This window comes from Cynoglossus semilaevis, chromosome 12, assembly GCF_000523025.1.
Source record: "Cynoglossus semilaevis isolate Cse_v1.0 chromosome 12, Cse_v1.0, whole genome shotgun sequence".
NCBI classification, from domain to species: domain Eukaryota; kingdom Metazoa; phylum Chordata; class Actinopteri; order Pleuronectiformes; family Cynoglossidae; genus Cynoglossus; species Cynoglossus semilaevis.
Genome location: NC_024318.1, coordinates 8,198,760 through 8,267,961, shown reverse-complemented (window position 1 = coordinate 8,267,961; position 69,202 = coordinate 8,198,760). Strand labels below are relative to the sequence as shown.

The 69,202-nt window shown below is 40.5% G+C and overlaps 8 protein-coding genes and 1 long non-coding RNA gene across 10 annotated transcripts in view; 4 read left to right on the top strand and 5 right to left on the bottom strand.

Moving 5' to 3' along the window:
* LOC103387292 (hsp70-Hsp90 organizing protein) overlaps window positions 1–3,235 on the bottom strand; it is a 7,723-nt gene extending 4,488 nt beyond the window's left edge. Inside the window, exons 1-7 of the mRNA XM_025060949.1 lie at window positions 3,190–3,235; window positions 1,195–1,277; window positions 1,012–1,092; window positions 873–929; window positions 710–776; window positions 543–565; window positions 170–283 (exon numbers count right to left, since the gene is read on the bottom strand). Coding sequence (XP_024916717.1) covers window positions 170–283; window positions 543–565; window positions 710–776; window positions 873–929; window positions 1,012–1,092; window positions 1,195–1,277; window positions 3,190–3,235 — 471 coding nt within the window. The remainder of the gene's footprint in view (window positions 1–169; window positions 284–542; window positions 566–709; window positions 777–872; window positions 930–1,011; window positions 1,093–1,194; window positions 1,278–3,189) is intronic.
* pyroxd2 (pyridine nucleotide-disulphide oxidoreductase domain 2) lies at window positions 1,029–10,408 on the bottom strand. 2 transcript variants are annotated; one of them, XM_008321867.2, is made up of 18 exons: window positions 9,386–10,249; window positions 8,741–8,760; window positions 8,550–8,643; window positions 8,055–8,128; window positions 7,772–7,927; window positions 7,520–7,673; window positions 7,319–7,380; window positions 7,133–7,230; window positions 6,884–7,025; window positions 6,621–6,755; window positions 6,458–6,530; window positions 5,766–5,919; window positions 5,165–5,316; window positions 4,824–4,930; window positions 4,346–4,466; window positions 3,190–4,147; window positions 1,195–1,277; window positions 1,029–1,092 (listed from the first exon to the last, which is right to left on the bottom strand). In XM_008321867.2, the coding sequence occupies exons 1-16, from the start codon at window positions 9,495–9,497 to the stop codon at window positions 4,077–4,079; spliced, it is 1,725 nt and encodes a 574-aa protein (XP_008320089.1). In that variant the 5' UTR covers window positions 9,498–10,249; the 3' UTR covers window positions 1,029–1,092; window positions 1,195–1,277; window positions 3,190–4,076. The 2 variants fall into 2 exon arrangements, with proteins under 2 accessions (XP_008320089.1, XP_008320090.1); XM_008321868.3 differs by lacking the exons at window positions 1,029–1,092; window positions 1,195–1,277; window positions 3,190–4,147; window positions 4,346–4,466; window positions 4,824–4,930 and having other exon boundaries at window positions 5,166–5,333; window positions 9,386–10,408.
* A 1,563-nt stretch (window positions 10,409–11,971) lies between these two features.
* On the top strand, window positions 11,972–17,779 carry slc25a28 (solute carrier family 25 member 28). Its single transcript, XM_008321869.3, has 4 exons — window positions 11,972–12,518; window positions 14,774–15,002; window positions 15,921–15,977; window positions 16,326–17,779. The coding sequence occupies exons 1-4, from the start codon at window positions 12,171–12,173 to the stop codon at window positions 16,880–16,882; spliced, it is 1,191 nt and encodes a 396-aa protein (XP_008320091.1). The 5' UTR covers window positions 11,972–12,170; the 3' UTR covers window positions 16,883–17,779.
* Window positions 17,780–22,789: 5,010 nt separating this feature from the next.
* LOC112487863 (uncharacterized) lies at window positions 22,790–36,256 on the top strand. Its single transcript, XR_003051357.1, has 3 exons — window positions 22,790–23,176; window positions 23,500–23,557; window positions 36,126–36,256. It is a non-coding gene; the product is annotated as an uncharacterized LOC112487863 (long non-coding RNA).
* Window positions 27,607–30,215, bottom strand: nkx3.3 (NK3 homeobox 3). The gene is made up of 2 exons (XM_008321880.2): window positions 29,428–30,215; window positions 27,607–29,219 (listed from the first exon to the last, which is right to left on the bottom strand). The coding sequence occupies exons 1-2, from the start codon at window positions 29,681–29,683 to the stop codon at window positions 28,669–28,671; spliced, it is 807 nt and encodes a 268-aa protein (XP_008320102.1). The 5' UTR covers window positions 29,684–30,215; the 3' UTR covers window positions 27,607–28,668.
* nkx2.3 (NK2 homeobox 3) lies at window positions 34,037–37,267 on the bottom strand. The gene is made up of 2 exons (XM_008321870.3): window positions 36,098–37,267; window positions 34,037–35,008 (listed from the first exon to the last, which is right to left on the bottom strand). Exons 1-2 carry the CDS (start codon window positions 36,498–36,500, stop codon window positions 34,362–34,364), a joined length of 1,050 nt encoding a protein of 349 aa, XP_008320092.1. The 5' UTR covers window positions 36,501–37,267; the 3' UTR covers window positions 34,037–34,361.
* An 8,113-nt stretch (window positions 37,268–45,380) lies between these two features.
* got1 (glutamic-oxaloacetic transaminase 1, soluble) lies at window positions 45,381–50,875 on the top strand. The gene is made up of 9 exons (XM_008321871.3): window positions 45,381–45,562; window positions 47,736–47,917; window positions 47,994–48,117; window positions 48,211–48,323; window positions 48,409–48,513; window positions 48,594–48,744; window positions 49,353–49,518; window positions 49,620–49,762; window positions 50,004–50,875. The coding sequence occupies exons 1-9, from the start codon at window positions 45,454–45,456 to the stop codon at window positions 50,141–50,143; spliced, it is 1,233 nt and encodes a 410-aa protein (XP_008320093.1). The 5' UTR covers window positions 45,381–45,453; the 3' UTR covers window positions 50,144–50,875.
* A 1,457-nt stretch (window positions 50,876–52,332) lies between these two features.
* cnnm1 (cyclin and CBS domain divalent metal cation transport mediator 1) lies at window positions 52,333–64,353 on the bottom strand. Its single transcript, XM_008321872.3, is given in 10 exon segments — window positions 52,333–53,995; window positions 54,371–54,460; window positions 54,743–54,847; window positions 55,516–55,759; window positions 56,229–56,374; window positions 57,021–57,111; window positions 57,260–57,429; window positions 57,610–57,750; window positions 59,051–59,194; window positions 62,478–64,353. Coding segments are annotated over 10 exon segments (2,658 nt in total). The 5' UTR covers window positions 63,925–64,353; the 3' UTR covers window positions 52,333–53,915.
* Window positions 64,354–67,922: 3,569 nt separating this feature from the next.
* hpse2 (heparanase 2) overlaps window positions 67,923–69,202 on the top strand; it is a 44,048-nt gene continuing 42,768 nt past the window's right edge. The window contains exon 1 of the mRNA XM_008321873.3: window positions 67,923–68,480. Coding sequence (XP_008320095.1) covers window positions 68,209–68,480 — 272 coding nt within the window. The 5' untranslated portion in view covers window positions 67,923–68,208. The remainder of the gene's footprint in view (window positions 68,481–69,202) is intronic.

The window sequence follows — 69,202 nt, the reverse complement described above, 5'->3', positions numbered from 1 at the left end:
CAATGACTTATCCACAGAAAATTTATTTATTATTTCATTCATTTTGTTAGTCATTATCTAACGATCATTTTTAATAGTGAAGCTTTCATTTATATGAACTGCACTCAAACAAATGAAGACAAAATCCATTAAGTCAGCTACAGCCGTCACCTGACTGCCATTCACTCACCTCCCGCTTGGCTTCATTCTCCTTATTTTCTCTGGATTTGCGACTTGTCTGTTTGGGTTTGATATGACTAGCAGCGTTTGCAAAGAAGGCGCTGCTCACGTCCCATTCGGGCTCCTGCAGGATGGTGGACAATTCAATCACTGGAGTTCAACTCTGTGCAGCACAGACTCACCAACATACAGCTGAGGACCAAATTAGCATTTTACTTGTTTCAGTTATGGTAATATAAACATCCAGCATCATTCGGATTTATTCTATATAATATATGGAATAAAATTGCATTAAAAAAAACGTACTCCATTAACACATTAACAACTGATTTATGCCATGAATAGAAAAATAATAACTTCCTTACAGGGCTAATAATACTGACCTTAGAAAAGATTAAGGCAGCTTCTATAATGATGTTTTTATATGAATCTGTGTAGTTTCAAGCCTGCGTGTTCTGAATGTGAGACCCCACCTCCTCTGCAGATCTCGTCTTCTGGTCCTTTTGTGTCAAGTCATAGGGTTTTGCTTCATTTTTCTCCTCTTCTGTACCGACCTCAGGCTCTGACTCACTTTCATCCAGCTCAGACTCGGCTCCAACATCCTCATCGTCCTCATCCTGATGCGTCAGAGCATTAAAATTCACCAAAGTATTATTAAACATTTAGCTACTTATAGAAAAAGAGAAAAAAAACACTTGTGACTTGGCTGTTACCTGCTCAGCTGTCTCACTTTGTTTGACCTGCTCCTGCTTCTTACGTTTTCTGCGGCGCTGAAATACAAGCCATCAAACATAGGAAAAATGATCAATAACTTACAGCAAAGAACGCAATTAATTTGATCTGCGTACTTACCTTTTTCTTGGCTTTCCTTCGCTCAGCTTTTCTTCTGACTTTCTCCTCCTCACTCAAATCCTCCTCTCCATTTAATGCATCCTGGATACACAAACCGTGAGGGAGTTAGAAACACACTGCCTACGTTTTACCTTTCCCTTCAGATTCAGCTACGGCCGTGGGACATGTCACCGCTTTGATTACCTGTGACAGACTGGCATCATGGCTTGGTTTAGGAGTGGCTCCATCGCAGTCCATCTGCTCTTCCGGCTGCTGGACTGGAGGCCCTGTAATAACATTCAAATATGTGACGATTAAACCCAATATTGTTCAATTAACGTGAGACAAAAGTAGTAACATATCAACAGGAACAAGTTGTTGCCCCTGTAGGACTCAGATTGTCTTGGTTATTTCAAAGAAAATCTGAAAGAAATACCATACCACAACTAATGACATGCTGTGTTCCCTTTGTTACACACTGTTCTCAGAAAAAACTGCTTTATATGTAAAAGTCAATTAAAGTGGTGTTTACAAGAACTCAAAACAGATCAGTGACTCAGCTGGTGATGATTCAGTTTGACTCCTCACATTACATTTCTAGAAAGCAGAACAGTCTTTTTCCAGACTATTGCTTAAATGTCAAAATACGTCTCTGCCGAAAAACAGCCCTGTGCCATTAGCTGAATCAGCCTTTATTCAGTGCTGTACCATCATGGAATGTTCTAACAATAAATGATCCAAGGCTCAGGGACAAAACAAAAGACTCTGTGTTTCTGATCGTCAAGATCAGTGCCTACTCGAAAGGTGAGCTCTTTCCGTAAGAATGTAAAATAACTGCATGTCATCATGATTGGAGCTTCAAGCCCATCAAACGCTCCACTCGTCTATTTGACTTCTTCTCCTTTACACTGTGTACATCTGTGTAGAGAAGTACAGATCAAGTGTTTAGCAATAATACAATCAGTCAGTGGTTTTGTTTTGTAATAAATCTGTAACTACCAGCTGCCAGGAATAAATGTCAAGTCTTAGATTAGTCTTTCCAAAAGTTGACATGGCATGGACACTTTTTCTCTTCATAAAAAAAAAAAAAAAAAAAAATCACATTTACAACATGGTCCGACCAATGGTAATGATGGTAGTGATAATTTACAACACTATATTGGTGGCTTTAAGATAAAAGATTTAGTTAAGAGGTTTTCACTCAAGTTCAAAGTTCACAAGTACAGTACAATAAATTATTTTTATTTAATCAAACGTGCGTGTACTGTTTCACAGGTATATGTCTACTGATTAATCAATTATAGCTGGGTAATATGGGTGTCTCTCAACTTAGTTAGTGATTCATCTTTTTATGTATTTATATCTTTAGTGTTGTTGTTTACATCTGATCGTTAACGTTTTCGTTATTCTCTCGGGAGACCACAGATGACAGGTGGACTTTTTTTAATCACTCTGTCACATCTGCAGAACTGTTTGGAAAACAAAGGTTCCTACATTTTGAAATGATAAAATCGTTTGTCTTTAAACCAAGACAACACATTTTCGGGCTATGGCTTTATAACGAAACCGATCCAACTGTTTTTAATAAACGGGGTGTTCACTTTTTAAATACCTTGGTCATTGCTAACTACGCTTGCAAACTGAATTGTGTTTAGATTTTACAAATACTTTTCTCATAATGACCTATGTAATCTGCAAATAGTTACATGACTGTGCTTGTGCTCGTTTATATCGATTCAACAATGGAGAACGACACATGAACTTAAAACAATTAAATAACGTCTCTTTTTTTAATAACACGGCGGATTTACTACACAATTACACAGACCACGAAGCCCTTGTTTAGATTTGACTGCCAACAAGTGGGACATTGGTTTTTAAGTACTTATTACCGTTAAGATTTCGGGCGTTTGCTGAATTTATTTAGTGACTACACCAATCTTTGGTTTTATTTACACTGAGTGTGGAAACCTGAAAGTTGTGCAAAGTCAACAAATCATGGGTGTAACTGGTAAGAGGGCAACCTTCACTGCTGCACCGAGGATTAAGGAGCTAACATCAAAATACTACCATAAATGGTGAGTTTCACAAACCGATCGTAGCAAAGATTCCACGGGCACACACGTTCCACGTTCCCCGCGGAGCCGCCTGGAGGCGAGGGCGACTTTCGAAAAAGTTCAAAAGTAGGACATTTCTTACCGCTTGCGAGTCCCAACAGTCTGCATATGTCTCTGGTGAATTTCATCAGCGCAACCATCCAGCATTATTGTCACGGGAATCGGCGGAAAAGTATTCAAACTGTCCTTTTTTCAGCTAGTGGTTCAGAATAGACAGTTATCACAGCAAGGCCGTTTGGTATCGAATCTGCGGGAATCTTGGTGGTTTAGTCGACTTCCTGAGCGTCAAACAGCGACGGCTGGTCCACCCTGAGAAGCGTCTTAAAGGAACAGTACACCGTTAATGATTTACGTAAGGCCCGGCTCGGTGACGTAGACCAACGGTGTGTAGGGAGGATCAAATTTGATATTGCATTTAAAATCAATGACCTTCTTCTCTTTTGACATTTAAGAGGACTTCATTTATTTTATCAATACTAGAAAATAAAATGGTTACCAATGATCTTGATATGAAGGAGACTAAAAGATGACAACGAAGATTACAGTTGTCAAGTAAATATGAATTTGAAATGTGAAAACAGAACAACAAAGTTGGTAGCATAAAGCGACCCACAACACACTGTGTGTGTGTGTGAGTGAGTGAGAGAGAGAGAGAGAGCGGGAGCATATGCAGTTTATTATCCAGAAATATAATACTTTAAAAGCAGAATGTAAAGCAGAAATAGCAGACAACTTGCCATGATTGTGTTATGATTTAAAAAAATAAAAAATTATTTGATTTTTAAAACTTCTTCAGTGCAACATAATTCACTTTGGTGCATCATCACAATTGTACACAATTTCTAGCACCCTTATTAATGTAAGAGTTGACAGTAATATGTATCAGTTGTAGAACCAATGACCTTCACAGGAATCAGTTGAAAAAGGAGGTAAAACTCAATTGACCCGGTGACGGAACTGCCATATGTTTCAGTTTTGTTTCAAGTCAGCCATGACTACACGTGCTGCATTCCATCCAGGAGAACCCATCACACCACCACCTTAGCAAACATTAAATAGACAGAATAAACAGACATGAGTCAAGCAGCTTTTGTTACGGGGAGTGACTTAGCCACCAGGCATCACCAGGTGACTTATACTGTGTATTTTGAGCAGTGAGGATACAATTACAGCCACAAGATCAAAGTTTCATTGACTGTGCAGAGTTAAAGGCAGACCACACAGCATTTTATACCAACCTGGGTGACATCCACTGCCACACAGATATAGGCCTTTGATTGGTGACCGGTGGTCAGACAGAGAGGGCAAAGGCCGTGCCAGATAAAGCTGATCCAGAGACATTGATCCGTGAAAGATATTCTGTTAAAAGAAACATTTTTAATATTGTATTTATTTTACATATATTAATATTTCTCCTCACTATAACTATTTTGTATTGAAATAAACGCTTTGATAAGACCCTCTGTGTCCTCTGTGACATAGTTAGTTAAAGTCAGTATGACCTAAAATCAACAAATGTGAACTTTGACTTTGAGATTCATTTGTTTGGGTCTGTAACCATTACCAGCATATAAATGTGCCTGTGCCTGAGTACACAATGACAACAAAAAGCTGAAAACACACATTCCCTTATGCTGTTAATTAATGACTGTGTTTTTTTTACTTATATATATATATATGTATGTATGTATGTGTGTGTGTGTGTATTGCACCTACCCCTCCAGTGAGCCCAAAGATTCTCTCCAAGTCAGGTGGAGTCAGGATGTCTCTTCCCACCACTGATTTTTTGAACCCAGGGGCGTACTGCTCAACCCAGTCGAAAACTAAATTTAAATAAATTCATTATCTGTTTGATCTCTGCTTATTTTAAAAGACTTACAACTTCAAACGACAACTGTGGCCTTAAACCGCAGCTTTATTCAAACAAGTCTTTTCAAAACAACTTCCACATTCCTTTCTGTTTCCTGATCAGCTGTAGTGACAGCATGCTCACACCTGCATTCTCCCTGACACTGCCACAGTTATGACACATGATGAATATTTTGTGTGTGTCTAACCAGTATCTGCGAAGGCCTCTTTGTCCTCGTCTGTCCACTCCCTGCCTTCTATGTGGTAGGGTGTAAACTGGGTAAACAGTGACACAACGTGGCAGCCGGGGGGAGCCAGAGTGGGATCCAACACAGAGGGGATAGTCATTTCCAGCATCGGCCTGTAGGGAGGAAGGAGCTTGATAGAGAAAGTACATTCAAAGCTAAATAAAAACAAAGTTTTTAAATATATAACAGTGTTTTAAGCTTTGAACTATTTTAAGATTCAACGTTACCGAAGGTTTTGTCAGTGTCTGAGGTCAGTTGTTAAAGTGAAAAGGCTGTTTATTCATGTATGACAACACGTTTGTTTATCGGAGCAGTTGTTTGTTTAACTCCACCTGAGGCCTGAGGCAACTGCCTACATTATCCCTGCCTTACTTTATGCTGTGCAGGTCCTGGTTCTACATAACAAACATACACAAGATACCACAAATACAAAGCAAAATCTGGTGTTTCTGGAGGTTCTGCACGTTTTCCTTCAGTGCTGTTTGTTGCAGGTATAGAATGTATTGAATATTTCTTATTTAGCCATATACAGGTGCAGTTACCAGTGCTATACTGTAAGTACCTGGCAGAGGGACGTCCATTTATGGCTTCTTTGTACGCAGTCTCCAGTACCTCTATGCTCTCACAGTTCAAATGAATGGAGCACTGATGGTGAGGTCCAGGTTTATGGTCTGGTGTGGGACGTGCGAGGAAGTTTGGGAGCTTGTCCAGAGCCACTGTAAAATCAACATTTGTGAATTTGTCCTAGAGTCAGTCTTGAAACGTCTGTAGTTATTGCTGGAGAACTAGGAGCTCATCTCTCCTGCACCGTTAATTTCTCCATTCTTTAAAACAACAAGAGCGTGCAATGCATCATTTAACACACTGTTAACATTGGAGAGCAGCAGGCTTCAGCGTGTATAACAAGAAAAATGTTTTTGTTGCTGTCCAGTGGCTAATAATCCTATTCAGGTAGGGTTAGTGGATAAATGAAGTTATTAATCAAACTGTCAAAATCAGTGCCAGCAACATCGGGGGAGACAATAAACTCAGATCAGTTACAAGGACATTATGTCCATTTAGACTTCAATGAGGTTTTTGTGTACTAAGCTTCTGTCATTAATGGCATAACTCCATAAGGAAAGACAAGATTAGCCTCTGCTTGATTATCACACAGTTGCTGACGTGCTCTTTATTTTTACCTTTCTTATTTTGGTGATATATAATGTTATAAGCTAGTGTTTAGCAGTAAGGAACCAAAGTCGATTTTTTTACCATTGATCTTAGTAACAGGCGATGTGTAGTCTATTTGATCAACAGCTTTGATGAACTCTGGAGAAAGAGCATCCTACAATGAAAGGAAGACTCAGAGGTCAGAAAAAGCCACTTAACTTTGTGCAATGTTTGTGTGTGGTGTCATGGTACATTTCTCTGTTACCTTTGGTGTCAGGTGTTTGAAGGTCACATACGCCGTAGCATTTGACAAAACCACTTGACTGTGGATTTCTGTGCCATCCTTTAGCACCACACCCCTGGCAGCTTGGTCTGAACCAACCAATACGTGTCCCACATCCTGCCACAGATGCACATTACATATACATTTAGATTGAAAAACACACACACTTAAAATGATTTTAATAACAACAAACCTCTACCTTTTCAGTGAAAATGTCTGCACTGAACTAAAAGACACAAGTCTACCTTTTCAGTGAAAATGTCTGCACCATAAGATTGAGCAGCACGAGCAATAGCTTGAGACACACCTCCCATTCCTCCTTCTACGTAACCCCACGCTCCTCTCTCCATCTCCAACTCTCCCATCACGTGATGTAAAAGCACATATCTTTACGCAAGAGCAATAAAGATGGTGTTTATTAGACATATTCTGTTTTAAACTACATCCATCAGAAGTTTTAACAGGAAGTGTTTGCCTATTCAAATCTTCCTCACCCACTGCCTGGAGTGCTTGGACTTGTCATGGCTCCAATCACAGCATCAGTGGCCAGTGTGGCCTTTAGTGGCTCTGACTCAAACCACTGATTGAGAAACTACAACACAAAGTACAAATAAGTCACACTCTGGCAAATTTTAACAAAAAAACAGGCTTTTGTGAGCTTTCTGCTCCTTATAACAAACCTTTGTTGCCGGCGCAGTCAGAATCTCATAAAAGTCTGGAATATTTTTGCCAAGTCCTAAACCTACAAAATCCATCAAATGGTGCAGAGTAAAATACATTGTTCTAATGCAAAGAATAACAACAACAATAACCAATTTTTTTTTTTCTGAAACAACAAAATTATGAACATTTTTGGCAAAAACATTGATCAATCAACAAACCAAATTTCACAGCAGGGATCAGAGTTTTAGCTGCAGCCAGTCTCGTTCTCAGTGATCCCGAAGTGACACCGGGAATGTTGACTGGAGGACCATCCAAGAGAGGATAAACAGCTTCAACTAGTTTTTCAAGATGGGCCGTAAAGTCAGGATACGCCTGCGGAAATGTGGAAGTATGATACAAATGGTAGCAGTGACTCAAGGTTCAACACATATAAAAACAAGGACTCGAGGACATTATCATGCTAAAATTACCTGTGCATCCTTCTTTGAGAACTTCCCTATCTCCTGTCGGTTCATGGCCAGATCTGAACCCAGGGTGAGTGACCTCGGAGGAGCACCTGATACACCCTCCTCCAACATAGGAGTGAAAGCATGCGGGTCTCTCTTATACAACTTCAGCCCATGTTTCTGTGTACAGGACGGATATACTAATGTCAAAACATTAAAATATGATATGAAATAATATTTTATTATTTTACAGAAATATGAAAGATTTAAGATTAAGTGATTAACTTGTGCATTACTGTGAATGTACCTTTAGGTCCAGGTCTTTATATATCTGCGGTCGCAACAAACTGAGTAAATAAGAACATCTGGAAAAGTGAAAACCTGCACACGAGAGGTGGATGACTAGTAAATCAAATAATTAAATCAATAATTAACACAAGACTTAATGAGTAGAGCAAGTCAAAGGTCAAGTCAAATCAGGTCAGATTAGATTAGATTAGATTAGAATTTGTCAAGTTGCAGCTGCAAAATTGACAGAGCATCACATAAAGAGAGAATGTCAATACAAAACACTATACATTTACAATAAAATAAGACATTTACATGTAAATAGTAATAATAAAATATTATTTATCACTTATTATTAAGTACTAGATGGTAATAAAGCCATGAACCCACCATATTTACACAGTGTTTTTTTCACCTGAGAGAACACAGGGGCTTAAAGGAATTGAGTGAAAACAATTTCAGGAAATCAAATTCCTATGACAGGACAGGTTATGTCCAGTTAGAATCAACCCACCAGGAAAGATCTCCTCTGACACAGCTGCTCCTCCTAAAACATGTCTCTTCTCTAACACTGCTGTCTTCAAACCTCCTTTCTGAAGGTAGGCAGCCTTCACACAAACACACAAATGGTTGTATTAGTAAATTATCATGTTTTCCTGCAACGTTGAATTTATTATGGACAGTAAACCAAGTGAAGCAACTCACTGCCACCAGCCCATTGTGTCCTGCAAGAGAAAAACATGTTTAAACAATGTACACACTATATTTAGCTTCAACAGTCAGGGATAAGAAAGTGCTGTTCACAATACCTCCCTGCAGGGGGAGGAAGATGAGCTCCTGAGATAATCGTGCATACTATAACTTTAAGCTAAAAAATAACTATAACTATAAATAACTAACTGCAGGCGGATAGTTAGACGTGGTGCGAATGGACTTCGGACAGACCAGCTGTAAAGATCATAAAGGGGTCTTACACTGACGTTTGAACATGATTGTTTTTTTTTACCCTTAAGGCCTAAATCCTTTTGCACCAACAATCTCCATGTGTTTTGTCGGTCACACGTATGATCACAAATAGTTTTATCAACAGCAGCAGCAACTGTAAAAGCTGATGAATGCATAAGAATGAAAAAATCATAACACATGTATGAATATTTTATCAAACCACACTGTTTCTATTGGTAAAGTTTCTATGGACCATCATTACCAGTGGCTGTACTTGTCGGTGTAATTACGACGTAAATATGAAGGTTTTACTCACTTTTTGCAAATGTGGCTGCAGGTTTGCATTACGTCTGCAACAAATTGCATGGCACTTTAAGCTATTTTAATATTCGCATAATACTTTACCTCCTCCAATAACCAGTGCATCGTAATGGGGTTTTAGGCCAGCATTACTGGATCTGGACCGAGTTACTTTCCCAGCAGCAGTCGCAGTGCCTCGTGCACGGCGAGTCCACATCACTGCAGCACTTCTGATACCCTGGGTAAAGACTGCTTCACCTTCACGACAACAATCCGTGTTGCAGCTCCAAATGATTGGTGAAAAGACGAACTTTCCTCAAATAACAACGACAGTTCTGCAAAGAAAACAGCGCTCCATTGTACCATTTCAAAATAAAAGACCACTAGTGTTACCCTCCTTATGTCTGTAAACTTTTCAATGCTATTATTATGAAATACTTCGGGCCGGAAACAGAACATACAAAGTAATTGACAAAAATACAAAGTCCGCTGATTTAATGCGACTTTTGTGGTTGTTGTTGTTTTTTCAGCAATTTCGCGTAAAAATATGAATGCACATGAATTGTTTTTTGTTGTTGTTGATCTTGTTTAGAGTGTGTTGAGCTCGAGTCCGACCTCAAGTAGAAATGAGTCTAATGTCTCGTCAGAAAATATCCTAAAAGGGTTGTTTTTTTTAGTTAAAAGTTTTTGCCCTCAAATTGACACTTACGTGTGAAAACCATAGTATGTTGATAAGTTAAAAAAGAACAATCTAAACGACCTGCTATACTATGAGTTTTGGTAAATATATATATATATAAATAAAAGTGATTTAGAAACTTTAGTTTATTGTTTTTCCTACAATTCCTACAATTAATAGCGCGGGTCGATAATGTTAAAATGGTCTGCTGAGCTTGTAATTACACAGTAATCCATTTGATGGCGCACTTGCGTCACTAAAAACCCACGTCATGCTCGGCTCTTCTTGACAGCACTGTATTCTTGTCAGTATCATATTAACATTTTGGTTTTATTGTGAGCTATGCTTATTATGCAACAACATATTGATCAAATATAAATTAGAAAACAAGTACATCAGGTTGTGAGTCATTAAATAAGCTCGCATTTTAAAGATTCTTTAGTTTACAGACAATTCCTGACACTTTAACATGTAAACTACAGTACATCAGTGGACAATTTAAGTATCTATGGCGTATAAGAGGTCGTTTTGTGTATAAGTACGACTTAAGACAGCTAAGGGCCCATCGTAACTGTCTTAAGATGAACTCTTAGAGCCATATTGTGTCTTCCATTAAATATGTCGTAATGGTTCGATGCTCTATTCACCATGCGTTAATTAGATAAGAGGTCATACATTATGCCTTAGGCCTGAATATTTATCCGTAAAGTAGGCATTGATTGACCACTTGGATTCAAGGTATAAAGGTGTTAATTTGTACAGAAATTACCAAACACAGCAGAACATTAAGCTAGTTATCTTCTCATATTGTCCATGTAATGTACATTTTTTCACCACATTTTGCTTAGACAGTGTAAAATAATTCCTAAGACTCTATAGATTGTGCACTCTATTGGTGCAGGGAATGAAATGGGGTGTTATGGTGATATAGAGTTTCCTGCCTGGCCTAACATGCTTTTCCCTTGGTGTATTAGAGCAGCATTAGTTCAAGGGATGAGAAATGATCCTAATACGATGTCTGCTTGGTTTTCCTTTAAAGAACGTCTGCAGACAACAGCCAATCATCTATAACTAGATCAGAAGCAAGAGATTTTGTTCTTGTAAGCAGAAATTAACACTTAACACTTCATTCCCCTTCGTCGGCAGTAATCCAACACTACAACCCATGAAGGCTTTTTCGACCAATAAAGAAGGAAATTGAATTGTGGTTTAACAGTGCCGCACCAAGACACAATTACTCAGTTTTTTTTATAAAAATGTGATCCTTGCCAACAGGCAAAGTGGACGCACCAGTCTTCTCAGGTTTAACAATTATTCAATAATAAACTTCTATAACAAGTATTAAATGGAAGTTTATTTCAGGAAAATAAAGAATACAGAAAATAAATCTTACATACTAATTCAAGCAAAAATATGTACTTTACTGCTAAAGTCATCGTAAGTGAGGGCTTCACTGAAAAAAGCCAAATACTTTAACAATGTAACTATTTTGTATGGTTTATTTTCTATATAGCATATACTGTATGGAAAATTGATTGGGGCCCTTCCATGGGTATGTAATTTCTCCTAATTTTTTATCAACATCCTGACCTCTTGGAAAAGGCAATAACACAGACAAGGGACAGAATCTCTTAAGATCAACACAGCACCAGGCACTTCTTGTGGCTGGTGGTGTATTTATATTCGTCAGAATGATCACTTGTGATTTTATCATTTATTTTGGGGAAAGTTGCTGTTTACCTTTGAATATACGTATTAACATGTTAAAATCAGCTTTTGTTCTTCGCATTTTTATATTCAATATGAGATTGTGTGCAATTATATATGTACATAATACCCACTGTAACGGTTTTTGGTGCTTCACGCACTTGCCACGCTGCCTGTTTTAGTGGTGAGGATGCATATGCTTAACGTCTGCCTTATATACAAATGATTGATATGGGGCTCTACCAATCGCGTGGTTTATTCCCGCCCGCTGTGACCAATCATAGTGAAGCTATGGCGGCCGCCTACGAAGATGCTGATTGTTGACGCCTCGGCCTGCCGCGCTTGACTCTGAGCTCGGAGGCGGGGTGGGGAATCTCCTTTGGAGGACAGAAATCGTGCAGCGGAAACTGCCCCATGGGAATGGAGAAGTTTTTGACTTAACACCATTCTGCACGACGTCCTTACCGTGTGTCTGGCGTGTAAAACTTTATTATTCTGGTTTTAATGGAAATAGATGGATTTTTGAGGAGGCGTCGAATGACAGCGGAGACTACAGGCGGGGATCCCGGGGTTGCTGGTGCCTCTGCGGGCGCAGAAGTTCGTTGGCTCGGGGGCAGATTTTGGGGAGTTTCCGAAAGTATTGTGGGGAGTCTGACACCGCGGATCTCAAGCGAGGCAGAGGTGCAGACTGTTGATCTAATCTGCGGTGCACAAGATGCAGAAACAGAGGACTGTGGAACAGATGAATATGAGGGTTTGCCACAGGGAGCCTCCACCAGCACCCACATGTTGGCTGGAGCCGTGGCCGGAATCATGGAGCACTGCCTCATGTTCCCCATCGACTGTGTCAAGGTATCGCCGATGTGTGGCAAGCAGCTGGCTTGAAAGTCTCCCTAACATGCAATATTTTCACATCCAACTAATTCTGTTGTATTGACATTGTTTTCAGCTAGCCAATGTGTTTTCGTAGCTTAGCACATTAGCAAAACAGTGCAGAGACAAGGTCAGCTTAGGGCTCAGATTCGTGCTAGCTCTCACGTTAGCACGTTGTCATTTAACGTCAAGCACATAGCGTTAGCAACAGACTTACGATGACAACATGTAGTAGGCCAGTAAAAAAAAGGAAATCATCTTGGTGACGTTGCGCAGAACTCAATAATATGACATAACAAATGTCTACGGTTGTCAAATACTTAGTACTTATTACACTAGTTATTGCAATACAAGTGTGAGATGAGCAATATTAATGTGTCTAACATTGCAACTCTATTTTCTATAGCTAACATAATGAAAATAAGAAAGTAGTAGAACTTTCTGCTTTTATCACCATGCTACGTTTTTTTTTGTCCATTTTAACTCGAGGAAGGAAGTGACAAAACAACTGCTTCCTGAAGTTGTAAATCCTACCCTCAGTGAGTTTCACCTCATAGGATTTGAGTTGAAAAGAAAGATGGCCGCTTACTTTTGAGCACTAGTAAAAATGATCGTTTTTTATGTATTTATCAGCTGAACCTGGCGTTATAAAAGCTCAAAATAATGTGGTTATCAACTACAACCTTGTATTAACTTGTTAACATTAACTAGTGTCAACATTTTTTGGAACTGCAACCCTCTCAGAGGTTTGTAAGTTATTACAGTAACATGTCTTCTACTAGTTCTCTTTATAGAGGATTTGAATGTCTTTGCATTAAAAACATTGTCGCTGTTTATAGTAGTACTTATTAGTAAATATTTAAAGGAGGCAACTCGAGTATAGTTATTTTATCAACGTGTAGATACAATAAATAAGTAAAATAACATTCAAAATGGATTGAAATCAGACAACTTGTAATGCCAAAAGAAAATCAAACTCAACATCATTGGTTTATTATCAAAATAAAGTAATTCAGCAGCTGAGTAGTCATTTAATAATATTTACAATCAAGGATACCTTTGTCCTCAAAAGTCGACAGCAACGTTATGTACCTAGCAGAGAACCAATGAGACACTCAGTGACAGTGATCTCAACATTGTCAGCTGTTCATGGCAGGATGCAAAGCTGCTTATAGGCTCATGGTTCATAGATGTCTCTTCCACCTGGTGCAATGCTGATACAGCTACGATCCAGGACAAAACTGGTCCAGTTTCATGTTTGCTCTAATGCTCTTAGAAGCTCAGTAACTTGCCAAGAAAGACACTTGAGATGTGGAGCAGCATGACTGAGTAAAAACAGTCAACTACTCAACATCACCTTTAAAACTTAAATTTAAAACCTAGATTGCAGTTAAAGAACTTCAAAGCATTTCCTCCATTATTTACAGTAAACTTAAATTTTCCCTTTCTTAGCCTTATGCTTCTGTACAATGAGCTTCTCACTTAAGAGATTATGTAATTGCAGTTTATGATAGACTATAATGCTCCCCTGAATGTGGCTTAAATCCCAGAAACTTGTAGTGGATTTTGAAGAGCACGGTTGCATTTGCAGCCTTGTCAAAGTGCACACACATTTATCTTAAAAATGAAAACTGTGCATCAACCAGAGAATGCACAAAGATCACTTTTTTCCCTTGTACGCAAACACGTATGGTTCTGTGCCAGAAACTAGTAACTTGAACCACTCATTTGTACCAATGCTGGCAAAGTCCTTCTCACGGTGCATTAAACAGCTTTAGCACTGAGTTACAGCCAGAGCAAATGCAGATATTTTTTGACTGCATCGGCACATAAAGCCACATTAGTGTGAGCTTTTCAATTCAGTCTGATTACTTTGGTGTAAAAAGTTGCTGTTGCTCAATTAAGGCAAAGTCTGCTCTAGTAGCTGAACCCTGTCCTTGTACTTTAAAGTTTGCCATATGTGTCCCAAGGCTTAGAAAATATATGTTGGCCTCTAGGTCAGAGTCCTCGTGTGACCTCGTGTGACCCCTAGAGTTTGTTTCTTCAGACTAGTTTATCTATTCATTTACATGTATCCATACACCAAAAGCTCAAATCCAAAGTTGGGACAAATCCTCAAAGTTTTATCTGCAACTTTCGGTCTGACTCTGATTTCTTTCACAGTTTGCTGTAGATGGTACTTTATGTATATTGTTCTTGATTTTTTTATTAAGAACATTTTTTTTTCTCTCCAGACACGGATGCAGAGCCTCCAGCCAGACCCGGCAGCCCGTTACAGAAATGTTATGGACGCACTGCGACGAATTGTAACCACAGAGGGAGTCTGGCGCCCACTGAGGGGTCTCAGTGTGACAGCGATCGGTGCAGGACCCGCCCATGCTCTCTATTTTGCCAGCTATGAGAAACTTAAACGGACTCTAAGCGATGTGATTCACCCGGGGGCTAACAGTCATTTGGCTAACGGTATCTCAACTCACCATTTATTCGGAAACAATTTAGTTAGCATATAGTCTGTCGTATTGTTGATTAGAGTTGACAGGGATTGGTCCGCTTGTCTTTGGGCAGGAAAAGCTCACAAGACTTTTGTTTGTTCTTTCTCATTTCACTTAATTGTCTCCCAACTTCCCACTTATGAAGGAGAAACCTCAGTTTGTGTGTTTTGAAAAAGAAAACACCTCATTTGACTTGTGCATTGGCAGCATTATAATCAACATGCAGAAAAGAAGGATGAAAATGTCTTCCATGCAATATATCTGAAAACTTAAGAGTAACAAAATGCAAAAATCATGCATAAATATGATCTATCTTAATTTTGCTGCATGAAAAATAGCAGGGATAGCCCTAGTCCAATCCTTTGTCCAACAGACCAGGGTTGTTACACCTGGTCTGTTCTGTAAGGTATTTAAGTAGTCACTGTTTACCAGTATTTTAGTGGTACATTTTCTGACTTGGGCCATGTTTATTAAAAATAAAAATCAGGGTAGAGGACTCAGAGGACACTTTGCTTTAATTCTAAGCTGTGTTCTTCACTCTTCCTATTTTCTCCACCTCTTTCTCTCTCTCTTCTCATTGTTTTCCAGTGCAGTTGGAGGCGAGGTAAGTCCTCTTTGAATCACCCCACCATCTCTGTCTCTGCCTGATGTTTTTAACAGTACACCTCGGTGGACCGCATTGTCCACCAGATGTCTCTCTTTGCCCATATTTCGCCTGGAAGGATTTGTCGTTACACCTGTGCAGTCTGGTGTCTATGCACCAGTTTTGCTTTATGTACAAACATGCAGCAATATGAAGAGTGTGATAAGATGTAAAAGAGGCGTTTGTTCAACTTTCTTCTGTCGTGTGTTACTGTGTGAAGTTATTTCCAGGTTGTGTATATTTCAGGAGCAGCAGGGTGCGTGGCAACACTGCTTCATGATGCAGTCATGAATCCAGCTGAAGGTAAGAATTAATTTTTAAAATACTCCACTCTTACCTTTTATGGTAAAAATAAGTGCAGTTTTTCATGAAGGAATTTGAGTCAAGAATATTACAGGTGCCAAGTCTGTCCTTAACCCTGCAGCTTCAAATACTGTATTAAAGACCAGCTGCTCTAACGTGTCAGTAGAAGGACACTGGTCAGAGTAGCAATGAGCAGCTGTTCAATGAGCTGCAGCTGTGTCAGGAAGTACTGTAAAGAAATGTGTATTTGTGCCAAAGTGCTCATTATAGTCTTCCACTTTTCCTGTGACCATCATTTATCACATTCTGCCTTCTCTTCTATCTGTGCAACTGCACGTGTGTCTGTAGTCGTGAAGCAGCGAATGCAGATGTATAACTCGCCATACCGCAGCGTCTTGGACTGTGTACGCGCCGTATGGCAGAAAGAAGGCGCAGCTGCTTTCTACCGCAGCTACACCACGCAGCTCACCATGAACGTGCCCTTCCAGGCGCTCCACTTCATGACCTACGAGTACCTGCAGGAGCTGCTCAACCCCCACAGACAGTACAATCCTTCATCGCACATGTTCTCAGGAGCCTTGGCCGGAGCCATTGCAGCTGCAGCCACGACACCTTTGGATGTTTGCAAGACCCTGCTCAACACCCAGGAGTCTCTGGCCCTCACCTCTTCGTGTTCTAGCCAAGGTCAAGGAGCCCACAGACATATCTCAGGCCTGGCCCATGCCTTCCAGACTGTGTACAGGTTGGGCGGCCTGAAGGGTTTCTTCAAGGGAGTGCAAGCTAGGGTCATTTACCAGATGCCATCCACAGCCATCAGCTGGTCAGTGTATGAGTTCTTCAAGTACGGACTCACCAAACGCCAGCATGACAAGAGGAGAATCCACCACAAAGAGGCTGAGATGTGAAAAGTCTGCATTAAATCTCATCTGGTGTTGCTTTGTGCCTCATTTAAGGAAAATAAATTGTCAAAACGCACATGGAATTTAACTCAAGTTCACCTCAGCTGCTTCTTTTTTAGATGAAGAAATTTAAACAAACAGAAATATTCAGAAAACATCAGGAGTAGATGCTTTTCTGTTCCCCCTTAGGTCTAAGTATTGCTTTAATCGATTTCCCACTTCTAGAATAAACTTCCAGTACATCCGCTGACTTTTCTTAAAGCCAATCTCGTAGCCAGTGTGAAGAATCGCCACGCTTCCAGTTTCAGAGCTAGTCAGCAGAGGGCAGTAGAGTTTCTCTGTTGAATGAAGTTGTCATAAAAGCTCATTATTTTTGTCTAGATTTGAAAAAAATTGATTGATGCATGGTTGCGGCCATAATATTACACTGACAGTTAAACAGTATAATAGTTTTACATCTTCAAATGTTAAAAATAACAGTTAAAATGTGTTTTCCTTTTGATTTGTGTCTACATTATTTTAAATTCCTTAATTGTTTAATTTATTTCTACTTCCAGTTACTTCAGAGATGACCTCTGCTTATTCACATTAATTTGATTTTTGTTCCTGTAATGTTCACATTTGTCTTGTCAGGGCAGGGAAATACTAGGATTTCTTTTCTTTTTGTTGCCATGAGCTGGTTTTTACTTTAACTACTGAGTTTCCACTGTTTTTTTTGCTGCAAAGTTTGGCCCCAATAGAATTTCAAGAAGTTCAGTGTCCCATCAGAGATCTTTTGTTCTCACATGATGACATAAATGTAAGCTATCATTTTGCTTGATAGACGTCTGGTTGTTTTGCAGACACTGAATTGCACTCGATAAATAAAGACAGAGGAGAAGATGTCTCTTTGCTCATAACTAATCTTTGTCTAATTTTTTTTAAATTTTCATTTTGTAAATGAAGCATGAAGATTAAGAAAAACCTGCGTCTAAGGTCTTGGGGGAGAAAACCGAACGTGTTTATCTACGAAGGAGTGAGTCTGAGTCACTGTTGTACTGTCAGAAGCAGTTGTGTGTTTCCAGGCATGTATTTTCAGGAAGATACAGTTGTTTTGTCTTGAACACAGGTGCAGGTCTCAACTCTGACCTCCAAGAGTGAAAACAATTTGAACGTGTGGACACGTTGCATTCGCACAAATGGTAAGAAACAAACTTGGCTAATGACGCATAAGCTAAATTTTGCTAACAATAGGCGGTGAAAAAGAGTTGGATGGAAAAGTGACCTCCACTTACCTAATAATGTGCTTGAATTCCCCACAGTGTTTTTGTTAAAAACTGTTTCAAAAAGTCCAATTGATATTCAACTTTTAACAAATCTATGAAATTTATCATGTTAAGGATTTTCTTTTGCATTTTTTTTTTGTTCTCCAAGAGTTTTGTAGAATTACTGTTTATAGTATAATGCTACATGATAGGCTAGGATAACGAGTTTTAGCAAGTAAAAGATACAAGACAACAAATTATTAATTTCAGAAGAAATTAGGAAATATTTGTGTCAAAAAAAATAGCAAAAAGATGTTTGGATAAAACAGCTACCATTAGCTTTAGAATTACCTAGAAATGTTAGCATAGTTAAAGCTGGCAAAGTTGTATTAAAATGATTATTACAGACCAAAAAAAACATATCTGGATAAATTTCCCCCCTAAAATTAAAAATATGTTCAAGGATTAAGTTAAGATTAGCTGCAAATGGTGAATTAAATGTAAACTGAAGAAGTAATGGCCTAATTTTATATATAATAATATATAAATAATTTAAGAAAAGAAGGTTAAAGTCTTAAAAATGTGCTATATTCAGAAGATGGATACAACATCAAAATTTCAATTCTCTAGAATATTTATGTTATCTTCTGGGGGTTGTTTTTGTTTGTTTGGGTTTTTTTTGCTTAACATTTTTGCCTATTTTTTCTTTATTTCAGATCTAGGCTCTTTTGCTCTGGTCAACGCCACAGTGTGTACACATCATAGGGATGGTGGTGAAAAGTGACAGAGCCTCTGCCTCAGCGTCCACATAAACACAGCCACACACCCATCTGAAACACCTGTTCAAACAGTGAGTGTTAATGAGCCATCACTCTTTTTTTCTTTTACCACTATCTCTGCGAGCATGTGTGCGTTATGTGTGGCCTCTCAGAATGTCATATTTGTGTATTTGTGTCTGACTGTGTTTTGATAATCCATTCAGTCTCTAAGCTACCTGGGGCCGGGACATGACATGTCGATAGATGGGCTAAATTAAAAACATTTCAAAGAATAAGATGCAGCAGCCAACTGTAAGACTTTTATATGATATTTTTAGACTGAATGACATTTTGGCAGTAGCAGAGTAACAAATTGTATTTAAACTTTTAGGATTACTATATCACAAAACTCAAGGAGGATTCTTGAGAGACTAATTCTGCCTACTTCAGATGTCAGCAGTCTGAGAGGAGTCGAGTTAAACAACTCTAACTAAACCTGGCTCCACTCTACAGTTAAGGATGTCGGAACATTGGAATTTCAAACCTATCTCACCCCCTTCATCAGCAAAGAGGCCCTATCTCAGTTGTCATATTTTTTTAAGTGTAGGCCAATTTAGTTTTGACTCAAAATGGTGCCAGATGTCAAATATGCCAGGAGCCTTTTGGAGAGGTGTTGAAAAGATGGCTGGATAAAACCGCCTGGCTGTTCTATTCATTTTTTTTAAATCAATTTTTAAGCAACACAACGCTATTGTTGGACCTGAAATTACACACTCTACTGTTTAATTCTTCTCAGGGTTTCTGTGTGATGCCAATCTTAGCAGTAATTGGATAATGATAAAGACAAATCTTGCCATCTTGTCACCTGCAGGTCTCTTGCACTAAGATTTGCCCTGTGTTTAGCCTCCGCCTGCTGATTTAGTAATACAACTGTTCTACCTCTTTGTAAATAATTCAACATAGTGTTTTACTTCACTACGGCGCTTCAAGCCTGTAATGTAAGCTAACGTTAGCTATAACAGTCATGTTACAGACACTACATATACATATATATATATACTACATGGACATATATATATATCTATAATTGTATATATACACCTATATATTTGTATCTCACTAATCTTTGCTTTTGTGCTAAATACTGGTATTTGATTTAAAAAATGTGATTATTGAGAAATAATTAGGTAAAATTAAATCACCCTGTAAAACTATACACTTGGTGATATGGAGATGAAAGCATAGCAGGTCGGTGTCATTCTGTCAGTCACAGCTCATGGAGGGTATTTACCCAGTGGCTGTGCTGATGTATATGTGATGAATTGCTGTTGCCTGGTAACCAAACAGAACATAGATCAACTGTATTAGCAGCAGTTCCTCATCATTCTCTCTGATTTGGTCACGTTTACACATTTTTATGGTCATATTAATCCGTATGTGTTAATAAAGAGCCGGCACTTGCACACAATCCCCCTGTGTGTTAGTGTCAGTCCCTGTTTTGGAAACTCAAGCCTTTGGTTATAGCCCCTTACAACAAGCACCTGTGGAAGGAAGGATGTATTTCGCCTCTTCTTACACACACACATACGCACACACACACCACGGACACTTAGGAATGTGAATGCCTGAAGGACTCAGGTCCTGCAACACAACTTTCTCCCAGTCCCTCACCCTCTCTCCCTGTGGATTTATGTCTCTTTTGTTGCTTCTCTCATCAGATCTCCTGCCATTCTTTGACTGAAACCGTGACCTGACCACTCAGTATAAACTACAGAGTGATACGGGATTATGCCTGGACATCCAATCTATCACATTCTTGCCAGCAGTTTATTAATGAGGTGTGAACGTGGGCTCTCTGTGTAGCTCATAACATGCAGGTTGTAATCCCATGCTCCTGGGTGAAGGAGCTGCTTTGTAATGGTTGCTGTTTATTTCAATATGGCTCCACAGGGCAGTGGACTGGAGAACCAGAATAGAGGAGGAGGGAGTGTGTCTCCAACCTTTAGGCATTTTTTGCCTGTCAATATTTTGACAACAAGTTTATTGGATTGATACAATGTCATGATATGTCATGCTTTTGCAGGATTTTGTACAAAAACGTAGACTGAGTATATCTAAGTATATTATAATTATCTGCTAACCTTTAGCGACTTGCTACTGTCAAATCTTTAACAGACCAGATCTGGTACACTAAGCTAATTACTGTAATTAGTACAGCCTTCTGTTATGTGTAAATAATTGGTGTATTTATATGTGTGGAGTCAAAACAAGAGATTTGGAATGGACTGCACCTATGTTTAGTTTAGTTTCTTTTTTTACATAAAAGATGCTCTCAGCAAAATGTAAGGAGAAATCAAAGAATATTTTAAAAACACATAGAGTCAATGCTCTTGTTTAGAGCTAAAGTATTTCACATGCTACTGTCTGGTGGAGAATTTAGGCTGCAGGAGGGAGATCCAGCTTCTGTCATCACTTGGGAGAAAAATCTGTAGAGGAGGAGACATTCTTTCTACTGCCACTAACAGGGTCATTAACACACACACACACACACACACTACCAATGTTATTAGTTTGTAGGGACTATCTTTAAGACTAGCCCCAATTTCATCATCTTTTCTAAAAGCACCACAGACATACCGTGATCAGGTATAATAAAACGATGACATAAATGTGAGTAGTTTAAAAATCACCATTTAGTCAAAAACATTATCACTACAGTAAGCCTAAAAACAGCATACATCACATACAAAGATGTATAATACAGTATAATAAGCTAAATCCTTTTGGTAGGACAGCAGAAAAGGTAGTCAAATTAAGGAATCGGTCCCAGAACATTTGCATATGAACATGTCCCAACAATTTGGTACCAGTACATTTAAACACACACACACACTCACACACCTGTGTGCTCTGTGTGAAGATGATGGCAAAGAAAGTTGTTTTGTCTGTTCTCTTTGTACTAAATGAGATTCTAAAACACAACACAAAAAGGCGTCTTTGTTGTGTGTGAATTTTGAAGACTTTTTAAATACATGAAAAGACGTCATGCATGACTTGCATTGAACTGGAGGCTACGACATATATTTACGTTTTCAGGGTTGTTTGTGGTTGTTAATAAGCAGTGATACTGTGTCTGTATCGTAGGTCCTAAAGATGGGATATTAGTGGGAGTTAAAACCTTGGGCAGATCCAAAAGAAACTGCATCGCTGTCACGGAGGGTTGCAACTACGCAGTACCGTCACAAATGTTATGATAAATCTCTTGAAAAGGTAAGAGACGTCATTGAACTTTATGCAGACAATCAACTAAAGATACTCACAATTCACAGACCCAAATGAAAGTTGGCTGTGGATGTCATGCAGGATTTCTTTCCTTTCTTTCTTTTTTTTCTGTGTCTGTGTGTTCGAGGCGACGCAGGTGCAGTCAGGGACGCTGAGGGAGAAACAGGCCTCCTGCTCTTTGAACTTGATCTTGAAACCAGAGCTGTCTTTCCATCCTGTCAAAGGAGCTTAACTGCATTGCCCCCCGAGCGTAGTCAGCACAAACTGGTCTGGTGAAAACTCTGTGGACCATTCATTCTAGAGGCCGACAACACGAACACCGACTCTGTTTAAAACACTTGTCCAAAGTGGTTTCAGTGAGAGGCAGTGATTAGCAGTGATTTGTTTTAGGGCTGTCAAGAAATGTAACATTTTATTCTGATTAATCACAGGACATCTGTGCAGTAATAATTGAATCATAATGTAATGATTAACAGTAATAAATCAGAAATGAATCATGATTCGTTGTAATCAATCAACATTCTTAAACATGACCCAAACAATTGTATATTTGTATATATAGTTAGATTTCGGTTGTATGTATGAACAATAATAACTCAAAGTTCTTTTAACTATAACTTTTTCATTTTTTTAAAAACATGTTGAGAGTTGCTTTTAGTCAGGTCTGAGTTCATCCTTGGACACTCTGGACGCGTCCTGAAGGAAGAGGAGGACAGAAGAACTTTGAGAGTCCAGAAGTGGAGACTGAGTAGTTTCACTATCAGCTTACTGATAGGAGCCTCCTCAATGCTGTCTCCTTGTCTCTGCTTATCAACACTAATTAAAACATTTGGATTCTCCTGCAGCTGCTCTGGAGGAGTATGTGTCCGTCTGAGCATGTATGTGTGGGAGACATGAGAGCGGAGAGGAGTCTGAGGAAGGAAATGTATCAGCTTGAAGGACTTCCTGTCCATCTATGGTGAACGGGGGCCTCAGCAAATAACACACAGGCTGCGTCGGCAGATGTGTGTGAAGGGGTGAGACATGTATTACAAACGTTCATCTTCCCCACATCATTTTTAATATTTTTTGAGATTATTCAAATTAAAAATATCTCAGTTTACCAGACCAGATGTCCTGTGGTGATCTCTGCTCACCTACATGCCAGTGTGTCCCTGGGAAAGACACTTAAGGTTTCACTGTTGATTAGATAGTCTAAAAAATCTGACATTTGCAATCAAAGAACTGCCAAGGAAACACAAAAAGTTGTTTAATTTTCTTTTTTTTAGCCCATTTTTTATTCTTGGTGTAGTTACATAGAAACATTGAAAGGTAGTAAACACTGTTTTCATTTCCTCAGGTCAACACTGTGCCGTGTGGACGTCCTCATCACACCATCCTGCAACAATGACAACAAGGTAAGGTTTTTGTATTAATGTGAGCTCTCATTGGTAACAGATTATCTTTCTCTATGGCTGTGTTCAACTTTGGGGTCACCTGGAATTCTGATGGCATTGTGTGAAATGTCTGTGTTAAAGGTTTAAGAATCACTGATGTAGAGATCTGAGTAGGAAAGGCTTACTGTATAAGATAGGCACAAAAACCTGTGCAGTTAAGCAGAGCACGGACTTTACTGCACACTGAAGCCCACACGTCTAACTAAAGTAAATATAATTAATATTATTATTATTACGCGTGCTGTCTCATTTAGCTTTCTTCAAACTAAGGAGCTTAAAATCTGAATCTTTGGATTCCAGTTTCCAGTTCCTTACAACTACACTTCTTGCCTTATCCATCACACATACAAAAGCTGTGGTTACTGCGGCTCCAAAAATGGCCCTGTTTTTCTAAAGTTTGGATTTTCCTGGTGGGCTCATCTCTCTCTCACACACTCTCTGTTCTTTCTAATCCTCGTCATGACCCCTGCTCTTGCTCTGACAAACACAAACCTGGGATCAGCGCCTCTCTTTGCTGTGACCACAGGGTCACAAATATAGCTGCTGGCTCCCCTCTCCTCTGCTCTGCCTGAGACTAAATACCAAGGGCTGTCAAGAAGAACTGTTTACACTGAGTGATCTGACTTCAGGAGCAAACAGTTCCATCAGATCTTCTGCTGTTTCTTTTATCGACCTGACAAACACAAACACTGCAGGGATGAACACATGGTACAGTTTCAATTTTGTGTAGGATTTAAAGGTGTGATACACAGGGTGTGTGTGTGTGAGAGAGAGAGAGAGAGAGAGCCTGTGCTGTGGTTGTGTGTTAGATGAATGTATTTTACCCAAGGGGAGTTAATGTCTTTTTGCTTTACTGTAAATGTTTACATTCCTACGTGTATGCGCTGGTGCTATCTGCTAATAGTTTGTGGAAGAATCCCTAAGTGTCCTCTAGGTAGGATTATCTGCCTTAAATGTGTTTGTGTGAGTTAGAGACGGTGGAATAGAAGAGAGAGAGAGAGGGAGAGAGAGAGAGAGAGGGGCTGACAGTGAGAGAGAGAAAAAAAAGAGAGGTCTAAGGGAAGCAGATCTGTCTTTTAACAGAGGTATTAACCATGACCTTTCTGCTTCCTGAGTCCTGCCCTGTGTCCACTGAGGGCTAATGCATTAACACCATCTTCACACTGTGTCTCCCAGTGCATAAAAACCGCTGTTATTTTAAGTTGTTTCTCCAATGACTGTTGATTGGCAGTTTTAAAGTTACTTTTTGCCCATTAATAACATGTTTTTTCTGTTGATATCTTTCTCTATATTTTCAAATGGATTTGTTGTTTGAACGAAGACTATAGCTCAAACATATTTGTACTTTTGCAGACCAAACCCCAAAGGTACAGTAGCTATGATCTTTAATTTTTGTACTTGTGACTTTGATATTTTGTTTGAACCAGTAAAGCCCTTGAGAAAAATAATCCCTAGACAAGTGACGCATCGGAAATGCTTTGCGTAACTGCTGCTCAGAAGCTGTAAAAATACTCAATACAATAGAAAATAGATGAGTATCGTTACATGGTAGCCTATAATGGATTCGCTAAGAACTGCCACGGCCCCACCTTCAATGCATTCCTCACAAACGAGCAACCTGCAACAAAAACAAACACAAGAGTAGATGATCTGTTGCAACGACAGTAGCATTAAAAAGGTCTATTTTAGTCTGTCTTGTAATTCTCTCTAAAGTCCTGGTAGTTGTTGCAGATGATTGTTCTGAGACAAGGACAAACATTGCTCTCTCTCTCTCTCTTTCTCTCTCTCTCTCTCTCTCTCTCTCTCTCTCTCTCTCTCTGTTGTTGGTCTTTATGAGGCGACTCAGGCTGAAGCACTTAAATTAAATAAAACCAAACCCTTCATAATATTTACATACTCCAACATTACTATTTACACACACAGTAAGACGATGGCTCAGTGGTTTACTGGCTGGAGCACATTCCCCGCCACGAAGGCAGAAAAAGCAGTGACAAGGTTATAACCTGAAAGTGATGTAGTGATAGTGAGGTAGTGCAACAAACAGGGCAGGTTTCACATTTGTCTGGTATGTTGGCCTTTGAGTCCGTGTGAGTGAGTGGCCTGTGTCTCACTACCACTTCCTGCAGTTGTGTATTCTTATTCTGTTCGGACAATAAGAAGGCCTCCAAATATAATACTGTAAGTCGGAGGCAGGAAAGAACACACAACAATGAGTTAGGAGGAAAGAGCAACAGAAGTGATTAGATAGCAGTGGGATTCAACCTTAAAGGCCACAGAATGTCATGTCATTTATAAAATCTTGACTTGTTTAGTTAAACACAAGAATGATACACTCACAGGAATTGAAGAAAGACACTTAAAGATCTTCTTCAAGTCTCTCTCCATTTTTAGTTTATATTGAAAGAAAAAAAATACATACTGCCTGTCACGAATTAAGATGAATTATGATAATCCACAAATCGAGGGGGTCAGAAACCTGTGGTTCCCGAGAAATTTGCGTTTCTTTAGCCTCTTTGCTGTGTTCGAACAGATTTAGTCTGACTGACACATCAGACCAGTGTTATAAGTAGATAGTAGATGAGAAGGGGTGATAATTTGTCACACTAAATTTCCAACTTGCTAACAGCATAATGGCACAGTCCTCTAGTAAAACAGATTCAAAATACAATCAGATATCTAGACTTTTCATCTTGTACTTCTTTGTACTGCCATCATGGTTGAAAGGTTTTTGCTGCTCTTGTTGAATTTAATTTCCTGGCAAAAAAACCCCCAAAAATCTCCCTTTTATTCAGTGTCTTTATTTGTGTTATTTTTTATAACAATAACATGACAGATGACAGAAATCACTCATCTGAATAATCATCTCATACAAGGTGATAGACCTCTGGGCCAAAATCCAGGTTTCTTTGTTAGAATGTCTGTCATCGGGGGATTCGTTTTTATGAGCAAATGAAAACATTAAAAATTAGATTCACTTGTGCCCTGCAGATTTACAGCCATTCGTTTCGATAGATAATATTCCTCATGCCCAGGAGCATGTCGTGCACAGTGCCAACCACTTAGAACAGCATTAAGTGGTGTTTAGATAAAGGTGACGAATGAGACCTGAGGTAGGTGTCTGTTGGACAGTGATGCTTGTTGTGAGGAACATCCCTCTTCTGTAATGATGCAGATGCTCAAGTGCTATCGTTTTCAAATAATAATATTTCCTACGGACTAACTCAGACATAACTAACAGTGCGATGCATGATGACATTACAGTCAACCGTCACAGAACCGTTTTTCTTTTCTTTCTTTTTTTCCTCTTTTTCTTTTGTCTCTCTATTGCCTCAATTACGAAACCTCCAATCTCTGCCATCGGCTGGGGCAGATGTGTTTCTGCAGGCTCCTGTCATGCCACGTGGTTCTGGTACTTAATACCAACCGACTGTACAATCAAGTACAGTACAAGTACTCGTAGTGCGCAATCAGTTAAAAGCCCCGTGAAAAGCTGCAGCCGCGGCTTTTGACAATTATGTTTTCATTTTCCCATCAAGTGTCGCTGCTGTGTTCTGAGGGCGCTGTCGATTTGAGCAAAGCATGATTAATGAGAGGGATGGTGCAACAGCTGCACGGGCGATTGGTCGCCTGTGAATCATGTAGCAGAGATTAGAAAACGCACCCAATTTAAAAATAAAACCAGAACATGGTAGATGACCAGGTAATGTCAACACACTGGGCGGGCGTGTGCAACAGTGAAATCCACGAACACAGAATCTGTTGTCTGCGTTGCCTGATCCCTATCACCTGTCCGTTGGCATGCAGTGGGTTTATTTTTTTTATAACAGCATCCACTCAGGTGTGTTTGCACGTGTCCTGTTCACATTCTGACCGCTCTTTAACCTGTAGCATCACTGATGTCCATGACAGTCCTCAGCCATGCAGAGAAACAACAGCTTATTTAGGCCACAACAAAAACAATGTTTGTTTTTTTCATACAGTTTACATTCACTGGAACAAATGACGGGCTTTTTTTTTTCACACAGTTTACATTCACTGGAACAAATGACTCACCTTTGTAGGAAAACAACTTCATTATTACAGGTTGGGACTTAAAATTAATACATGTATTCCCTTAATTCTTCAAGTATAATGGTAAAAATAAAAACATAATATTTATGTCTGCCCGTTCCTAAAAACCCTGTTTGTTATTAACAGTTGTGTGAAACTAAAACAAATAGATATGTCGCGTTGGTTTTACGGATTATAAATTAAGTAAATATAACATGACTTTCAAGTTAAATAAATGGTGAAATGTAAAACTGGCCACAATGGCTGTACTTTTTAGAAATGTTGAACCAAACTTATTTTAAAGAGTTTCATTATAAAAATGTTCCGTTAAACATAAGACCAAGTCCTGCTATCTGATTGGTTAACTCCTACGACGAGGCCGCATTTAAATTATATACAAAAATACACAGCATTATAACAGTCATTTCTTAAAGCCACACAAAAAAAAACATAGAACCCTTTCAGCGTTGCTTAAAGCAAACGTACATTTATTGGATTGTATTTTTTTCACCTTTTTTAAAACATATTAATGGTGGAGATTAATTTATTGTGATATTTGGAAAATCTGGAAATGAAAAACTATGGGGAAAAAGTTTAGTTGTGTGAGCACAGAAGGTCAACTGACCTAAGGATTCTTCTGAAAGTGAGATTGAAAAAAAGTTATTCTTAAAACGTGATGCTTTAACGAGTGACGTGTCACTCCTTGAACTATAACTACAGCATTAAAAGCAGGGCTGGAATATAACCCTTTAATATTCCACAGTTTTAGGGGAATGTTAAGGTTAATACACACCAATGAGTTCTGAATAATAATAATAAAAAAATCACAACCAGGTTTTTAAATCGACTCTCACAGCAACGTCAAAATATCAAAAAAAATAAAATAAAATAAAAAAAGGTTCAATAATCATTATTTTTCTGACTAAATCAACAATTGAGAGATTAATTCAATGTAATGACCATTTACAGCGTACACACGTGCAGTTTCACTGTGATTTATTTTGATTGTGAAGTGAAAAGTGTCATCTAAAATATTTTGGTAAATAAAAGTCTCTTGTTGTTGCGGTGTGCGCTGCTTGAACCGGTCCGTGTGGACACCATGTCCCGTGGGGGACAGCAGTAGTGTATGTAGGAGACAGTGGGTGAGTGTGGAACACTGGCACAGTCATGGGTGAGTAGTGATGGTAAAACTGCGTCTGTCTGTCCTTCACCACGACCTTTACTGCTGCTTTCTTTGCCGTGCAGCAGGACAGCAGCTCGGCCGTCTTCTGCCGCCGTTTGGTTTTATACCTGCGGTTCTGGAACCAGATTTTCACCTGACTCTCGGTCAGCTTCAGAGCCACAGCCAGGTGCGCCCGTTCCGGGCCTGAGAGATACCGCTGTGCGCTGAAGCGACGCTCCAGCTCGCAGACCTGTGCGTGAGAGAAGGCCGCTCTGGAGCGCTTTTTGGTGACGGTCAGGGCCTGACCTCGGGCGGATGGACGTCTGCTCGAGTCCCGGCAGTGGTGACATCCGTCTTCTATGAAATCTACCACAGTTTTCTGGGGGTCATGCGAGTCCACACTGCCACAGTCTGAGAGGATAAGGCGTGAGGTTTTACGCACAGCTTAAAAAGTCAATCGTAACTAGAATGTACGTTTATTCTGTTTACTCATATAAATCCAAGTTAAAATAAAACACATACAATAAGAATGAATTCAAATTACTTATTTTATATAATTCCATAAAATACATCACTATTTCGATGAGGAAGTTCTTTCTAATAATAATAATGGATTCACCTTGACCGTCTGTCTGTTTGGTTCCTCGTTCCTTGACCTCCTCTCCACTTGAATCATCAGATTGGATATGTCTCTCCGTCTGGATGCTTTTTTCCCCTGTGTCCTGACGACACACATCAGGGTCGCTTCCACCGTTTTGAGCACCGCAGAAGTTGCTCTCTTTTGCGCAAATCTGTGTGTCACGGACGGTTCTACCCGGGCAGTCCCGTCCGGTGAGGATGTCTTTAATGGAGAAGGACGAAAACGTTAAGGTCATAATTAAAACTCAGAGCAGACACAAGTCGTTCATGGAGAAAGTGGCAGAAAGTGATGATAGTCCTCACAGCTTCCGCCGCCGTTAATCACTGTAATTCGATTGCGGTGTGCAGAGTTCAGGCGGCTAATGAACACTTCACGTCAGGACCTGTCAAGTCTGTCAGGAAACCCGTAAGAAGCAGCGGCAGGAGCAGCAGCTCCAGTTATCTTCTCTGCGCTCTTTCTTCCGTCCACTCCCTCCTTCGCACCGCCCAGCTTCAGCAGAGTCTCTGCTGGGAATCTGTTTGAGAAGCAACCGTTCATGGAATTGTTTTTCAATCATATCAAACGGAAATGAGCTCAAACTAGTTGTTTCAGTATCTGCTTGTTGATAGAATATTTCTTCATTCAGAAAAGCCCGTGCGTAAAGACTGGATTCGTGCGTAAAAACGCATTGTTTTCCACACATCTTACCCTGGAACCCCTTTTTTACCTGGTATTTAGTCCAAAAACATTTCACTGCGTCTTCGTCTTGTAAAGATGAAACATATTATTTAAAATTTACATCAAATTATTTTTTCTAATTTCCTTATGAAATTTATTTTATTTTATTTTTTTAAATAACCAGAACGCTATGAAAGCTGCGAAACTTTTTAACTTAAACATAATTGAGTGACGGGGATAGTGTAGCTATAATCACAGCCTTGACGCACAGGCAAGTAAGTAGCGCCGCCGCGTGGTCTTATTAGAAATATAAAACCCTATCGACTGCGCTCACACACAGACTTTATGTTCTCATATATTTTCTCCTTACTTTTTCTTCTTCTTCTTCTTCTGACACAGAAACATACGATTTATATCCTTATGTTCTATGACACAAACACACACACTTTATAGATTATTTTTCTCTCTGTATAACACACATACTCTCTCTCTCCCTCTCTCCCTCTCTCTCCCCCCTCTCTGTCAGACACAGTCACAAACACTCACTCAGCAATTTCCCATATATTGTCTTTTACCCCCCCCCTCTCCCCCTCCCTCTGTTCTTCTCTCTCTTTCTGACACACGTACACACACTCTGTAAATTCACGACTCGTCCTCTTACTTTGACACACGCACATGGACAGAGAGATACTTCACATTCAGTCTTTATTTTCTTCTTTTATATCTAGCTCTATCTCTCACCTACATGAACACACACACACACACACACGCACACACACACTAATTACGCAACCAAGAGGCCTGTTTCCCTGCAGTGAGGCTCGGTGGTGACAGATGCACTGATCAGTCTGCTCTGTGCTGCTTTGTTTTCTTCCTCCGACTAAACAGAGACGTCTCTTTGTTTTGCAGGAGGAGGGAGTGTGTGTGTGTGAGGGGGGGGGAGGGGGGGGGGGTTGAAATGTTGCTCATTCACTTTGGTTGAACTAGTGTGATATCGTCGTATGCTCAGATCTGTTGGTGAGCTGCTGTGGGTGTTGTTGTGATTGACGTCTGCCTGTTGAAAGTGTCTCTCTGATACATATTTGTGGTCTGCTTTTTACCGACATTGAATATCGCCTTTCACCAGTGTCAAATATAAGGCTCGGGGAGAAGAATTTTTTTTTTTCAGAGTTGCAAAGGAAGCTGTGGTGTTTAAAGTCAACAAGCACATTTTTAATCAGGTCGTAATTTTGATTTCAGTCACTGAAGAGAAACTTTGAGCTCAGTAGAGAAGAGTCCCTTTTAGGTTTCACTTCCGATTTCAAGTCATTGAAAAATAATTTAACGAGTCATGAGTCTGAGACGAGTCCCTGTTGTGTCAGGTCCAAATTAAAGTCACTACAGAAATAAATCAGCTCTGTTAAGAGTTTAATTCCCTCAGGAACTCGAAGTCATTTATTCGCGTCTATTTTAATCGCAGTTGAAGAAAAATGTAAAAATGTAGAAAAAATAAATTATTTTCAAACTACAATAATTAAGATAATTGGTAGAGATTAAAATTCTGTGCAGATGTCATTGGTATTTAAAAAAATATTTTAACGCGAATTTTTTTTTACATGACCTTCAAAACGTGTGGGAACAGAGTTTGTAAGATATGTTTTCTGGTCACAGCTGACTTCCTGTGCCACCCTGTAGAACCGCCACTGCAACAAGCCTGAACTTTCTCTATTCTTGCCAAAACCTCAGTCATTAAGTACGGCGTTTATTTTTAGGAATTTTATCTTGCGGGTATCTCGAATTGTTTTATTAGAAACTAGTTTAGTTTCTAAATGATTGTGTCCCTTATTGTAATGTAAAAATAAAAATATATAGTTGCGTTAGCAATCCCCAAAAAACCTCCATCCAGTGCCCTGTTGAAGCAGGGACCCCGAGGAGGCTCTTTCTCTTCTCTATATTTGGCGTCCGATTCTTTTGTGAGCTCCTTAAGTGGTTGCCACTGGAGACTTATTTTGTTTTGGGAAACTCCACGCCTTGCTCAGCGATGAGCCGGGCTGTGCTATCTTTGGAAGAAGAAGCAGATGCAGGAGATAGAGATCACTGCTGCTGCTGCTGCTGCTGCTGCTTCTGCTGCGGCTGTCAGAGCAGCTCTGGCCCCGGCTGCCTCCTCAGGCATCGCCGTCCTGTCGCCAGTTCTATTTACACTTGTGACTGTGCAGCACTTAGAGCTGACACCAGGTATGTGCCACACCGGCAGCGCAGTAGCCAAGGGAAGTGGCCGGTGGGGCAGCGAGTGCAGACAAACACTGCCATTCATCTCCATTACAAGTGTCTTGAGTGTCGGAGCAGGTTTGGGGGGTAAAGGTCTTTATTTAAAAAAACGGAAAAAAAACTCACCTTTACCATATCGACAATATCGTTTATATACTGTAACCAATAGCAATTTAACAATAAATTAATAATAATAATACTTATTATTTTTATAATATTTTAAATAATACTTTATTATCATTATTATTAGTAGTAGTAGTACTATTACATTATTATTATATTATTATTACTGCTACATGCGGTTGTTACAGGCAGGAGAATATTCTTCAGTGTATATTTATCCTCCACTCGAGGTTCTGGGAGTCTCGTCTGTCTGTGCATCCCGGGGATGTCGGTCGTTGTCTGGTTAATGTCCGTCTGTGATTCCCGACTCTCTGAATGCTCTCTGTTTCTGCTTCTTGTCTCAAAAGTCCAATGTCGTCGAGAAGCTTTCTCACAAGAAAAATGAAGAAGAAGAAAAAAAGTATTTTTTTTTGGCTGCAAAACGATGTGAGAGGACGGGAAATACATATTTGAGAGATAAAAAATGACAGTTCTAATGAATGTGTTTCTATGTTTGATCGCTAGTATTTTCTAGCTGTACGCGAAAATACACACGCGGTTATTTGTGCGTGATGACGACAACTTTACAGGTTAATGTAAAAGTCAAACCTAATTCTAATCATAACAGTTTTTTACCCAAAACTGAGCATAATTTAACTCGATTTTTTACCACAACTTTAATCAAATATTTAGAAAGAAAATAGCGTTGGTTCGACGTTGTTTGTATCCATTAGTCCATGACCTAAATTTTCAGTAATACTTCCAGAACTCGTTCTACTGTGCAGTAAATAAAGAAGTACTAAAGAGTACACCCACATACTTCACACAGACATAATTCATGTTGTAGCCCTTTAACCTATAACCTTAACTAACACAGACATAAACCGTGTCTTAATCCTGACTCGAACTCTAATCTGACACTGAATCTACAATAATCTTTACCTCGTGTTCCCAGGAGTCTAGTTAAATCAGTTGAACACACACTCACACACACGTGTACACACACTTCAATCACAGGACATTATTCCTTCTGTCTTTTAATTTCATTTTGTATTTCAATTTTTTTGTTTTAATGTTATATTTTTACACAAAGAAAAACAGTAAAATATTTGATAAAATGAATTAAATGAGTTTCTAATCCAAACGGTTTTAAAACTACAATTTAACGGATATTTCGGGAGCGACGTCCGTCCGTAAACTCATCCAAAAATACTTTTTCTTTGTTTTGATATTATTTTTGTTTTAAACCCAAACCAAATTGGGCAACAAGGCCATTTTTCCCCTCCTTGAACTGACGCTGGAGTCATAATTTTAACACAAGAATTTTATAATAACTCTTCAAATGTGTCAACGTATCCAAACTGTTCAAATCTGGTGAAGTTTTTGAAACGTCCATGTATTTTAGATTTTAAAAATCCATTGTGTGATGCCTGATGGATTGCGTCAAGGTCGGTTTTATTTATTTATTTTCCCTTAAATACATTGCTTTCTAAAATAGATTTGTTTAATTTTGGATTAAATGACCGGGCCTTTGTTGGACTAATACTATACCAGTGTAATCTTACAATAAAGTCAGTATAAATTGTCCAAAACGCACTTTATTGTCTGTCGCACATGAACAACAGGTCAATCAGTCTCTGCCCAGCGACAACAGTCAACGCAGTCAAATACTAAACAGCAGGTTTGCAGTGTGTTTCCTACATCTGTGTGGCTCAGAGTAAAGGGACAAAACGGGATTTGACTCTGTCGGTTCCTGTCCGTTAGATCACAGCAGCAGTTTGCGCCTCCTGGAGATGTTCAGTGAATCGTTCACTCTTTGCACCAAATTGTTTTGGAATTGCATACTTGGATCCAGTCATCCAAACCGGAAAAATATCCCCCAGTTGCGTTTCTGCCCACGTATCAAGTCACCAGGCTCGAATGCCCTGCAGAGTTCCCTGACAGGGTGCGACCACCGGTCCTTGGGGAGCCTGGCTCTGCGCCTGTGCGCCAAAGTTCCCCAAATTCATGTTCACAAAGGCGTTCGCTGTGGTGGAGCTGGGCGGCAGAGCGGGTAAAGCGGAGTAAGTACAGGAGTAGGTGTTGGTGTACACCGAGCTGTTGTAGCTGTAGGGTGGATACGTGTAGCTGTACGGGTTTGGAGCACCCACTGTGTAAGAGGAGTTATAGTTCTGGGATCCAGTGAGACAGGGCCGGCCGTCCCGCACCAGCACCGGCACGGCCACCCTCCTGGGCGGCGGGGGAGGATGATGATGGTGGTGGTGGTGGTGATGTCCCGCCATCTCCAGAGTCTTATCCTGCCGCTGCCTCTTACATTTGTACCTCCTGTTCTGGAACCAGATCTTGACCTGGGTGGAGGTGAGCTTCAGGGAGCTGGCCAGGTGCTCTCTCTCCGGGGCGGACAGGTAGCGCTGCTGCTTGAAGCGTCGCTCCAGCTCGAACACCTGAGCCTGGGAGAAGAGGACGCGCGGTTTCCGCCTGGTTCTCTGCTGCTTGGCGGCGGGTTTGTCCGAGTCTGTATCCTCGCAGTTGTTGCGCAAAACACCGCAGATGTCTGCGGGCAGGACAACAGAGAACTATAAAAACTGTAACCACAGCATACGGGCTCTGCAATTAATGTGTTATTGATATTCTAATATCTACATGTTACCGGTGTTACCAAACCATACATGTTTTCATAGCTATAAAAATAAACATAAAAATACCCATTAATTAATACATTTATACATATATAATGTTGCATGGATAAATGATCACACATCAATTATTAGTCATCAAAGATTATCTTTTATTTCCCACCTGTTCAAATAAGTTAACAGCCTTTATATTATTATTTTATATTTGTTAATGTATTTATGTAATAAATAAATTAACAAATATAATATAATAACCAATAATAACTACTATTTGTTTATTAATCTATCCATTAGTAAGGAGCCGTTTAACACAATAAATCCAAGTGGCCTTATATGTATTGTTATAATATTTATTACTAACTATTTGAGAACTTTTACCAAAACAAATTTGAAAAATACATGTATTTTTTTTAAAGAAACACCTGCTCGTTTTAGGCCCAACAAAAATGACATCTGGTCTCCAGGTTAGAAATGACAGTTTTAAAGGACAGAGCAGATGATGCTGCAGAATGTAACATATTTACTGATATTTTTTTTCTGCAGCTGAAAATCATATCTACAATTAAGGCTGTGATTTTCCTTTTCCTTTTTTAGCAAAACGATCAAATTTCGAAAAAGTAATTGTTGTCCTTGTGTGAACCAAAAAACCTCCTTTATATATTACTTTAATTCACGTACCATTATTGGATTGTTTTAAACTTCAGGCCAATGTTTCAATTTCTATTTCTCCACCTTCTTATTTAGGAATAAATACAGAAAATATTGTATTATTTTATAAAGAGAGAAAATGAATTCTGGATATTATGGTCATAAGTCAAATATTAACAGGATGCTGAATCATTGGTGACATATTTATTTGTCTTTTTCTTATTGATTTGTAAATACATGTCTTTACTTTTCCTTCATATTTCATAATGAAGAAGACTATTTTAAATAAACACTGCAGCGTTATATTACTGCAGTTACAATGACTATAAATAATAATAGTGATAACTCTCTGTACTCACTGTCCTGCTCCTCCTGCTCACTCTCCAGCCTCAGTTCCACGGACTGGGTGTGCGCCGGGATGCCGAACATTTCCACGGGCAAACCGGAGCCCGCCAGCCGCTCCGGTACCGTCATGGCGCTGAGGTAGGACATCCTGTCCTGGGTCTCTGAGAGCCCGGAGCTGAGAGGACTAGGACTGTCCCTGCCTGCCAGCATGCAGGAGGGAGGCGAGTGCGTACGGCTGGTCTTGTTCGGCCGGGCTGCGTCTGACTGCGACGGCGCAGCACCGGAGAGACCGAAGCAGGAGATGAACTGGAGCTGGTGCTGCTGGGATTGTTGCTGCAGCTCTAACTTCAGAATGTCCTTTACAGAAAAAGGCGTGGTGGAGGAAGTCAGGACCGGACTGGGGAGCATTATCACCATCAGCGGGGAGGTAACCGATTGATCGGAGAGTTACGGCTCCAAAATCGGACCGACGTGTCTCGGGCCTGTGTGTGTGCAAGAAGCCAGAGACTCGTGCGTAATAGAATATTCTGTGCGTAAAAGTGAAGAATGGTCGCGCCGGGCTGGTTTGTCATGCAGACCGAGGAGGACTGTCTTTCTCTGAGCTGTGACATCCCTCTGTCTGAGTCCGCAGGGCTGAGAGACAGACAGAGCGACAGAGAGAGAGAGAGAGAGAGAGAGAGTGAGTGAGAGAGAGAGGTCGATCCTGTTTGGTTGGCTGAATACAGAAAGAGCTGGATCAGCTAAGACGTTGACCTCTCCCGTTTAGTGACGTCTCTCTCTCTCTCTCTCTCTTTCTCTCTCTCTCTCTCTCTGCCTCTCTCTCTCTCTCTGTATTCTCTATTTATCCTTTTCTCATCATTCATTGGTCATTTTCAACCACTTATTTTAGTCGTTAAATGTCCGACTATTTCCATTTACCGTTCTCGGCAGTGAAAACCCAGAGTAAACAGCACAGAAAAGTCTACATTTCCTATCATGATACAGAGTAAACAGCCTCGAGGCGGGTCCTGGCCGTGGTACTTGTGGTGGTTTTATCTGTTTAAACTGCGTCTCGTCTCTAATGGTCCCCAAAAAGCTCTCAGCTCCTGCCATCATCACTGTGTCTCTTTTTAAGATTAGCCATATCTTTGTTTCCTGCCTCGGAAATACATGGATAAGATAATCTGTCTGGACGGTGGGAAACGAGATACAAACACACAGAGAGTTTGGGATTTAAATATAATGAATTAGTTGGGTTTTTTTCTTTTAATTTAGGGAAGAGTTTTGAGATTACAAACATTTATTTATTTATGTTTACCGACGTGTGACTAGACATCCTGTGTAATGATGATGCTAATAGTAATACAACCACCACTATAAATGTTACTGCTATAGTAGCAGTACTATAGTAGTAGTATACGATTAGAGCCACCATTATTAATATTTATTATTATTAATATAAATGATTAAAGAATAAGAATGACAAAATACTATAACATAATCTATCACACTTTTATATTATATATATTTATATATTATATATTTTTTAATTTTAATTGCTTCATGATGGGCACAATCTAGGTTCATAAATTAAACTATTTTTCCTCCTTTCTTCAGGGCGTCTTCTTCCGCAGCAGTGAAACGGGACACCTCTGTCTCCGCTCTCCTTTCTTTGGCCAAGTGCAGGCGCCAGCCTCTGAAGGCCCATTGCTCCTAAACCGTGTGGAAAGAAAAGAAGAGCATGTGAACATAATCTCATCCGCTCACCATCAACCATCACCGCGGCGCTGTTTAGATTAGGAGCTGTTTAGATTAGGACAGCAGTCTGTGTCTGCCACCTCCTCCCTCCGGACTCCTCTGCCTTTAAAACCAGTAAGTGGAGTGTGACAGCATGAAGGAGAGAGAGGTGGAGGTGGAGGAGGTGGTGGTGGTCGTGGGGGTCCAGGGGGCAACAGATAAGAATCAACGGGAGATGTCCGATAGGTTTTTTTTTTAATTTGCGTTTTGATGCACATCGTCAGTGAGAAAGACAGGACACATATAACAAGTGTCATCAATATAAATATATAAATAAAATAAAAAAGATAAAAATCTAACTGAGTCTCAAAAATAACCCCAATTATTAATTAATATAATTAAAAGACCAATGATTGTTAATCAATAATCAAAGATATACCTATTATAAAGTATTTATCTTGACCGTATGTGTTTATTTATATATATGTATTTTTTATTATTGTTCTTTTTCTGTAGTGTTTTAATCTTACGTTGCAGCTGTAATCTGGGATTAAAATGCTATGAGTAATTTTGCAGTTTGGATAAATTAAAAAATATAGAGAAATATTTTATTTCGTTCGTTTAATTATAGGTATTTGTCTTGAAAAACAATTATTTTCATCTATTTTAAAAAATAATTTTAAAAATTTAAACCTGTATTTAATCCCGGTACTTTTATTTTAATCAAAAACGCACCTAATTGCCGTAAATACGTAATTTATTACATTTCCCAAAAAACATTCCAAATCTGTAGTTTTTCTATTTTCATGTCAATCATTCTTATTTAAAAGGTAATATAAAGCAAAGAGTTTTAATTTACTCGACTTTTATAGGTTTTATTTTATTTATTTACTTATGTATTTTTTATTTATCAACCAGACGATGCCAAGTCTCAATGCGCACTACAGCGCACTATTATTATTATTTAATACTAACTTCTTCTACTAACTTGTCTGGAAGTGCTGTGTGTGTGAGCTGTGACATGTTCAGGGACAGACGAGAGCGTCAGTAAAGTCGGAAACCTCTCGTGTCGGCCTGAATGTTCTCTTTTTCGTGTCACTTCTAAACGTCACGGGTCATGGACGCAGCGCCGCGTCTCCGGCCTCCTGTGAGCGCGCACTGACGCGCGTTCACGACCCCCGCGCTCGGTGGTCTTCGCGTGCCACCGGCAGCCTGGAGGTGGCCGAACAGAGGAGCGTGTTTACGGAGCGGAAGAGTCTGTTTCCTGTCTGTAACAAAACCCAGACTCACAGTTAGTGTCAAGGAGCTGCTCCACGCTGAAGGCAGCCTCTCCAACCAATACATCATCTCCATCTCAGAATATCATGGTGATAAGGAGGAGGAGGAGGAGGAGGAGGAGGAGGAAGAGGAGGAGGTCAGGTCCACTGCACAGGTCAGCACTGACATGCTGCTGCTGCTGCTGTTCTGATGATGTGGGCTGTGAACTCATGTTGATACATTCCTCTTCCCTTACTCTCTTCAATATTAGTGAGTTTGCCAGGCAGCAGTGGACATGTTCCTTCTTGTTCTGCTCCTCTCTCCATGTCTGCTGGGAAGACACTACTTTTCACACACACACACAGCGGTATCTTCTCAGCAGACATGTGAGTGACAGGTGGACATGTCCAGTTTGTCCTCCCCGTGGAGTTATTGAGGGACAATGGACACCTGAGGACAGCAGAGAAGAGTCCTGATGACTTATTGATGACTGTAGTCATTAAGGCTGGTTGTAAGTAGAGAAGCATGTGCGGGGGGGGGGGGGGGGGGAGCTACAATCAGAGCGGGTGAGGAATTCTAAAGGGGGCTATGAACATTTTTTTTTTGTAATAGATATAGAATTTCTTCCAGAGCAATTATGTGGGAAAGTGGAACCTACAAGTAAAATCCAAAATGTTGTGGTCTACGATCAATCCAACTAAACTCCAGATTAAAATGACTTGTAATCCCAAACTGACACTTGATAATCCCACCCAGACACCTCATTCAGGCTGCCTCAAACTTCCTTGCAGTGGTTCCATAGTGTACTCATTGTCACGCCTGCTTGCACATGTGCCTGACATGAAAAAGGTCCAGGGTTCAAGTCCCAGAGGAACCACGTGTATGGAGCACACTGTTTACATCATTAACCTGATTGATCACAGAGCAGCTGTGGATTCATTAAAAATTAATCAAGATAAATATAGGCAACAAAACACAAAAAACAATAACAAAATGTTATATTAGTTTTTCTTTTTTTGTCTGGCGCATCAAATGGAATTTGTGCAGCCTGTTGTAGTCGATGAGGCCAGAAAGACCAATACTGACCTTTAAAATAAAAAAATAAAATACAAACATTTCCAGTGGAGCTCATTAAGTCATTTTCTTTTGTTAGTTATCAGTAAGAATGGCCAAGGACCAAACCGCTGCGTGTCTGTTAATGGCTCTACTCTTGCAGGTTCCGGAAGGTGAGCCTTATCAGCAGAGCATGTGCTGGTGTCAGTAGCCTGGACCAGGACTGTACTATTGTGCCTAAGTGACGGATGACAGCGCCTTCACACTGGAGGAAATGAGGAAGTCAGAGGCTGGAGCTGCAGCGCTGGACTTTTCACAGAACTCCTCTCCTCAGCCACGGACCTCCAGGTCTGTCTGAACCAAACGTTCCACAGTGGTTGACTAGTGGGTTATCTGTGGTTAGCAGCTGAGCTCATTGTGATAAACGGGTTCGTGTTAAAGACTGTGAGAACGTGACGGCTTTGAAAGTCAATGTCATGTTCCATATATCAAGAGTCCAGGAGAGGAGGAAGCAAGGTCGGACCAGTCTGGGTCTCCTGGCCTTTGGCCTCCCTGGGGTCTCATAAATTAGTGTGTTGTAATTCTCTCCCAGACGGCCTTGCCCCAGCAGGTGTGTGTTTGTATATACGAAAGCCAACAGGGGATGTAAGAGCCGTAATGTCCATGATCTACGGTGTTGGGAATGTAGTTTGGGAGGAAACATGCAGCCTAAATATTCTTATCCTGCCCACTTCCACATGGGCCACGGGCGTGGGTGAAGACGTAGAAACGTAGAAAGACCTAATTATTAATTATTAATAATTTTGATATAATTTTTTATTGATGATTGTTTTTGCCACAGTTTAAGTTGTTGTACTGGGATCATTTCAGAGCAAACTTTAACCTAGCGTGAATCTAATTATTAATTATTAATAATTTTGATATAATTTTTTATTGATGATTGTTTTTGCCACAGTTTAAGTTGTTGTACCATTTTGGGATCAGAGCAAACTTTAACCTAGCGTGAATTAAAGGTCCTGCTGACAGTATGTTCTACGGTTCTCCTCTATATCTTTCTATTTTTGAGAAAGATTTTTTAATGATATCTAAAAGTCAATAATGTCTACCCTTTTAGCTCAACCCTGTCTCACTTTTAACTGTTTTTCGTCTGACAGTGAGTCAACAGTTGTTACCTTTACCACCTTTTCTCCGACTGATTTTTCCTTGTTTTTCTTACTGGCTGCTGATTTATTGCTGTTGGCTGGAGAGTCCTCAGACACCATGCTGCTAATTTGTCGCAGTTTTTTTTTGCGTTTTGTACTCTATGTTAAGCTAATTGTTAGCAAATTTTATTATTATTTTTTATAAATAATATATGGGTATTCAAATAACGGCCCGAGGGCCATATATGGCCCAGTCACAGCATCAAAGTGGCCCAGTCTCAGGTCAGATAAACAATAATAAGACGTTCAGCCCAGATGAATATCCTGAATTATTGTTGTTTTATATCATCTGTTGGTAATTATTGATATTTTCCGGCCAATGTTGCCTTGAACTTTTCGTATGTTCCGACTGTGCCGTGAACCCACAACAACTTGTCCTTTTGAGACCCTTTTGCTGAAGGCGACTGTGAACTTTGACCCTTTTTGTTAATAGAAGATAAAAAATCAGAGGAGCTGTGGAATCATAAAATATCAGATTGTTTGGCATCATGAAAGACATTGTCACGTTTTTTGTCATCCACCATTCTTCTGTCAGAGGAAAAATAAGCAGTCTGGGCAAAAACTCAGGCACGACTCTTCCACTTCCTGTCTTTGTTTCGGTGTGTGTGTGTGTGTGTGTAATCTAGAGAACCTGCAAAACACAGGGTTAATCAATCAGAAGAATTTTTGAAGGTTTGCCCGCGGTACGGTTGTGAACGTGTTTGACAACCAGCCTTAGATCTTAAGAAACAGATCGTCAAAATAAAAGTCCAAGACCAGAATGTAAATGATATACAGTGACCTCCTCCTTCATTAGACAGTGAGTTTAGCACAAAGAGTGAAGCCGGAGGGACTGTGTAACCAGAGCCTCTCTGTGTCACCTCTGAACTTCACTAATTGACACTGTGACGTTTCTTACTGTAACACCTTGGACAATAAGCACCTGTTCATGGTTATTCACACATTTTTCTTGAAATATATCATTGCTGATATTTTTCTGGTAATTCCAGTCATTTTCGTTGATCTTTTGTTTCACTTTCAGCTTTTTATCAATTGAACTCTGGCTGTTTCCAGGCATACTGATGTAGAGCTGACAAATAGGGTTAGTTAAACAAGTTTAGGGTGTATTGTCCCTTCTTTTTAGTTAGTTTTTAGGTGAAATGCTACAACCTTTAGAAATTATTTTGGCTACTTTGTTCCTGTAGTGGTTAATTCTGTTTTAGCCAACCACTACATTCACCCTAACTAACTAACCCCAAGCTAGGTCTTTCCCAAATTCCCATTTTTAAACTGTTACTAGGCTAACAGGATAGTTTGAGTAATCTGTTAGATGATTTTTTTTTCCTTTTAGTTTTGGCAAGGTTTTTAATGACTCATAGTCACTCAGATTTTGGGTGACTAATTTTCAGCAACTGTATTTATTTTTAGGTTGGTTTCATTTTCAATGTTAATGTTAGTTTACAGTTTTTTTACAGGCTTTTTGGAATACAATTCACTCACTGCTCTTATTGGTAAAAGGCTTGGGATTTGAACGTGTTACTGAAGTTTTGACTCCTTCCAATGCTTCACTTTACAAATGTCCACTATGTATCATATGTGTTAAAAGACAAAAGCAGGTAAATTTTATGAGCAAATTTTCCTATAGAAATGACTGGTCCTGACGTATTGATGTCTGTCATGCAGGTTTCATCACAGTCCTGATCAGCTTTACATTCCTGGTCTTTGACTAAACAGTTTGTGTCAGTGTCAAGATTGTCCTCAGATCTGAGACATTTGTTTACTCTATTTGCACATTCAGAAATTCAGAAATTGTTTCATTTGACTACTACAGGCAATATTGCTGTGATTTAACTCTCAGAAAAGAAAAGAAAAAGGACAAATCTGTCTGTTTTGTCATCAGTGCACATACAAACCTGCGCAGACGTACGAGGATGAATCCCCACGGTGGAATGTAGACAAACGGACGGAGCGCTGATGTCTGTTATCTACATGCATGCTCCATCAGTCCTGGGACTACACAGGAGCAACAGGGAGGTCCTGTGCCGGGTGTTGTTGCTGTGTCTAGTCGCTTGTTAGAGAATTGATGACACTGTCTTTGGAAAACAAACACGGCGGGAAGCTAAAAAGGTGGTCACTCACCACTGCTCTCTGACCCAGAGACAGAGAGGCCACGGCAACATGTGAGCTACGCTGTGACATCAAGCCTGGAATGTGTTGCAGTGTGTGTTTGTGTGTGTGCTAGCACACGCTCCTGTTTGCGTTTCTGTGATACCACAGCTGGAATGTGACTGTGTCTTGTGCCTGAATGTGTGCCTTTGTGTGTCTCGGTGACAGCATCCTGCAGCAGCAGCAGCAGCAGCAGCACTGATAACCAGCCTGTAACAAAACCAAAACACACCAAAAAGGCAGTGTTGTTGGTGCGACTCTCTCTCTCTCTCTCTTTTTTTTTTCTGCCCTACCTGCAATATGCTGGGCCATGCCAAAATAAATATTCCACCTGTCAATGTCATGGAAATAAAGATGAGGCTCTTGTGAATGGTGGAGTGAGTAATGCATTCATCTCCAGGTGACACACTCTGCCTCTGGGCGCTGTCCTGCCAGAAGCCACTTCTGTCACTGGCTGCTCTGACTCACACTTCAGAGTCCAGACAGTGGCCCCGGAGCATCCACTATATCTGTATGTGTGTGTGTGTGTGTAAATACATATATATACACAGACCAAAAGCCCTACTCTGGGCCCCAGGGGCTTTGTTCAAATCCTATAATTGCAGGGCTGACAGTTATAGCTAACATACAAGAAGCCCTCACCTGGGCGGAAAGAATGAAAACATCGACTGTCAACGTGAAGGGAGGAGATGAGAGTGGGGGTGGTGCAGGTGACGGAGAAAGTGAGTAAGATCCAGAACATAACTCAGGGGAAAATAGAAACTTAGTGTTTTATAATAGAGGCTGTTGGGATTAACTGTATTATACTCACTTTTTACAGGATTACAGGTCGTGAGTGATGTACTAATAACAGGTTGATTCTTGGTTTGTGCATCTGAGGAATGAGCTGAAGGACTGCAGGTTTACAAGTAGAAAATATTTGTTTGATTATAAATGTATAACGTTTAAATAAGCTGTTAATGTATTATACGATTTTCTAATAATGCATTCCCATATGTGTGATTTTTAAAGCGGGTTTTTTTTTGTCTTGAATTTGCATCTGTGCTGGCAATTGAAGGACTCTAATTGAAGTGAGGATGTTGTTGGATATTCCAGGATTTAATGCAGGACAAGTGAAAAGTCGAATTTCTCCCTGCCTCTCGCTCCTGTTTGGCTGCAATGCTTTGTATCAACTGCTGGTGGTGGATAAAGGAGCAGGTTGAAGTGGCCTTCATTTATCATCTACTTCTGCTTCTGTTGACAGCAGTTGAAGATGAATGTTTATTCTGCCGCTCGAAGGACAGATTTGGGAGGATGAAGCCAAATTTAAAAATGTCTGCATGTTTGAGTGAAGGGTCAAAGTGATATTTTTTATATATAGATGTGGACGTTTACTGCAATGACTGCAAATGAAATCCACTGTGGTACAAATTGCTGATCTGGGATCTGCTTTGGATCTGAGAGCAAATTTTGCAAAAGAAATGTTTTATGACTTTCTTTTTGTATCGGATATGACCGAATTTTACGTAAACATTGCTTTGTTTAAATAGCTAAATATCTCGCACTAAATAAATAAACGAGTTCAATATTACAGAAAAGAGCTGACCATTCAGTGTTTCGATAAATATATATCATCAAACATTAAAAGCTAAACGTTGGGCTCTGCGTGTCTGGCAACATTTATAGCGAGGATGTGGCACCATCTAGTGGCAAACATTTTCATTGCAACAACATCCAGGAACTACTAACTTCCGGTGCCCTGACGTTTCCTGTGATCCAGTGACACTCATGTTAATTGGTCAAACGATTGTGCGCGTGTTGCCTTGGACTTTCACCGAACCTGAATCGCTGCAGCTATTGGTCCGTCGGAGAGCTTTACATTTCAATTGGTTCATCTGCTCACGCCCATTTTGTGCGGTCCTCATATAATATTAGAAGGTGGGAAATCATCCTGTCACTCTGTAAGCTGACACTGGTAGCGGTTCTCTTCGCCTCTGCTCTTCTCTTTAACCACAGCCATGTCGGTGTTTGCTGAGGTTCCACAGGCCGCTCCTGTCGCCGTCTTTAAGCTGACGCAGGACTTTAACAACGACCAGTGTCCCAACAAGGTGAACCTGGGAGTAGGAGGTGAGATGAACGAGTGTTTTCAAACCTCTCTGCAGCCATGGAGGCTGAGAAACTGAGCTGCTGAACCTGAATAAGTGATGAGCTGCATCTGAAGTCCGACATCAGCAGACGGGTTAGCCACAAATGAACCGGATTTTTAAATCAAATCGAGAGCAAGACCATAGTCGTGACCTTTCTGTCATACAATTATACATTGTCATACAACACTTCTTCAGTTCTTTGTGGAGAACCCATTAGAATTCCTTCCTATTCTATTTTGAAATTCTTAAAGGGTCGAAATGGTGAATAGGACATTTTTTTAAAATTTTAATTAAATTTAATTAACGTGCAACTGTAATGTCATTTGGCTAAATATCCGAGTAAAAATAGATTTTTTTTTTTGAAAAATTAAAAGTAATCCTGACTCCGGATGTCAATTCTAAAAGTTAGAATTCCAATTCTCTCTTGACTAAAATAAATAATGAAAAAATTTTTAAAACCCTACATTTTATAATTTCTCAACCACAGTTATGGTCAAATAACAAAAAGTAATCAATATTTTTTATTTTTGACAAAATATTTCTTTAAAAAAAAATATTTAAAAAAACCCTACATTTTATAATTTCTCGGCCACAGTTATGGTCAAATAACAAAAGTAATCCATTTTTTTTATTTTTGACAAAATATTTCTTTAACCTAATACTTTGCTGGTGTGTTTAAGGTTGTAGTAAAATGTTTCGTTCATGTCATCCTGTTCATATCTTTAATGGGTAATAACCAAGATGAATCCAGGAAATAATCATCGACTCACTGTTAATTTAATGTGTTGTATTTTTAGTGAATGCAGGTAACTTTACACCTATCGGTTTCTATTTCAGAGACACTGAAAAACCATGTGTAGAACCATGTGTAGAACCATGTGTAGAACCATGTGTAGCACCATGTGTAGAACCATGTATAGTGTAATTCCAGCCTCTGTTAAGACAGAGTCAATAAAATGTTGTTTACAGTAAACCCTGGTGTTGTTATGTAACACTGGCACAAACAGCCCTGTGATAGTCTATCTGTTCCAGTTCTTACTGGTTTTCCCTTTTGCTCGAACTCTGTACGCTCACCTTCTCTGCAGAGAGTTGATTGGATTACTGCTGTGAGAACCAGGAGATTTAACATATGTGGCTGAGCATTTGTCCCAAAGTGTGTAAAAAGTCCAACTTCATTTTTCTTAACCCTCTATTTGCTGCTCCTTTCAGAAATAGTCAGCCGTGCTGAATATATCACACAGGGACTACAGTGTAAGCTGCAGGCGTGTGGCTTGACCGACCAGATGATCTGCTGACCTTATGGTCAGCTGAGGGTCACTGCTTTAATCCACTTCTCTCTGCTACAGTCATACCACCAATGATCAGCAGCCCCGGGGCAGCTGGGTAATATAGGCCAACAGTTTTACGTGGAAGAATTGCAGGGGTTACGGATCCAATCCAGTCTGTCACTGGAACTGTGGGTTTTTTTTTTTTACCTCAAACTTGCTCAAAATATCATTACAAGTTCTGTGCAACATGAACTGGATCACATGGTATTGTCTTGTTTACATGGATTGATTATGTGTTTAATTAGAAAACAATACATGATGTATAATGTGTAAAAAGATTTGTAATAAAGGGAGATCCTTTATTACAGGATAAAGTAGGTCAGATTATTTTTCTTCTTGCAAACCAACGTTGTTATTGTCATACAGGCTGGTTTATTCTCTGCAGTGGCATCACATTATCACTGTGCAGGTTATATTTAGCCAGACACTCGTCAGTGGGCTGTAAAGTAATTTAGCGGAGTTTAAAGGTTGTTATGTCTGTTCTAATCGCACGGTGACAGAAAGTTCAGCTGATTAAATCGTAGTATTGCTGTATGACACATGACCCATGTGAGATACAGCGATCTGCCATTGAGAAAAAGAGTGAAGTCCATCTCCAGAAAAGTTGGTACATGTCTAATTTAAACAAGATATATATTTTTATTGTTTTAATGACAGTTTTTTCATCATGAGGAAACTGAGGATGAACATTAGTTTTGGAATATTTGCCCATTCTTGTTGCACCTCTTCATGGTGCTCAAACAAAATGTTCCAACCATATCATGCTGCAATGTTTCATATCTGGATCAGTTTTCATATCTTGACGTAGACAGTGTTCCCCTGCAGCCTACAGGACAGATGAAGGCCGGCCCTGGGTTCTGCCCGTGGTGAAGAAAGTGGAGAAGATCATCGTGCAAGATGAAAAACTGAACCACGAGTACCTGCCCATCCTGGGTCTGCCTGAGTTCAGGTCTGCAGCCTCCAAGATCGCACTGGGAGACGACAGTCCTGCCATCCAGCAGAACAGGGTGTGTGAAAACGGCTGTTTGGGCAAACTTGAAAAATTGACCTCTGCTCAGACCAGAACCTTTGACTTATTTACAGGTGGGAGCTGTGCAGTGTCTGGGCGGCACTGGTGCCTTGAAGATGGGCGCTGAGTTCCTCAGGCGTTTCTACAACGGACACAACAACACCAAAACACCTGTCTACGTGTCGGCGCCCACCTGGGGTAATTCAAGGAGTTCCATCTTTGGGTGTTAGGTGTCACTACAGGAGTCTGTAGCAGAAACCAGTCTTTAATGAAACACTTTTTTTATTTCAGAAAATCACAACGCTGTTTTCTCCAACGCTGGTTTTGAAGAAGTTCGTCCCTACAAGTACTGGGACGCAGCCAACAGAGGTCTGGACCTGGCTGGGTTTCTTGGCGACCTGGAGGTAAAAACTCGTCAGAATTCTGCCACAGGTTTAAATTGTTGGTAGTTTTTCAGAGTGTCTCTTCCTCTTCATCTGGTTCCTGCAGAGTTGTCCAGAAGGTTCCGTCTTCGTGCTCCATGCCTGTGCCCATAACCCCACCGGCACAGACCCCACACAGGAGCAGTGGAAGCAGATCGCTGAAGTCATGATGGTATTGTGTCTGTTGTCCTGTCTCTGTGTCAGTTGTCAATGGTTCAGACTCCTGGATCTTTCACTGTTTGCTTTTCCCAGAGAAGGAAGCTGTTTGCGTTCTTCGACTCAGCCTATCAGGGCTTCGCCTCAGGCAGCCTGGACAAAGACGCTTGGGCCGTTCGCTACTTTGTCTCCCTGGGCTTTGAAATGTTCTGCGCTCAGTCGTTCTCCAAGAACTTTGGCCTCTACAGTCAGTATTCCTTCACCCAACTCTGTTGTACATTACCTTATACATTTTAATTCAGCCGAGCCTTCTGTTATGTTTCAGTTTCAGTGACACTCACGCTGCACTTTATATGCAAGGTGTAACTACAGGTAGACTGCAAGAAAGAGGGGTATATCTTGAGAATTTATATATATATTTAGAGTATATTTTAGTTTATGTCAGGCCTAAATAGAGAATAAAGAAGAATGGGGAAATGTCTGATCCGTGAAATATTTTTACTATATTATTCCATGCAAAACAGCCATTTGCTTGTTGTCCAGAGGGGGGAGCTGTCGAGTCATTGGTAGCTGGTCCCTTCTCTTGTCATTTACATTACATTCATGTAATGTAAATATTTATAAATGTAAATATTGTAATATTTATCCAAACCGACTTGTAGGAGGAGGATTAACATTCAAGCTAAAAATCTTGGACTCACATTTACCTCAGTGACACCTATCGACCAGAGGGGGCAGCAGCACAGCTGCAGTGTTTCTCTGACCTTATTTTCACTGCTGCTGGATGCTGACTCTACAGGAAAGGTGTTTTCATTTTATACTGTAATAAAATCTGTTTTGTGTTTGTCTCCTCAGATGAACGTGTGGGAAACCTGACCATTGTGGCCCGTGATGCAGAGAACCTGAAGCGAGTTCTGTCCCAGATGGAGAAGATTGTCAGGACCACGTGGTCCAACCCACCCTCTCAGGGGGCTCGCATCGTTGCCGTCACTCTTAATTCACCGGAGCTCTTCAGCGAATGGTCAGCACTGAATATATAATTGATAATAACAGTGAACGCACTGATGACAGTGACGTCTGTCAGAAATGACCACTGGTCTTCACTGTGTGTTTCCACTGCAGGAAGGACAACGTGAAGACCATGGCTGACAGGGTCCTGTTGATGAGGGCCCAGCTGAAGGCCAAGCTCCAAGCTCTGGGCACACCAGGGACCTGGGACCACATCACAGAGCAGATCGGGATGTTCAGTTTCACTGGACTAAACCGTGAGTACAGTCAAACGGTCATCCGCCCGCTCTCTAAAATACAGCCCCAAACTATTACAGAACCTCTCACTTGATACACTTACCCTCCTCTTCTGATTTTATTTTTTTATTATTTTCTGGAAAAGCCTGGAAAGTGAACCCATTTTCCAGTCATTGAGAAAATGTGGAAAATAATCATAAAAAAAGGTCTTGGTGATGGACACAGAGATGAATCTTCTTCTGTCTGTTTTCTGTCCTGCAGCCAAACAGGTTCAATACATGGTGCAGCAGAAACACGTCTACCTGATGGCCAGCGGTCGCATCAACATGTGTGGTTTGACCTCCAAAAACATCAGCTACGTGGCTGAGTCCATCCATGAGGCCATCACCAAGGTCCAGTAGAAGACCCTGTTACCCACAATCCACCTCATTGCTACTTGCATGGTCCTGAGCCATCCTGAATCCGGGCATTCCAGAGTTTGTATCCATCTGAAGTCTCGGAGCGATCACGTGCACAACTGTCGACTCCTTCTCCTCGGACACAACAAAGATGTCTCATAATTCCAGTCCCAGTAAGAGAATTTTCACAGCACGGGAAGTTTACCTTCAACTCACTGTGGTCACACTTTCTTCTTCTGCTTGCACAACATTGGTGGTCACATATCTGCTGCGTCTCTCATTCCCATGTTCTACCACCGGGTTCCTACTGAACATCTGGATCTGGATCGGCTTTATGTTTCATCCTCATTCTGTTTCACATTCCTATTTGAATTCAGCTGCGTGAACATCACAGCTGAACTGGAACAAACGTTTTTTTGTTTTGTTTTTTTTGGTGTTAGAATAAAATATCAACCAGTGACGACTGCTCTCAGGATAAAAGTTTTAAATGTTGTTATTTATTTAAAATACCAACTTCTGACTTCTACTCAGGTTGTAGTAAATTTGTCCTCACTCATGTTCAGTATTTAACACAACTCTGCTCAGTGTTCATCTCCAGTCTGGAATCAATGACACAGATGTACTGCAGGTAATAATGAACCGCTGTAGTCCAAATGATAGCCAATGAAACAGCTGGAATTCCCTGTCAGGCTATTTAAATGGACATACTGCTCTATTAAATATCTACGCAAATAGTACATGTGTATTATTGACTAGATTCATAGATACTGTATGTGTAATTGCTCTGACCTTTACACAGAAACAGGAATACGTTTGTAAAATAACTGTAGAAACAGTGTGGAAGACAATTAGAATTGAGACAATTTATTAATAATTACAGAAATGATCTGTTGACTTTGTGGTGGGTGTCAGGATATCACTGTGGGACTTACAAAGTTAGACTATAAACATTTTATTCCTCCACCAGCAGTTTAACTTGTGACAGGTTTGTGTGACGTCTGGTCTTTGCACGTGCAGCATTTCAACTCATTTCTTCATAATAAAACAGGACTTTTCTTGATCACATAGAACAAACATGAAACCAGAGCTCACAGGTGTAGAAACCAGTGTAAACCAACATCACAATGTTTAATTCGTACCAGTTCTTTTTGAGTTCAAAGACCATTGTGTGTGTTTGTGTTCTGTGTATACAGACGGAGGTCAGTACAAATAACTCCTCAAACACAACCTAGTTTCTGTTTTTTAGTGTTTGTGTTAGTGTATTTGTACTAAGGCGGTGTCTTGACGTCACCGTGCGTCATATTGCGTTTCCTCCCCCACACCTGCCAAGGTTTCACAACGCAGAAAAGGCTCCTTTTAGCTCGTGCTTATATACTAATGTCACAAAGATTTATATTATTTTATTTTTAAAGAAAGTCCAACAAATGGCTTCATTCTTCCCCTGTGTTCCCCCCTCCCCCCCCGTTCTTCGTAACCTGATCATTTGTATTTAATTACTTAAAAACACACACAAGTAGCAGCCTTGGTTTTTTTATTGTAGAATATTTTTCTTTCAAAGTGTACAATAAGGTTAAAGTCACGCTGCACCTGTCATGTTTGTTTGTTTCTTTTAGACATGCGTGTAATAAATATTTGCAAAGCAGGCGCTTCTAACCTTAGAATATATAAACATGCAAGTAATATTATTTCTTTTGGAATACCCATTAGTTCTCACCCTATTCCCGAGCATTTAATACCCCCAACCCCTAAACCTAGTAGGTGTCGCATTTTCTGGACTCTAAGTCGCTCTTTTTTTCCAGTATTTCGGCGGACCCTGCCTTCTTCTATTCAAAGCGATTTATCAAAAATATATCCTATTTCATCTATGGCCACAAGAGGGCACCATTTTCAACTGAACGTTACTGTGTCGTTCAAACGTCACACCACTATACTGTTAGGACAGACTATTTAAATGACTCCTTTCACCGTGTACATAGAAATTAACGTCATAAATATTTATATTATTTCACTGTAAAAAAGTTCAATAAATCTGTTATTGCAATTTAATTGTTTCAATGGCTTAGAGTGTCCCTGTATTAGCTAGTTATTAGAGCTAATGAAAATCCTCTCTTTAAAAACACCTTAAATAGCAGCATTGTTTTTTCAAATTGTTATCAACATGCAAATAACGTCTTTGTGACTACCAATTAATAGTTTGTTTTTTTCAAATTGTTATCAACATGCACATAACGTCTTTGTGACTACCAATTAATACTAATGAAGACCCCTCCGCCCTCCCAAAAAACCCATAGCTTATTTAGATGTAGCACACAATGAAGAAAATCTCCGTTGGACTTGAACTAACAAACTAACGGCACAACGATTTAAAACGTGACGAAAACTAAGACGTTTTTAAAGTAAGTCTCTTTGCTATGACTAATAAATATGAAAGTTTGTAAGTACAAGTTATGAATAAACATCCAGGTGATAATTCTTTAAAAATACAGATCTTCTCGCCCCAAAAAATGTTAAAAGATGACAAAGATGGGTAGAAAATGTGTGAAAACGTTTTGAGTGTGGTGGTGAACCTGAACTCTGCTGAATGGAGTATTTATATGAGTCTTTTTCCTGGTTCTTTATGTGATTGTCTGCCCCAAATTTTGGGTTTCTCATCTGTGTCCAATTATTCCTGCCTCCCATGTGGTTCCTGTCCTCACTCACCCAGTCCTTTGTCTTTGTCTCTTCTGTGTCTCCCTCCTGTTCCTTTATGTTCACCCCCCCTTCCCTCCTCCCCCTCTTTCTTCAGAACTGCAGATACCTGGTCTTGGTTATTTTTGTCTTGGCCCTGTTGTGTTCCAGTCTGGACTTTGCGTATGCACTTTGTGCTGGTGCAGTGATGTATTCAAGTCAGTTACAGTATATAAGATAATTCATATATACTATATATTGCCATCTTTGTCAAATTTTACCCTGATATATGTAAAAAAAAAAAAGGCTTTTTTTTACATTACAACATGTCATCAAAGATGACAGTAAGTCACACCATGGCCTTTTTTTTTCTAAAAAGATTATTTTTGTTTGTTTAAGGGGCAGAGTTGTGCTTGTTTATTAAGCTGAGTATCTGTTGAAAGCCAGTTATTTCTGTGCAAATATTTCCAATAATTAGGAAGTACCCCAAAGTAACAAATCCTCAGCAACTGGGAATACAAACTGTTCAAGTACAATGTCAGAGCAGGTCCATATATTCTCTACCAAACCCCACCTTGAACCCATCTGTCTTTCGCACAGCACAACTAACTACAGTATTGCTGGCCATGTACATGAACTTGTTTTTGTTTGTTTTTTTTTTATCAAATTTTTAAAAATAATGAAAAGGTTCTAATTCACCCTTTAACTTATCAACAACCCTGTGGTTTAAATAACGTCCACATGGCCTAGGTAGGGTTTAGTACCATTAGAACTTAAGACTGACTCTATTTTAACTCATTAGTGAACAGTCCACTGAACGGCTGGACTGTTCCTAGAACAATGTTCCTCAGAATGGTCTGTGCTGTGATTTTTAAAGGCGAGATGTGAGGCAGAGGCTGGAGAGAGTGTGTCCTTTGGGAACCTGAGAAGTATTTTCTGACTACAGCAGGTATGACGGCTCCATCTCCTGGGAGTAATGGAACTGCAGGGAGAAAGGAAGGGACTCTGTGGAGGAGGGGTTATTTAGTCGGGATGGCTGATGCTGATGCTGATGCTGATGAGGTCGTTGAAGGCGGATGCTGCATCCTCCCCCCTCCGTGCCTGTGTGCTAGCTCGTCAGTGAGGCTTTCTCTGAGCCTCCTTCTAAACTATTTTCTCCATCCTGCGTCTTTTTCCTTCTCTTGTTACCTAGAAACAGAGAGACACGTGCTCAGAATTAGGTCACATCATAAAACAGTCGGCCTAAAAACTGGAGAAAGGAAAAAAAAATTAAACAAACTGGTGATTTGAAAACTACATGTAAAATAAGGTCAGTGTTACTTTTACAGCACGGCGTCTGCTTCACATGAATACATCAGAATAATTAGTCATAGAAAATCGAAGATAACAAAAACAAGTGCATCTGGACGATCGTCTGCTCTGGGGGCAAGTAGAAACAGCCTGTCACCTGTTACTAAGAAACACTGGGCCACTGTTGCTACGCAGACAGAAAAGTTTTGTGCAGGTCTGACTAAGTGAGGGGGCGAGCTGTTGTGTCACCGCGGTGACAAATATCCCACTCACTCAATTTATGCAGCAGCTTCTTCCCAAAGTTTTCCTCCGAGCTGGACAGAGACAGGGAGCTGATGACGGGGGGGGAGGACGGTGGAGACTCTGCAGGAACATTTGAAAGAGACATGGAAGCGATACGTAGAAGGGATTGAACCAAAAATAGCATCAGCATAATAAACAGAGCAGCTGCAGTCAAACGCATAGCATTATATTTGTGATGTGAGAAATGATAATTGTCTGATAAATCGCAGGATAGCTGCCGATTATTCACAGTTATTCAGATAATTTACTACAGCTGTGAACACTGTGAGCATGTTGGAGCAAATGTGAGTACACTTTCAGAGGTAGATCAGTATTGATCAGTGTGCTTGCAGCATCTCTCACCATTTTCTCTAAAACCTTCCGGTCTGTCCTCACAGATATAGGGAATCTCGTCCATGCGGAGGAACACGGTGTCATTTGGACTCCTCTGTCCATCAGATTTACTGCCTGTGTGCAGAGAGTGACAGCAATCAGCTACAAGCAACTACCAGGTAAGCCAAACAGCAGCAGCTTATCTGTAGCTCCACCTATAGCAGCAATGTAGGTTAAACCTGCAATGAATGTAAATCCAGTACTGGAGAGGGTTTTCTGTGTTAAATCTGTGGTGCTGTGACTAAACATTTACCCTGAGACCATGGAGCTAAACTCCTCTGACTGATATTTACCAATAGAACCATCTGTCCATTTTTTTTCAAATGCTACCAGCACAAACATCAACAGGCTGGGTGGAGATTTGTCCAAAGTGTAGCACAGATGGTACGTTGGTAATCATTTGAGAAGAGAAGCCAGCACAGATTGGTTAATAGTGTGTTTGCACCTGTTTGGTCCAAGTGGCTCATTTTTGGTGTTCAGATTCATTACAGACTGGTGTTGTAAATAAAGCAGAAATCTGAAAATGCAATGATCAGCTGATTATTAGACTTGAGGTAATTTCAGAAAAAAATAAATATAATTTTAAATTTGGTTTTGAATTTTGGTTTTTGGTTTTTCCACAGAAACTTGAGATAAGATTACATTTGTAATGAAAATATTGTCTGTTGACAGACAATATTTTGTGATTACCTCCATTTAAAAACACCATGTTCATAAAATCACTTCTAAACTTCTTCACTTACGAACGATTCTGTTCCTTTCATTGAGCTTGCAGGTGCTGCGAAGGCCACTCAGGGGATGGAGATGTGCGAGACGTGCCAGCCCAAGACGGGTGTGCGCGTGGGTGAGCGGGAGGGCAATGCTGTTGGATCGAGCCTCCGGGACAGCAGACCTTCTCTTGGCATCGGGATCCACCGCTTCAGGTGTCTGAGGGGAGCTGTCCATCTTGGTGGCCGTGAGTGCGTTCTGGTAGTGGTTCCTGGTGATCTGTGAGAACATGGAGAGTTTGGAGTCAGCACGAGGACGGCTCCTGCGGTGCCTACTGGAGATAATCACACTGCCTGCGGACAGGAAAAAGCATGGATTCTTTTGGAGAGAGGTGAAGTACAGGGGCACATCTGTCATTTCACACAGAAATATTCATGGTTGAAGTGGAGCACAATTATCCCTGGTGATTAAAGGAACAAGGGGTGAATGGAGGACAGGATGTCTGTGTTCAGTCACACTCAGGGATGGAGACATTTCAAAGGCCGCAGAGGAAGAGTTTGTATTTTAGGGAGTTGCGTTTTGTAGGATAATTTGTGGGAAATGGCAATGAAGTTGTTTGGGGACCTTTTTTTGTTTGTTTCGTTTAACTCCAGTTTGCAGGAAATTACACATTTAATTGAGGTGTAATTACTGTGCTGTAATATGATGTTTTATTTCCTTATGTTTATGGCACAGATATGATTGTGACCTTGATGATCTGCAGATCCGTGATCTGTCGAACAGAGTAGTCTGGTAAATAGTTCCCTCCTCCTGTAGTGAGTTGACCCATGCTGCCTCCGCTTAGTAATGAGTCTGACTGGTTTAGGCCACTGCTGCGGGAACTGTACCTGCGACCTGGAGAGGAAGAAAAAAATATATATCACACTAGAATTGTGTTTTGTAAAGTCTTTGTAAAAATAGTACACAGTACATAGTTGAGGCCTAATATACTGTAAGACGTCGGAAATATCACAAAAAAAAATAGTACACAGTACATAGATGAGGCCTAATATACTGTAAGACGTCGGAGTCTTTTCCATTCACCTGTTTTATACAAGGATAAGAAGCAGTAGAAAAAAACCTATCAGTTCAGATGGAACAGTATTTCTGCTATTGGATACACTTGGAAGGAACTCTGTATTCTGCCACAGTAGTGTTGTTAGAATCAAGCTGATCCTTAAAGTCACACATGCATAATGAGAAAGAGAGAGAGAGAGGCAGGCGGAGATGAGTGAAAGACTTTTTGCTTGCACCGCAGTCTTAGCTGGATTTCTGATAATCCTGTGCAGGTCATGTCCTTCCACTGGGAAATACTCTGAAATCTCTTCTTTTAATTACTTTCTTCTCACGGCTTTTATTGCTGCCTCCCTCGCATTCTCCAGCTCTCTATACACTGTACTAGCTGGGATGAACAGCATCAGTTTTATAAGATTTCTTTTTTTTAACCGTTGTTGCTCTGTGTTGTTATTGTCACTGTCATATTAATGAAGTGTTTACTCACCAGTGTGCAGAAGTGCTGGCATGCCATAATAGGAAAATGCTCCATTTTCAAAGCGGAGAGCCTCTTTACCGATCTCCACCTCCACACGGCCCTGCAACATCCACACAGTCACTTCAGGCTCAAGGTCTGGACTCACTGTCACTGGTGAATGTATTAGTCATTTCCTGCAGCTTTTCACTGCGAAGAAACTCTACCAAACCAAATGCAGAGACTGTTCCTTTATTTATCCCGACCTTTACCTGCAGGATGAGGACAAAGTAGTCGACGGGTTTGTTTCTCAGGAAGAGGTAGTGTTGAGAAGCGTGTTTGTTCTTGGGGTTGAACTTGAGCTCCTGCACGACACTGGGGTGCTTAATGAGACGAAGCAAGATCTTCTCTGACAGGTGACACGGCCTGAAGGGCTCCACCTCTTCAACGAGGAACAATCCAGACAGACGGGGACCACACACACACACACACACACGTCATAACAAAAGCCAGAGGAAGGATATGTGAAATTGCCTGTCACATCTTTAACAATGTTTAACCCTGCAGTTAACATGTTAAAGGTTTCTGCATACACACACACACACACACACGTACGTAGCACATGTAGCTAAGAAGCGGAGAGTTCCGAGCAGCAGCTGAGGTGAAACTTTAACTCTCAGTTCATTCTCTCCTGGTTTGAAGACAGAAAAGTCCTGTTGCTTCCTCTCGTGGTTGGACACTCGCCTTTTCGTGCGATTATCAGCTATGAGCACAAACAGATGGAAATCAGTTATGAACACAGCAAAGACTGCAGATCTCACATTGTACATGCACATGTACTGTACATACTACACTGTTTCTAGACGAGTGGATGGATGTTTTTTTAAATGATGGTTTTAGTTTCAAACTACATTGGCTTGATGCCACTTTTCTCTTTTCATTCACAGGGATTAGCATTAGCACTCTTGTGTGATTGCTTTTTCTCGAGTAGTAGACACAGTACTGCAGTGTGGTTAGTAAAAGTAGTTTGGATAAAAACGGTTTTGTATCCTAGGATGTAGTTTTGAGGATTCATTTTCTTCATTTATGTTTATAAGTAGGTTGCATTTGTTGAGTTGTGGGGGTGTACGGCCCTCTGCTCTGCACTACACCAGCCCCGTCACTGTAGCTGACCACTGGTACAGACATGCTTTAATTTGAGCACCACCTGCAGGAGAGGAAGAGTATTTCTGTTTGTAAACTGCTTTGTGACGTCTTTCCAAGATTCAAGCAGTATTTGAATATATGCTAATTATTTTTCTCTTCTGAGATTACTATTTTTTTCATGATGTGGTCCCTAATGCTGAATTACATTGTATTAAATACATCATAGCTGCAATGGGAACAGCTGGTGCTTTAAATGCCTGCAGTGCATAGTCTGGAGAGATTAGCTACGCTGTGCTAAATATATATTTGCACACACACACACACACAGACATGCACACATAATAATACACATCAAGACATGCAGAAAAAAAAGTCAGGGTTTCAACACCCACACGAGCGCACCAATGGCAAATCCTGCTTCACATATGGCAGTGTGCGCATGAGTCTTCCACTAAATGTGTCATGAAAAATGAAAATATTTGAATTTAACAAAGAGAAGTGCAAAAAAAAAACCATGGCATGAAACGCAAGGTGCTTGGCGTGGGAGTCCCTCTCCATGGAGAGACGATCCAGCCAATTAAAGATGAAGGGATTAAGGAGATTATCTGTGACACAAAGACATTCATTTAGATTATATAATTAAACATGTGAGAGGAGTGGAGCCGAGGCGTTAAGGTTAAGTGAAAAAACTTAACAGTTAACTAAAAAGTTATTAGAGTAATTAACCTCCTCAGCTTCTACAAAATGTTTTCAGAACGTTTTAGAGAATCTGTGATCTGCTGTGACAGACAGACAGAGTTATAATCTTTTCCCTGAGCTGTGACTGTAATTAAGTGGATTCACAGCTGACTGTGTGCCTCGTGTGTGGGGGGGAAATATGTTTGAAAAGCTGCTCACTCTATCGTGTCAATACTTACTGAACAGGTCTGTCTCATCCACGATCTCAGACTTGATGATTTCTTCTATGACGTCCTCCAGGGTGATGATGCCCATCATCTCGTAGTAAGGGTCTCCCTCCCCCTCGCTGTTCACCCTCTGCACCACAGCCAGGTGGGATTTGCCTGCATTTATCAAACAATGAAAAATCAATGAGTGTCTACACATTCAGAGACAGGGAGAGTTTGACAGACTCTGAGAGTGCAGAGATCCAGGGATTGTATTTAAAAGTATTGTCTACGCCAGGACTGACTCTTGTGTGAGTCTGACTCAGTTAAGAAGAACTGATGACTACTCTGCACTTTGACAGTTTGAAAGTATCGGCCTGTTATATAAACTGTGAGATTACACAATGTGTCTGAGGATTTTGCATCTGCTGACTCCACTGCTCCTGCTGCTGCTTCTTCTGCTCCTACGAGCCCACAATCTGAACACAGACTTCACAAAGACACACACACACACACAAGTTTGTATACAGACTTTACATGATCATAAGCAGACTGCAGTGCCAAGAACTTGGGTTCTTTTTGACTGGAACACGACAAGCCTGCCAAACACAATGACACAGCAGCCACTCTGGAACGAGTCGATAAAAAAAGCTGTGACAGGAAAAACCAACTGTGTGTATCGGGTATCTCCAGAAAACAAGAACTCCAACTACTGGACCTGTCAAAGCAGATCTTTGTTTGACAGTAATGGGCAGTACATGCTGCTGTGATGTCACAGGAAGCACAGATTTGAGCAGTAGAAAAAAAAACAGTCCCAATTCAAACATGATCTGGATGATAGAAGTGGGTAGATTAGCCCAGGATCATGGTCCACAGATGAATCCTAATGGGTTGCTTTAATAATCAGCAGTAGACTGAGGGGCGGCTGTTTCTACGTATAAGACTTCAGCTGTGTGCTGTTAGCTCTGATGGGTAGGTGAATCTCATTCATTAATTTACGCAGGTATTGTTAGCTATGATGGCTAGATGAATCTCATTCATTAATTTACGCAGGTGAGTCAGAGGTTGATGTATTCAACTGTCGATGTGTCCTGGTAGAGCGTTACATCATTTGTATCTTACATAATAGTCATGCAGAAGAGCACACACACACACACACACACACACACACACACACTTGACAGACCAACATACCCGAGGGTAATGGGGTCTGTCCTGGAACTCCCTTTTCGCATTTCTTTGCTTTGCAATTTTGTCAGGCTTCTCTTCTCGGCTAAAATCATTGGTCTGTTCAGTGTCATATCATGTGCACTGCATTTAACATTTAACATGTTCATAGTTGATGTTTTCTATGCAGCTCGCTGCAGACATTGGATGTATTCGTTCATGCATTGTTAATATAGCTGTATCTCTGCAGCACTTGTTTCCTTGTTCTTCAATGGAGCCATAATGAGAGAGGGTCGTTTTTAGTCAACATTAGTGCTGATTGTGGTTTAGAGCTTGTGTTGTATGCTGTTTATAATTATAAAACATTGCTTTTTTTATGCATTTGCAGAATGCAGCATCTCATTCAATTGAATTTATTTATTTATCTTACCTTACATGGCAGCTCTATTTTCAAGAGCCTTCTGCAAATGTACACATTATTGTGTTCTCTGCACATGTTTTCGTGTCCTAAACCCTTTCTGTCTCTCTGATGTTGTATGTTTATTCGCATTCCTCCATTCTGGGTCACATCACAAAGTTTCTGCAACTTCATCTCTACTCTCTCCAACTCAGCCTGTTGTCTTATAGACACTGCTTTTGTCTGTTAACCAAACATAATAGCAGCTCACACTCTTGTTTTCTTAACTTTTAAAGGTTGGAATCCCACACAGAGAAACTTTCGAACGTTTGCTGTTGTGTCTTTGCAACACATCGGCCATGAAATTCATCGCTCTCCTCATTCACCCAGCCGTTCTGTTCCTCATTTTTCTTGTGCACAGCTCATAAATTAAAGGGCAGACCCTGACATGTGCAACTTCCCCCCTGTGCAGCAGTCATCTCTTTGTCGTCATACATTACTGATGACATTTCCATCACTTCTCCAAACACAGACCTCAGCCTTAATCATCACTCCTCTCAGTGAGACATCCTCACAGCTCACCGCCTGGCTTCCTGAACAGCAGGAGCCTTTAGTCCGTGACAGCAAAGCAGGAAGAGAGCAAGAGGGGAAGGGAAAAAGGTTGGAGCTGAATATTTTATGGCCGCTCTGCAGGCTTGGTTAGCAATGACCTGCTAAGCCGAAGAAACTTCAAAGTCACCGCTAGTTGAGTTTCATGCAATCTAAAGGTGATGTCTGACGTGACCTTTAGACGTGATTTATTATTAAATAGAACACAAATGCAGACTGACGCAAACACTCAGTCAGGCCTGGCTTTGTGCATCACAAACGCATTAGGACGAGTATTGAGCTGTCATGCAACTCATGAGCCTTTTTCACCTTTTACTCTCTGACTGGACATCTGCTGCCTCCGTCTGACATCCACACAACCCTAGCTTTGTCAATGAAACAGATTTATATCTTAATCTCCTTAACACAGACCCATGTCAATGAAATCCTTATGTAAGAGTGTAGCAGTATGCGCAGTCTTTAGTGTGCAGTTTGTCTCCGTTTCGCAGTCTGATGTTGACACAGGGGCAGTCAAGTTTCTGGCTACGGAGCAACAATTCTCAGTCATAGTCAGTGTTGTCATCAGGACTGGATCCCAGCAGAGAGGGAACTCACTTTTGCCTAGCAGCGAACAGATGTTATCACTACACATGTAAGAGAGGCAGAGTGCTGTAACACGGTGCGGAGCATTTATCAGTTGTTTGAGTTACAGAGGGAAAAGTTTACTTTATATGCCCAAAGAAAAATCTATTAAAAATATTCCTTCTTATATTGATAGCTATGTTAGCATCCTATGAGTTACTGCTAAAGGCATTGAATGTAAAGACCCTTTTTGTGCAAAGAACTGAAAATATTTTTGCTCCACTCTGTAACATTTTTCTGTATTGTCGTAGCGGAATGCAAAGAACTAAAAATATTTTTGCTTCACTCGCCCTGTAACATTTTTCTGTATTGTCGTAGCTGTACACTTTCTGTCCATCTATACGTCTATTTAAAGGAAAATAAAATACATTTTGAGGCAGATTATTATTAGTGCTATTATTAGAAAAAGTAGGTTACTAATACATTGTGCTATTATTAGAAAAAGTAGGTTACTGGAAAACTCTCTTAGATCCTGCTCCATGGTAGTCTCTAACCTCTGCTTGAACCACACTCCCAACACTTAGATGTAACATATGGTTCTTTATTGGCTCGCCCACTGTGTGTCACTGCATGATGACCTCCAGTGCTCAGGAGGTAAAACTCTTTTCTCTCTTTTTTTCCTGTATCTTGCTGCGTGTCTTTGATTGTGCCATGACAGGTTCTCACCTCTCTTAAATTCCTCCAGCATCACGTCCAGCTTGGTGTCGTTGAACACGCTGTGCAGGGGATGCTTGTAAAACTGAGTGATGGTTTTCAGAGGCGTGCAGTCGTCTGGGTCCACGAAGGCCAAGTCTTTAACAAACAGAAGGTCAACGATGTTGGACCGCTCGTTCTCGTAGACCGGGATCCTGGTAAATCCGCTCTGCATCACATCCGACATGGTACAGAAATCCAGCACGGCGTCCGAGGACAGCATGTAGCAGTCCGTCAGTGGGGTCAGCACGTCCTCCACGGTCTTGGTCCTCAGCTCCAGCGCTCCCTGGATGATGTTGAGCTCTTCTTTGACCAGGTCGTGGTATGGGTCTGTGACACGCAGCATGGCCACCAACTTCTCTCTGGTGTAGAAGCTGCTGATCTCTTGGTGTAGCATGATATCCAGAATCTTGGACACTGGATAGGCCACGGGGAAAAACACCAGCATCAGCAGGCGGGTGGCGCACAGGGTCTTGGAGGCGATGGCAAGGCTGTGCCTGGACGCTACACTGTGAGGTAAAATCTCTCCAATAAAGAAAATGCCAAAAGTACAGAAGGCAGTTGAGAGGGCAGTCATCCCCAGAATCTGGCACATCCAGACAACAAAGCATGTGTTTGTTAACACGTTGCCCAGCACCACGGTGCAAAGGATGTAGTTGCCGTGTTTACGCACGGACTCTATTTTCCGTGCGTATTTCTGCTCCTTCTCTGTGCCACTGTTCTGCAGGACCCGGAGCTCCACGGGGTCCAGAGCCAGCATGCTGATGTTCAGACCGCTGCAGAGCGCTGACAGCGCCAACAGGAGCACGGAGACACCTGCCTGAAGCCAGACATCTGCCTCTGGGGGTCTCTCCACCACGGCCAGCCAAAAGTCTTTGGTGCTTAAATGTTCCCATTTCACTCCGTCGAAGGCGCACATGGAGTAGTATTTGATCACCTCACCTCTGCGCAGGTCTTTAGCGAGCAGCTCCACCAAAATTGAGTTATAAGTTGAGGGCGATCTGAAAGAACCCAGGAGCTCGATGTCGGAGCTCCGGGCAGTTTCCTCTTCGCACGGGTTCTTCTTTGACAGTAGCCGACTCTCCGGCTCGACTCCATCCGCATCTGTTTCCTCTATAAACGCGATCCACGGTGCGGCAGGAGCGGTGTTAGGTCTGCCGGTGGTGTTCGGGCTGTTGGGATGCTCCGCTACTGCAGTTGTGGAGTAGTAAACCCTGAGCATGAAGCGAGTGCCCTCGGTTGCCCTTATTACCCCATCCTGCACCGTCAGCTTCCCGCTTTGGGTTTCCTCAGGCCGGACGCCTAGCAGCGCCGTGGTCGGATCCGGCAAAGAGGAGAGGGTGACGGTGAGAAAGAGAATGGAGAGCCGGTGCGGATGCAGGATGCTGCAGAGAGCATCCGCAGCATCCGCAGCCATCATGCTGAATGAGGCACTGAAGGACAGAGCTGGGTCACGTGGTGTGAGGACGGATAGATGAGGCAGCTGAGGTGGCCATACTGATGTAGAAGTAGGTATATGGAGGAGTGAGAGAGAGAGAGACAGAGAAGCGGGGAGCGCAGCTTATACGCGATATTCGTGACGTCATATTATTGCCTTTTGCCACTTTCTAAAAATAGAATAACGGGAAAAGCCCAGTCATGAATTATAAATACGGCACCAGCGAAACCAACAAACACGTAAAAAAAAATCCTTTTTATACAATTTCTACAAATGGCCCAAACATTGGAGCACAGCACATACCATAATATGAGTCACTGTGCTGAACATTTAAGCTGCGATGGAATTGTTTTATTCGTCGAATAAAAAAATGATTTAAATCCATCTTTCTGAAGGCAACACACCAACAAAGCTGTTTATAGCCGAGGCATAGTTTTTGATTTTCTCAAAACCACATAGATATAACAGTCTAAACGACAGATTACAAAACTGCTTGTCAAAACGATGAAATTAACAGGAACTCTGAAGCCACATGAATTTCAGGAAAATAAATGTAAGAAATGCACAATGTAAACTCCATTTGTGCTTAAACGACTTCACATCCTGATAAATACTTAACACTCAGTGATCATTTTGTCATATAAATGTAACGTTATGTTTTCCCTCTGTTGCAATTTCACCACTAGATAGCAGTATTGTCTCCTTTTATTATACAGCCTTTCCTGAAACGTAGTCTGGTGGACTAAAGTCTTAAACGGAGGAAACCATTGGACCATGAAAATTTCTCTGCCAAAAAAAGAGTAATATTATGCATTTGGATTGATTCATTAATTACTACGTCGATTAATTCGTGAATCGAACACATTTAAAACCTGTAGGTCTTGTAGTTTTGTGCGCCCTGAAATATATCACATAAGAACGGTATTAATAGGATTAGGCATGAAGTATAAGTTAAACTTATTTTTATTAATGTTATTATTGATGTTTTTATAATAATTATTGTTTTTTTTTTTGCTGATGTACTTGTTATTCTGTTGTTGTTTTTATCATTATTTCTAGGTAAGTGAAGCCCTCACCACGACCTTCTGACGTGTGAAAAAAATGTTTTCATTCACGAACACACAATATGACGGCGGAGTAGAGGATGGATAAACACACACACACACCCCTCCACCCCCGCCCCGACCCCTCCGAAGTTTTATATTCGTTTAAGTAGCAAGTAAGTGACATCGAAAGAGTTGTAATTAAACACAGTTTAAAAAAACAAGCAAACTTGACGTAGCTTTGATTAAATGACCGTGGAAGATTGTGCTCTGTGGAAACATGTCGACAGACGGATGGTGTATTAACTGAAAACGACCACGGTTCATTTCCTTTCAAAAATCACCCAGGACGCCAAACAAAACACGGCTGTGTGTAAAGTCACCTTACCCTCTATGAAAACAACATTATTGGATAAAGACACGCTTTGAATGAAACGCGTGTAACCAAAACTCCGTAGAAGTCACTTACATTCTGCTTCTCATCTGTTAGTGAATTAATGGATTTCCCCTGTTCCATGTATGAGCGGATGCCACATTGTCAACGTTACTTTGTTCCCATAAAGATCAGAGTTAGAAAAACCTTAGATCACTGTTCATTTATAGTAAAATAAGAAAAAGAAAATGCTTCAACAATAAATCAAATCCCCGGTCTTAACAACTGAAGGACGATGATATACGTTTATATGTATAATTTAATAAAAACCGAATAAGTAGTACAGAATAGCTTTGATACCAAAATAAGATAACGAATGAAAAAAAAATAGGAAAGAGATACTGAATTAAATTGAATTTGAATAAATAATGTTAAACATAAAAGTTTATTTTTTATTATAGGAACTTTTAAAAAAAGAAACATTGATTATTCGTTTAAACCTCTTATTCCAACAAATTAACTTCAGGAAACATTATTCCAATCCGTTCCGATGGTCCAAATCTAAATATAGTACAACAAACTTCTGTTGTCGACTGGTTTGTGACATAAAAAAAGAAGGGCAGAATAATTTGTTTATTTATATCGTTACGTAGATTATTTACTATAGTCATTTAAAAACACCCCGGTTTTAATGCTGAGGCTCATCTAAAGTCAAAACATTGATCATAATGAACATATTATCACTTCAGTGCAATTTGGACCATTAGTATTATTTTTTAATTAAGTTTCTAAGCGAGTCGTTCCTTCAACAACCACGTCGATAGAAATGCGACAATAACGCGCGCGTGAGTACGCAGAAAAACATTTAATATCCTTTTTAAAAATGTTTTTAAATGATTTTTTTTCCCCTCGGGTTCAGGTTTGTTTTCTTGAAAAACACCCCCATAATCACCGCCTTACGTCTGCAAACACGGTTTTATAGATGGATTAAAATTAGGAGCCAATAAAACTCTTCAAACAGTTCAAATACCTTTTTACTCAAAACCAAAAAAGACCTGAGCTCACATTAAAACCACATGTTAATTATAATGTTAAAGACTGCGGCAGGATTACACCGCAAAGCAATACGTTTCCTGTTACTGCAAGAGCCTCGTTGAATACCAAAATATACTATACTATACTATAATATAATATAAAGAACTCAATGGATTAATTTTTCATTGCTCGTGTTTCTGACTGTAGTCAGTAATTTATTTCACTAATGAGCCATAGACGGAAAACCGACTTAACTTCCAAATAATTAAAGGATAATATTTACAGTCTTGTTGAGATTCACACAACACCTTGTTGCACCTTTTTAATTGAACCTTTAAGGCGTGCGTAAAACCAGAATTGTTGTTGACACCTCGCACAGTTTTGCGGCTTGGCGTCTTCCTGTAGTTATTGTTAAAAAGGACGGAATGGAAAAATCATCCCGGGCTTTTAGCTGCTCATCTGTGAGACAGCAGTGACCTTAAACAAACACCGACTTCACAAAAATGGCAACAGGGCGCACGTTTTTGGTGTTTGCTGTGTTTCTCCCTCGTTGCTACCCTCAAAACATTTTCGGGGTCGTATAAAAATGTTTATAGGTACGTTCCATGTGTACGAGCTTAAAATCCCAAGTGAGCTTTGGACGTTTTTGAAAAGGGGCCAAAAACGTTCCTGTTGCCATCTCCCAACTGTCTCCTGCTCTAAAACAACGTGTAACAAATTAGTTGTTGGTCAAATTAGCTTCTACATTGGCCAGGAACACCAAATGTTCTGTTGACAAGTTTGCAGCTTTTCCTGTTTTGAAGCAGGCCTCTCTTTGTTCTCCTGGATTTTGTAGCCTGGAGACTGTTGTGGACCCAGCAACACACATTTTTCTGCTACAGCTCTCTGTGTGCATCGTTGGAAGTGTTGAAATTGGGACACGATGTTCCGGATTACACTTGTAGTGTGTTGCGCGTTTAGTATTTGTCCTGGATTTAAAATAAGGCGAGTTAAACTCTCGTTCCATTCGTGTGCCCGCGGCCTTTACGCATGGCTTTATTATGCTATAACCATGCCCCAGAGTTTGTTTAGGGTTAGAAAGTGGTTTACTTGCACTTATGAACATTAGAATCTAAAAAACATCGCGTGTTCCTATTTTAATTTATAATTATAAACTGAATAACTAGTGCGTAAAACACAAAGATTGTACGTTGCCATGTTGATGCCTATGAATCTTCACCCCATCACAAAGATCTAAACTCACGTTTGTGCAATCACTTATTTGTTTGAAAAACTTTAATCTCTCCATCAACAATGGATATATAGCAAGACATTTATACGAAACTTATATTCCTGTCATCGCCTTACAAATATTTACAAATATTTTTAGTATTTTTAAAATACGAAACACACTACATACAACATAAGTAGCAAATAAATCACTGACAGAGCCTTGGATGACATTTGTAGACATAAATTGGGCAAAGGTCTTCGGAGACGCTTATCCTCATACCTCAGAGAACCTGGGAGGGGCGGTGCTGCCTCCTCTCCTCTCCTCTCCTGCCAGCTTCTGGCTCTTACAGCCGGGAAGGCAGGCTCGGGGCGTGCGTTCTTGTAAGCTGCTCCCAAAAATACTCAGAGGGGCGGGGGGCAGAGGGGTGAGGCATCTAGACAGGAAGACAGGATCAGATCGATTAGACCGAGCTAAAGGACCAACATTCAACATTACCAGAGGGACAGATTTCATGTAGCTATATTTTTGCTTTGAATTTTTTATTTTTGGAATCTGCTTTCTTTCCATAACGCGCTGATCCTCCTGCTTCCTAGACCAAGAAGATGCCCAAATCCCCAAGATGCGCGTTCCCATGGACCTCCATTTGGTTGGCATCTTTAGCTGCTTTGATGGTGCAGTCGGTGCTCTCTTCTTCCTCTTCTTCCTCCGCATATCAGAGAACTGCAACCGATGGGAAGCGGCCGGGCTTCATGGAGAGGACGCTGGTTCTGCTTGATGTCAACACCCGCAGTCCGATAAGAGTCCTCAACGACAACTTCCTCTCTTTGCAGCTCGATCCGTCGATCATCAAGGACGGCTGGCTGGACTTTCTGAGGTACCATCGAGCTTCCACCTATAACAAGAGCACGATCTGCAACGCTGCTCCACGATGGAGTGCTTTTCTTTTATCCATTACGCACGCAGCCACGTTGTCTAAATGATCATAAATGGAGTCAGCCTGCGTCCTTATCACTCACAACAGTGCAGGGATCCACATCAGTAAATTGTTTCCACAGGCACAGTGACACAATCCAAAAGTTTGGATAAAAAGCTGTCAACCAAAGAACACAGACACAGCGCGCCTCGTCTAGGGCAAACAAACTGTGGGCCCCATACGCGTTTGGTTCACGGCGCTGCGTGTCTGTTTCACAAGTTATTAAAATCTGGTTTTGAGGTTTTAATTTTCTTCCCTTGAAACCACAAAAAAGCCCGAGCCCCACGTCAGCCACATTGTTTTAATGTTTTGTTTCTTTTTATATAAAAAGCATGGTGAGGTTTTGACTTTCATTCATTTTTCTAACTATTAACTTCAGTCCACTTCTCAGAACAATGGGAGAGAAATTCTCCACAGAGACACTGTGCAGACTACAACACGCACACGTTTTGACCATATGAAATATGGCATTTTTAAAAATACAAATCTTAAAATAACTTGTAAAGGAGGGTTTTTTTCTCCCTCTCTGTCTCTCTGTATAACTGAAGTGTACAACAGCAGTGTCCAGACTGTAGTGACCGACCAGATGCTGGATTGGATTTAAAATAGGCAGCAGCATTGTT

Bases quoted from the DNA above. Each gene is read 5' to 3' on its own strand.
- pyroxd2 (XM_008321867.2), bottom strand. From the start codon at position 9,497: ATGTGGACTCGCCGTGCACGAGGCACTGCGACTGCTGCTGGGAAAGTA. The intron at 8,761-9,385 runs GTAAAGTATTAT...TTTCTCTTGCAG, and splicing joins TGCACTGGTTATTGGAGGAG to GACACAATGGGCTGGTGGCA. The intron at 7,381-7,519 runs GTTTGTTGATTG...TGGATTTTGTAG, and splicing joins GATCCCTGCTGTGAAATTTG to GTTTAGGACTTGGCAAAAAT.
- slc25a28 (XM_008321869.3), top strand. From the start codon at position 12,171: ATGGAAATAGATGGATTTTTGAGGAGGCGTCGAATGACAGCGGAGACT. The intron at 12,519-14,773 runs GTATCGCCGATG...TTTTCTCTCCAG, and splicing joins TCCCCATCGACTGTGTCAAG to ACACGGATGCAGAGCCTCCA. The intron at 15,003-15,920 runs GTATCTCAACTC...TGTATATTTCAG, and splicing joins TAACAGTCATTTGGCTAACG to GAGCAGCAGGGTGCGTGGCA.
- nkx3.3 (XM_008321880.2), bottom strand. From the start codon at position 29,683: ATGACCTTAACGTTTTCGTCCTTCTCCATTAAAGACATCCTCACCGGA. The intron at 29,220-29,427 runs GTGAATCCATTA...TTATCCTCTCAG, and splicing joins CAAACAGACAGACGGTCAAG to ACTGTGGCAGTGTGGACTCG.
- nkx2.3 (XM_008321870.3), bottom strand. From the start codon at position 36,500: ATGGTGATAATGCTCCCCAGTCCGGTCCTGACTTCCTCCACCACGCCT. The intron at 35,009-36,097 runs GTGAGTACAGAG...TCCTGCCCGCAG, and splicing joins TGAGCAGGAGGAGCAGGACA to ACATCTGCGGTGTTTTGCGC.
- got1 (XM_008321871.3), top strand. From the start codon at position 45,454: ATGTCGGTGTTTGCTGAGGTTCCACAGGCCGCTCCTGTCGCCGTCTTT. The intron at 48,118-48,210 runs GTAATTCAAGGA...TTTTTATTTCAG, and splicing joins CGTGTCGGCGCCCACCTGGG to AAAATCACAACGCTGTTTTC. The intron at 48,514-48,593 runs GTATTGTGTCTG...TGCTTTTCCCAG, and splicing joins AGATCGCTGAAGTCATGATG to AGAAGGAAGCTGTTTGCGTT.